The sequence below is a fragment of the Oncorhynchus keta genome, chromosome 28 (assembly GCF_023373465.1).
Source record: "Oncorhynchus keta strain PuntledgeMale-10-30-2019 chromosome 28, Oket_V2, whole genome shotgun sequence".
NCBI lineage: Eukaryota > Metazoa > Chordata > Actinopteri > Salmoniformes > Salmonidae > Oncorhynchus > Oncorhynchus keta.
This window is the reverse complement of record NC_068448.1, coordinates 60192501-60264589: the sequence shown is the minus strand read 5'-3', so window position 1 is coordinate 60264589 and position 72089 is coordinate 60192501. Positions and strand designations below refer to the sequence as shown.

Sequence of the window (72089 nt, the reverse complement as noted above, 5' to 3'; positions counted from 1 at the left end):
TTTTGGATATTTGTTTATAACCCAACCCTGATCTGTACTTCTCCACAACTTTGTCCCTGACCTGTTTGTTTTGTGGTGCCTCTTGCTTAGTGGTGTTGCAGACTCTGGGGCCGTTCGAAACAGGAGAGTACAATTGAAGTTGGACGTCTACATAAACCTTAGCCAAATACATTTAAACTCAGTTATTCACAATTCCAGACATTTAATCCCAGTAAAAATGTGCTGTCTTCGGTTAGTTAGGATCACCACTTTATTTTAAGAATGTGCAATGTCAGAATAATTGTAAAGAGAATGATTTATTTCAGCTTTTATTTCTTTCATCACATTCCCAGTGGGTCAGAACATTACATACACTCAATTAGTATTTGGTAGCATTGCCTTTAAATTATTTAACTTGGGTCAAACGTTCCAGGTAGCCTTCCACAAGCTTCCCATAATAAGTTGGAGTGTTTACCATGGAGCGTTTTATATTTATCATGGATCTTTTTATATTTACCATGGAGTGTTTACCATGGAGCGTTTTATATTTACCATGGAGTGTTTACCATGTAGCGTTTTATATTTACCATGGAGCGTTTTATATTTACCATGGAACATTTTTTATTTATCATGGAGCGTTTTATATTTACCATGGAGTGTTTACCATGGAGTGTTTTATATTTACCATGGAGCGTTTTATATTAATAAATAAAAAATGCTCCATGGTAAATATAAAACGCTCCATGGTAAACACTCCATGGTAAATATAAAACGCTCCATGGTAAATATAAAACGCTCCATGGTAAATATAAAACGCTCCATGGTAAATATAAAACGCTCCATGGTAAACACTCCATGGTAAATATAAAACGCTCCATGGTAAATATAAAACGCTACATGGTAAATATAAAACGCTCCATGGTAAATATAAAACGCTCCATGGTAAATATAAAACGCTCCATGGTAAATATAAAACGCTCCATGGTAAATATAAAACGCTCCATGATAATTAAAAAATGGTCCATGGTAAATATAAAATGCTCCATGGTAAACACTCCATGGTAAATATAAAACGCTACATGGTAAATATAAAACGCTCCATGGTAAATATAAAACGCTCCATGGTAAATATAAAACGCTCCATGGTAAATATAAAACGCTCCATGATAATAAAAAAATGGTCCATGGTAAATATAAAACGCTCCATGGTAAACACTCCATGGTAAATATAAAACGCTCCATGGTAAATATAAAATGCTCCATGGTAAATATAAAACGCTCCATGGTAAATATAAAACTCTCCATGATTAATAAAAAATGCTCCATGGTAAATATAAAACGCTCCATGGTAGAGTTTACCATGGAGCGTTTTATATTTACCAAGGAGCATTTTATATTTACCATGGAGCGTTTTATATTTACCATGGAGCGTTTTATATTTACCATGGAGCGTTTTATATTTACCATGGAGCGTTTTATATTTACCAAGGAGCATTTTATATTTACCATGGAGCGTTTTATATTTACCATGGAGCGTTTTATGTTTACCATGGAGCGTTTTATACTTACCATGGAGTGTTTACCATGGAGCGTTTTATATTTACCATGGAGTGTTTACCATGGAGCGTTTTATATTTACCGTGGAGTGTGTACCATGGAGCGTTTTATATTTACCATGGAGCGTTTTATATTTACCATGGAGCGTTTTATATTTACCATTGAGTGTTTTATATGTACCATGGAGCGTTTTATATTTACCATGGAGCGTATTATATTTACCATGGAGTGTTTTATATTTACCATGGAGTGTTTACCATGGAGCGTTTTATACTTACCATGGAGTGTTTACCATGGAGCATTTTATATTTACCATGGAGTGTTTACCATGGAGCGTTTTATATTTACCGTGGAGTGTGTACCATGGAGCGTTTTATATTTACCATGGAGCGTTTTATATTTACCATGGAGCGTTTTATATTTACCATGGAGTGTTTTATATGTACCATGGAGCATTTTATATTTACCATGGAGCGTTTTATATTTACCATGGAGCGTTTTATATTTACCATGGAGTGTTTTATATGTACCATGGAGCGTTTTATATTTACCATGGAGCGTTTTATGTTTACCATGGAGCGTTTTATACTTACCATGGAGTGTTTACCATGGAGCGTTTTATATTTACCATGGAGTGTTTACCATGGAGCGTTTTATATTTACCATGGAGTGTTTACCATGGAGCGTTTTATATTTACCATGGAGTGTTTTATATTTACCATGGAGTGTTTCAAATTTACCATGGAGCGTTTTATATGTACCATGGAGCGTTTTATATTTACCATGGAGTGGAGGATCCAGAGATAAGACCAAAGTGAGTGCTATTCCTCGCTCCCCTTTGAACTTGACAGTTCCAGAGAAGATGGTGGCTGGCTGGGTGGACCAGAGCAGTTCATTACTTTGCTAACAGACCTACAGCTTAACGCATTTCAGAAGTGATTATGACTTCACCAGTGGCTAATTAGGGACTCTCATTAAAATTTCCTGAGACTGTTTGTAAAGCATTAAGTTCCACTAATTAAATATGGGATGGTTGATGAGAAGTCATCATCTGAGGGGAAGGAGGAGAAGAGAAGCAATATATTCAAGGGAATCTTTCCTTTTCTTCCATCCTCAACAGACAGCATGCTAATTCTACCTCCGTGTGGTGGTACATCAAATGAAGCATGGTCAGACGCATGTGTGTCTCAACTACAGTGCGTGTGTAACCATCAAACTTAACAGTGTATACTGAGGGAGATACCATGATCAACAAGGTATAGAAAGGTATAGAAAGCTCTCCCCTGAAAAAAAATAACCGTGTGAAGTCATGCCAAAGCGTATTACCTTGACAGAAAATATGTACACATTTTCTTTTTCTCTAATATTGTGCATAACCTTTTGTTCTGTCTGGTAACGTTGATTTAATTTGCCTGATTTGCTCTCCTGATCCCTATGCGCTGCTTTCTGCCCCCCTCTTTCTACCCCCTCCATCTCTCACTCATCTTGCCTCAGTCATTCCAGGTTAGCAGAATGTCACAGACATCAAATACTTACCCTCGGATGGCTTCTGTTGTTTTTAAGGGTCATGTACATCTATCTAAGCAATGAATAAAGGATGCCCAAGGGGAAACAACAGGCTACAATAGAAAACAGCCCAAAGAAAAACACACATCTACCTTTTCAATTGGACATCCCTGGGAAGGGCAGCAGGCCTGTTGTATGTTGAACCTTGTGGATTGGACATCCCTGAGAAGGGCAGCAGGCCTGTAATAGTTTGAACCTTGTCGAATGGGCATCCCTGGGAAGGGCAACAGGCCTGTAATAGGTTGAACCTTGTCGAATGGGCATCCCTGGGAAGGGCAACAGGCCTGTAATAGGTTGAACCTTGTCGAATGGGCATCCCTGGGAAGGGCAACAGGCCTGTAATAGGTTGAACCTTGTCGAATGGGCATCCCTGGGAAGGGCAACAGGCCTGTAATAGGTTGAACCTTGTGGATTGGACATCCCTGGGAAGGGCAGCAAGCCTGCTGTATGTTGAACCTTGTGGATTGGACATCCCTGGGAAGGGCAGCAGGCCTGTAATAGTTTGAACCTTGTTGAATGGGCATCCCTGGGAAGGGCAACAGGCCTGTAATAGGTTGAACCTTGTGGAATGGGCATTCCTGAGAAGACGATACAGCCCTGTAATAGGTCAGAGTGCAACCTGTGGTCTAGCTCAGCGGAGCTTGAAGGCAGCGGCTTCCCTCTCTCCTCCCCAGGCGACTGTGACGAGTGAGTGATGACTAAACCAAGAGGAAGAAAAGAAGCCTGTAGGAAGACTTACACTGGTAATGAAGGACAATAATCAACCTTTCTGACTCATATAATGATGTTTTCCATAACCATGGGAAACGGGGGTGTATTGCAAACAGTGCATTCGAAAAGTATTTAGACTCCTTGACTTTTTCCACATTTTGTTACATTACAGCCTTATTCTAAAATGAACACAATTAAATCAAACCAAATCAAATTTTATTTGTCACATACACATGGTTAGCAGATGTTAATGCGAGTGTAGCAAAATGCTTGTGCTTCTAGTTCCGACAATGCAGTAATAACCAACAAGTAATCTAACTAACAATTCCAAAACTACTGTCTTATACACAGTGTAAGGGGATAAAGAATATGTACATAAGGATATATGAATGAGTGATGGTACAGAGCAGCATAGGCAAGATACAGTAGATGGTATCGAGTACAGTATATACATATGAGATGAGTATGTAAACAAAGTGGCATAGTTAAAGTGGCTAGTGATACATGTATTACATAAGGATGCAGTCGATGATATAGAGTACAGTATATACGTATGCATATGAGATGAATAATGTAGGGTAAGTAACATTATATAAGGTAGCATTGTTTAAAGTGGCTAGTGATATATTTACATAATTTCCATCAATTCCCATTATTAAAGTGGCTGGAGTTGAGCCAGTGTCAGTGTCAGTGTGTTGGCAGCAGCCACTCAATGTTAGTGGTGGCTGTTTAACAGTCTGATGGCCTTGAGATAGAAGCTGTTTTTCAGTCTCTCGGTCCCAGCTTTGATGCACCTGTACTGACCTCGCCTTCTGGATGATAGCGGGGTGAACAGGCAGTGGCTCGGGTGGTTGATGTCCTTGATGATCTTTATGGCCTTCCTGTAACATTGGGTGGTGTAGGTGTTCTGGAGGGCAGGTAGTTTGCCCCCGGTGATGCGTTGTGCAGACCTCACTACCCTCTGGAGAGCCTTACGGTGGGCGGAGCAGTTGCCGTACCAGGCGGTGATACATTCCGCCAGGATGCTCTCGATTGTGCATCTGTAGAAGTTTGTGAGTGCTTTTGGTGACAAGCCGAATTTCTTCAGCCTCCTGAGGTTGAAGAGGCGCTGCTGCGCCTTCTTCACGATGCTGTCTGTGTGAGTGGACCAATTCAGTTTGTCTGTGATGTGTATGCCGAGGAACTTAAAATTTGCTACCCTCTCCACTACTGTTCCATCGATGTGGATAGGGGGGTGTTCCCTCTGCTGTGTCCTGAAGTCCACAATCATCTCCTTAGTTTTGTTGACGTTGACTGTGAGGTTATTTTCCTGACACCACACTCCGAGGGCCCTCACCTCCTCCCTGTGGGCCGTCTCGTCGTTGTTGGTAATCAAGCCTACCACTGTTGTGTCGTCCGCAAACTTGATGATTGAGTTGGAGGCGTGCGTGGCCACGCAGTCGTGGGTGAACAGGGAGTACAGGAGAGGGCTCAGAACGCACCTTTGTGGGTCCCCAGTGTTGAGGATCAGCGGGGTGGAGATGTTGTTGCCTACCCTCACCACCTGGGGGGCGGCCCGTCAGGAAGTCCAGTACCCAGTTGCACAGGGCGGGGTCGAGACCCAGGGTCTCGAGCTTGATGACGAGCTTGGAGGGTGCTATGGTGTTGAATGCCGAGCTGTAGTCGATGAACAGCATTCTCACATAGGTATTCCTCTTGTCCAGATGGGTTAGGGCAGTGTGCAGTGTGGTTGAGATTGCATCGTCTGTGGACCTATTTGGGCGGTAAGCAAATTGGAGTGGGTCTAGGGTGTCAGGTAGGGTGGAGGTGATATGGTCCTTGACGAGTCTCTCAAAGCACTTCATGATGACGGAAGTGAGTGCTACGGGGCGGTAGTCGTTTAGCTCAGTTACCTTAGCTTTCTTGGGAACAGGAACAATGGTGGCCCTCTTGAAGCATGTGGGAACAGCAGACTGGTATAGGGATTGATTGAATATGTCCGTAAACACACCGGCCAGCTGGTCTGCGCATGCTCTGAGGGCGCGGCTGGGGATGCCGTCTGGGCCTGCAGCCTTGCGAGGGTTAACACGTTTAAATGTCTTACTCACCTCGGCTGCAGTGAAGGAGAGACCGCATGTTTTCGTTGCAGGCTGTGTCAGTGGCACTGTATTGTCCTCGAAGCGGGCAAAAAAGTTATTTAGTCTGCCTTGGAGCAAGACATCCTGGTCCGTGACTGGGCTGGATTTCTTCTTGTAGTCCGTGATTGACTGTAGACCCTGCCACATGCCTCTTGTGTCTGAGCCGTTGATTTGAGATTCTACTTTGTCTCTGTACTGACGCTTAGCTTGTTTGATAGCCTTGCGGAGGGAATAGCTGCACTGTTTGTATTCGGTCATGTTACCAGACACCTTGCCCTGATTAAAAGCAGTGGTTCGCGCTTTCAGTTTCACGCGAATGCTGCCAACAATCCACGGCTTCTGGTTAGGGAATGTTTTAATCGTTGCTATGGGAACGACATCTTCAACGCACGTTCTAATGAACTCGCACACCGAATCAGCATATTCGTCAATATTGTTATCTGACGCAATACGAAACATATCCCAGTCCACGTGATGGAAGCAGTCTTGGAGTGTGGAGTCAGCTTGGTCGGACCAGCGTTGGACAGACCTCAGCGTGGGAGCCTCTTGTTTTAGTTTCTGTCTGTAGGCAGGGATCAACAAAATGGAGTCGTGGTCAGCTTTTCCAAAAGGGGGGCGGGGCAGGGCCTTATATGTGTTGCGGAATTTAGAGTAACAATGATCCAAGGTTTTTCCACCCCTGGTTGCGCAATCAATATGCTGATAAAATTTAGGGAGTCTTTACAATTATTTTGTAAATACAATATCCCATAATGACAAAAAAATATATATTTCAGCAAATGTATATAAAAAAATGAAATATGACATTTACATAAGTATTCAGACCCTTTACTCAGTACTTTGTTGAAGCACCCTTGGCAGCGATTACAGCATTGAGTCTTCTTCGGTATGACGCTACAAGCATGGCAGACCTGTATTTGGGGAGCTTCTCCCATTCTTCTCTGCAGATCCACACAAACTCTGTCAGGTTGGATGGGGAGCATCACCACACGGCTATTTTCAGGTTTCTCCGGAGATGTTCGATCGGGTTCAAGTCCTGGGGCTGGCAGGGACACTCAAAAACATTCAGAGACTTTCCAAAAGCCACTCCTGCATTGTCCTGTTGGAAGGTGAACCTTCGCCCCAGTCTGAGGCCCTGAGCGCGCTGGAGCAGGATTTCATCAAGGATCTCTCTGTACTTTGCTCCATTCATCTTTCCCTCAATCCTGACCAGTCCCTGCCTCTGAAAAACATCCCCACATCATGATTCTGCCACCACCGTGCTTCCCGTAGGGATGGTGCCAGGTTTCCTCGAGACGTGACGCTTGACATTCAGGCCAAAGAGTTTTATCTTGGTTTCATCAGACCAGAGACTCTTGTTTCTCATGGTCTGAGAGTCTTTAGGTGCCTTTTGACAAACTTCAAGCGGCCTGTCATGTGCCTTTTACTGAGGTGTGGCTTCCGTCTGGCCACTCTACCATAAATGCCTGATAGATGGAGTGCTGCAGAGATGGTTGTCCTTCTGGAAGGTATCCCATCTCCACAGAGAAACTCTGGAGCTCTGTCAGAGTGACCATTGGGTTCTTGGACACATCCCTGACCAAGACCCTTCTCCCCCGATTGCTCAGTTTGGCCGGGCAGCCAGCTCTAGGAAGAGTCTTTGTGGTTCCAAACTTCTTCCACTTAAGAATGATGGAGGCCACTGTGTTCTTGGGGACCTTCAATGCTGCAGACATGATTTGGTACCCTTCACCAGATCTGTGCCTCGATACAATCCTGTCTCGGAGCGCTACGGACAATTCCTTCAACCTCATGGCTTGATTATCACTCTGACATGCATTGTAAAATGTGGGCTCTTATATAGAAAGGTGTGTACCTTTCCAAATCATGTCCAATCAATTGAATTTACCACAGGTGGACTCAAGTTGTATAAACATCTCAAGGATGATCAATGTAAACAGGACGCACCTGAGCTCAATTTCAAGTTTCATAGCAAAGTGTTTGAATACTTATGTAAATAAGGTATTTATGTTTTTTCTTTTTATAACATTTGTTTTCCTTTGTCATTATGGGGCATTGTGTGTAGATTGGTCCATTTTAGAATAAGGCTGTAACGTAACAAAATGTGGAAAATCATTACTTTAACATAACAAAACGTAACTGCTGTAACGTAACAAAATGTGGTTTACTATCATTACTTTAACATATTCTAATGAGACCATGTTGATAAGTTTGTGTAGGACTGAACATGATTCTTTTTAAACTGGTGACATGTAAAAGTTACAGCGCCACATTAACAGTTATGATTTTACAATCCACAGCCCACAGAAGTTTCTGCTCTCTAGAGAAACCCAGGAGATAAAATCCTTGGTTCACCTGGATCACCAGAGAATAAAATGTTCCTGCCAGAATGTGTGCTCATTAAGCAATGATTCAGAGAACAATCTTCATATCTGTTGCGGCTGGTAAGCACTGAAAAACAGATTGTGTTGCGAGAGAGAGAGAGAGAGAGAGAGAGACGTGTAGAGAGTAGAAAAGTAGAGAGCGAATGTGTGAGAGAGAGGGAGGTAGAGAGAGGCATTTAGCTGGCAGACAGTTCTCCTGATTCAGCCTGGCTGGAGAGCGGGGCTGGCTGTCTTGCACCATGTACCTCATCTATCATTGCCTATTTCTGGGAGACTCACCCTTTTCTCCCTCTGTCCTTCCTTCCCTCCACACAGCACAGTGGGGAGAATTCAATCTTTCCCTGCCTTCCCAGTCATCTCCAGAAATGCATTCGTTCGCCCTTCACGTCGGGGGCCTCCTCCTGCCAATAACGGGCCACCGCACGGCACGATGAATGGCCGGAGGAAGCTGCAGCTTTCTACATGTATTCTGATTCCAATCTGTATGGTCCTACAGCTAGATTTAGGGAAGGATGGAAAGGGAAGGATGGAGGGAGGGAGGGAGGGAGGGAGGGAGGGAGGGAGGGAGGGAGGGAGGGAGGGAGGGAGGGAGGGAGGGAGGGAGGGAGGGAGTCTAGCTGCTTGGCTTGGAGGGGTTTCATGGAGCTTGCGGGTAACAGCCCAATAAATGTCACAAGAGAAGATGGCCATATTATATATTAATCTCTGCTCTGAGGTATATTTGTCACATGGGGTTTTGTGATTAAATCTTCTCTGCCTCTGAAGTTTGGTTCCCAGAGAGATGGCGATTCCTAGCATGCATGGGTTTCTGGCTATTATGAGTTGTGCTACTTGATATTGAGTAATGCAAACCATTTTTTATTAACTATTTTGAAATATCAACTACACTGAACCAAAATACAGACGCAACATACAACAATTTCAAAGATTTTACTAAATTACAGTTCATATAAGGAAATCAGTCAATTTAAATAAATTCATTAGGTTCTAATCTATGGATTTCACATGACTGGGAATACAGATATGAATCTGTTGGTCACAGATACCTGAAAAAAAAGGTAGAGGCGTGGATCAGAAAACCAGTCAGTATCTGGTGTAATCACCATTTGTCTCATGCAGTGCGACACATCTCATTTGCATAGAGTTGATCAGGCTGTTGATTGTGGCCTGTGGAATGTTGTCCCACTACTCTTCAATGGCTGTGCAAAGTTGCTGGATATTGGCAGGGACTGGAACACTCTGTCGTGCATGTCGATCCAGAGAATCCCAAACATGATCAATGGGTGACATGTATGGTGAGTATGCAGGCCATTGAAGAAACTGGGACATTTTCTCTTTTTAACCCCCCTTTCCTCCACAATTTCATGGTATCCAATTGTTAGTAGTTACTGTCTTGTCTCATCGCTACAACTCCCGTACGGGCTCGGGAAAGACGAAGGTCGAGAGCCATGCATTCTCCGAAACACAACTCAACCAAGCCGCACTGCTTCTTTACACAGCGCGCATCCAACCCGGAGGCCAGCCGCACCAATGTGTTGGAGGAAACACCATACACCTAGCGACCTGGTCAGCGTGCACTGCGCCCGGCCCGCCACTGGAGTCGCTAGTGCACGATGAGACACGGATACCCTACCGGCCAAACCCTCCCTAACCCGGACGACGCTAGGCCAATTGTGCGTCGCCCCATGGACCTCCCAGTCGCGGCCGGCTGCGACAGAGCCTGGGCTCGAACCCAGAGTCTCTGGTGGCACAGCTAGCACTGCGATGCAGACCACTGCTCCACCTGGGATGCCCGGAACTGGGACATTTTCAGCTTCCAGGAATTATGTACAGATCCTTGTGACATGGGGCCATGCATTATCATGCTGAAACATGAGGTGATGGCGGACAATGGGCCCCAGGATCTCGTCACGTTGGCATTCAAACTGCCATCGATAAAATGCAATTGTGTTCATTGTCCGTAGCTTATGTCTGCCCATACCATAACCCGACTGCCACCATGGGGCACTCTGTTCACAACGTTGACATCAGCAAACCGCTCGCCCACACAACGCCATACACGCTGTCTGCCATCTGCCTGGTGTAGTTGTAACCGGGATTCATCCATGAAGAGCACACTTCTCCAGTGTGCCAGTGGCCAGCGAAGGTGAGCATTTGCACACTGAAGTCGGTTACGACGCCAAACTGCAGTCAGGTCAAGACCCTGGTGAGGACGACGAGCACATAGATGAGCTTCCCTGAGACGGTTTCTGACAGTTTGTGCAGAAATTCTTCAGTTGTGCAAACCCATAGTTTCATGAGCTGTCTGGGTGGTTGGTCTTAGACGATCCTGCAGGTGAAGAACCCGGATGTGGAGGTCCTGGGCTAGCGTGTTAATATGGTCTGCGGTTTTGAGGCAGTTGAACATGCTGCCAAATTCTCTAAAATTATGTTGGAGGTGGCTTATGGTAGCTCTGCTGGACATTCCTGCAGTCAGCATGCCAATTGCATGCTCTCTCAAAGCTTAACACTTGTGTAGTCTTAACATTCTGTATACTCCCCTTGGAGGGTAAAAAAAGACCCGCCTTCACTAAACCCATAAAATAAAGCAGCTTAATTGAATTTTAAACGCCAAATCTATTTTGCATGAAGAAACAACCTGTCACGCCCTGACCTTAGAGAGCCGTTTTATTTCTCTATTTGGTTAGGTCAGGGTGTGATGTAAGTCGCTCTGGATAAGAGCGTCTGCTAAATGACTTAAATGTAAATGTAAATGTGGGGTGGGCATTCTATGTTTTGTTTTCTATGATTCTTAATTTCTATGTTTTGGCCGGGTATGGTTCTCAATCAGGGACAACTGTCTATCGTTGTCTCTGACTGGGAATCATACTTAAGTAGCCCTTTTTCCCTCCTTCAAGGTGGGTAGGTATCTTTGTTAGTGGCACTATAGCCCTGTAAGTGTCACAGTTGGTTTTCGTTTGTTGTTTTGTTGGCAACATTTTACATTTAAAAAAGGAAAAGGTACGCTCACCACGCTGCACTTTGGTCTAATTCTTTCGACGGCTGTGACACAACCTGTCATTCATCACAAACTTTGTGAATATCTGGTTTTCCCTCTTCACAATGCAGAAAGACTGCATTTAATCAGTGGACACCACTCATTTTATTACACCTCTCATAATTGTTTTCTTTACTAAAGTAGAGGTTTATTATTATTTTTATTATTGCTAAAGGTACTGCATAGGTGTAAAAAAAAATTTTTTAAAGCAAGAGATATAACTTGTACAGCCTATTAAAGTAGCAGAAATGTGCAGAAGTGAAACAATATCAGTCTTGACCTTTTTGTGGTACATAGTGATATATTCTTATATACTGTACAATGAGGAACTATGCTACAAAATACTAGTCTTTTCCCATTTTTTTATTCATTGCCCCTACCCACAAGGTATATAAACTACAACAATAAAAAACATATTTAAAAAAATAATAGATACAAAACAAAAACGTGAAGAACACAAATCAATCAACTCTAATTAGCACATGTAGGACAGTATGCAAGTGTGTGTGCATGGACTTTGCAGATGTATTTCTCACATGGGCAGCACATAGTACTGTTTTACAGTGTCCCAGCTGCAGCCTCAGGTGGAGCAGGACAAGATTCAGCCCCCTGAACAGTTTTCACAAGCGCTGCAGAAACTGCTGTGCGGGGGAGGCGCTCCCTTCTTTGAATGTGTGGGGTTACAGTTGCCTTTCCCAGCTGCTCCAGGATAACCGTCTTCTTGTTCCGCTTATCAGGCATCCAGATAGGGTTAATCTTGTTCCATATCATGAAAGTATTGTACGAGGACACATTAATGATGTTATGGAAGATGACCAGGGGCCAGCGGACAGTCATCCTTCTGTAGCTGTAAGTTCCAATCACCTTGTCCAGGTAATCCACACCTCCTTTGTTGTGGTTGTAGTCCAGGATGATGGCTGTCTTCCTGTCCTCACGATCACTGATCTCAGCCGTTTTGAGCCCCCTCAGTCCATCTGTCACATCAAGCACAACCCACAGCCCCTGGTTCTTCTCCGGGCCTCCACTGGTCGGTTTCCCTGTATAGACTTGCATCTTCCAAGCGTAGCTGGATTGTGTGTCACAGGCCACCCATATCTTGATGCCATACTTTGCTGGCTACTGGGCATATACTGCCGGAAAGGACAGTGACCTTTTGACAAAAGAGATTACTATCAATAATTAGTATCAGTGTCACAGAAAACAATCACATAAATCAATGATATTACAGCAATACATAATAAAATGAACAGTGAAAATCACTTACATTACAGATATGAAAATAAAAATGTACCTCTGAATGGAACCAGTTGCTCATCCACTGTTACTGCAGGCCCAGGGTTGTAGAGGTATGGCAGACACTCCACCCACTTCTCCCAGACCTCTCTTATGGCCGCCAGTTTGTCTCTCACACGTCTTGCAGGTCTTGACTCACGGTTATCAAATCGTGGCATTCTTGAGAAAGTGTGAAAGACTTTCAGTGGAATCGTGGTACGGAAAATCGCCCTTCTACTCTCTGTATCCCAGAGACTACATGTAGCCTCGCCTCGGGACCTATACACACCCGCTAAGATTAGCAGCCCTATGTAGGCATGCAGGTCAATCTCATCCATCCTTTTCCTGTTGTCTCCATATTTACGGAAACTCTCCAAATTTGTCATCTCAAAGATGATTTTTTCGATGGCTGGTGTGATGAACATGTAGAATGTTGAGGCGATGACCTGGGAATGGGCAACTGCATGTCTTGTGGGCCCCATGGTCATCCTTGTGACATTTTGTGCTGCCATCCTGCCCTGGTTGTCATATGGTTACAAGGACCATGTTATTTTACTCTTCTTTGACAAAATGTCTCTCTTTCAGCTTGGGGATTTTCTTCTTCATCTGAAGATGATGCATCGTGCTCTGGGTTGTATTCTTCCCCATCTTCTTCTTCAGATACCTCATCGTCTTCTAAATCAGTGTTCTCTTGTTCCTCCTGGACATCTGAAATAATCTGATTTTATGACCTGTTGGGCACTGAAATGTTCACTCATAGCTTCAGCAAAGAGAGAACTGGGGGGACTGTCATCTGCAGCACCTTCATAGCCTCTGTTGTGTCTGTGACTATCATGAAATGTGAAGACTGTTGTTTTATCAAATCAATTCTCTATGTGATATTATTACTACATGATTAAACTAATCATGTAAACTTGAATTAACTAGGAAGTCGGGGCACCACGGGAAAATGTTTATAGACTCCCATTTAGAAGGTTAACATCACATTACGTATTTTCACAAATAGTTTCAACCTGACAGCTGGGAAATGTCCTTCATGAGATCACCAAAGGAAACACACTCGACATGACTGTCCCTTAAGTGTCCATGGACCATTCCCACATTCTCAAAAGTATAAATATTGTTTAGTTCTCCCATTTTGGGGATTAGGAGTTTTGAACTAAGAGAAGCTCTTTGTTCTGGTAGACTCTCTCCTCAATACTGCATGGCAGTTTCTACCAGGTATTTATGACCTGTCTTAAAGTCCTAAAACTGTGGAGCGAGAGAGGGGGTGGGGGGGGGGGGCTATGATCCTCCCCCCAGGGCACGTCATGACACCTCTGACTGCATTCCTAATTAGTAAACAACGCTTCCAAGAAATTTTTGCTTTGTCTGAAATTGTTATTATTTTTGTCTGTGAACTTGAGTGTGGGGTCGTAGAGGGGAGATGCTGCACATGCACAAGAAAGTTGTAGTTTTGTCTGAGTTCAATCAGTAGCACACATAATCTCAATTTCTTATTGTGTGTGTGTGTTTGTTGTGTCTTCGTGGTTTTTCTGGTGTATAAATTATTTTATAACTGCCGGGTCAAAAATGATCCTAAGACAATTGTTGTACCCTGGCGGTGTACAGCGTTCATGAAAATATGAACAAAGGTGATATTTCACTTTTTCTAATGTCGAGGTCACTCTAGGAAAAGCAATCAAATTTTAAGTTGAAAAAATATAATTTAAGGGGTTTTCTCTGCTGTTAAACATAGTGGCGGGTAATTTTTTACCCTTAAGACAACACAAGGGTTAAGACATCTGTGGCATTGTGTTGTGTGACAAAACTGCACATTCTAGAGTGGCCTTTTATTGTCCCCAGCACAAGGTGCACCTGTGTAAGGATCATGCTGATTAATCAGCTTCTTGATATGCCACACCTGTCAGGTGGATGGATTATCTTGGCGAAGGAAAAATGCTCACTAACAGGGATATAAAACTTCTTTTTTTTTGTTTCCATGGACCCATTGATACGGTAGTGTTGATTGTTTTTCTCACAGTATTTATTCCCTGATAGACAGCACAGTGTTTGGACCCAGAGGAAAGGGTTGTTGTGACAGGAAGACAGATCTACAGTTCTGGGTAGCCTGGTTACATTCGTCAGATGAGACCACATCCACTTTGGGGGCCCCAACTGTTTTAGTACTGAACATCTCAGACAGGTGTCAAGACTGAAGAGGATGAAGATACTTTGAGTCACCCGATAACAGTGCCCCATGTTCCACTTCAGAATGTAAGGGTTGTCATACTCTTCAACAATTACATGGTGCTGTTGTGTGTCATCAATGCTGGGGAGATGACCAAACTCCTTCTCTTCACTCTCCTTCTTTCTCTCTGTGTCTCTCTCCATCACATTCTCTTTCTCCATCTTGATCTATCATCTCTGTACCTCTTCCTCTCTTTCCCTTCTCTCTCTGTCCATTTTCTTACCTCCCTCACTCTCTTTTCTCACCCCCCTCTCTCTTCCTTCTCTCTCGTTCTCCCTCTTTTTCCTCTCTCTCCTCACGCAGTCTCAATTATTTGCATAATCCCTGTGACACTCAGATTAATAACTCCACAGTCATTTGCATATCTATGCCTGGAACTGAGAACAGACATTAACACCATAAACACAGTCCATCTTGAAATAAACTGTTTGCTGATGTAGGAATAGATGTGTTGAGTTATACTGTCAGAGTAGTAAGGGAAAGAAAGACAGCCTGATGGTTCCCAGGCCCCCAGTAGACACACACACTCCCTCACACTGTCCTTCCTTCTGCTCTCTTCAAGCCCTTCACCCCGACCAAACAAATGCAGGCCTGGGAAAAGGGAGACCTCGTCACTCTAATGGTTCTTAGTAACAAACTGCAGTTTAAGAAAGTGTAACCCCAAATTACAAACCCAGAGCTTTGGTTAAAACCATTGCCTTCTCCTGTTGGGGGCGAGGAACCACCAAGATCATATCTGCATCAACACTGTCCCCCAGTGGAGATAAGATGGTCAGCTCTATCACAGATGGTTGCCTGGGAAGCAATGGACTTTTAGTTCTAGGAAAAGAGATGGTCTTTCCTAGTATGAATAGGAGATCCAGGACTTGAGCTTCTAGGAATGGATTCTCCCGTGTGTACAAAGCAATCCGGCGTCAAATATCAATTATAAATGAGACAGTTGAGAATTGAGAAGACTATAACGCAGTACCAAACCGTCAAACCACCCGGGCCAAGCTGGTTCGAGTGATGTCATTACATCTCCTGCCTGGAAGAGATTGAGAATGTCTTCTCTAATAAATTAATTGAGGATGGAACGCTGTGAACGAGACATAATATGCAAGTTCTGTCTCCATACAGATGAACAGCAATGTATGTCCAGCTTCCATAAGAGCTTTGAGCATCTATTATAGTTTATTTACTCTTATAGCCATCAATAGACGAAACAACAAGAGTTTTCTGACATTTCAATCTCATATGTCAAGTCCTTTCAAACCAGTGGTCAGAAAGGAAAGGAAACATAGAAAGGAGGCCTATCGAGCCAGGGAGAGTGTGTGTGTGTGTGTGCGACTGTTAGTTACTGACAGTGAGTGGCAGGGTGATCTCACCCCAGGATCTGGTGATAAGAATCTGTTTATACCTCAGAGTTTGTGAACGGGGTGCTCCTGCTCTGCGCAGTGGGGCCTAATGCAATGCTACAGTGCACTTACACTACACACACTCTTCACAGTCACTCACTCACTCACTCACTCACACACACACACACACACACACACACACACACACACACACACACACACACACACACACACACACACACACACACACACACACACACACACACACACACACACACACACACACACACACACACACACACACACACACACACACACAGAGAGAGAGAGAGAGAGAGAGAGAGAGAGAGAGAGAGAGAGAGAGAGAGAGAGAGAGAGAGAGAGAGAGAGAGAGAGAGAGAGATGCACCACTGCGGAAATGACATGTGTACAATGAGGTAATGACATTTCCCCCATAATGTGGCCGAAGGCATCTTTCAGCAGAATGGCAGGTCTAAGAGTCTGACCTGCTCCAGTGACAAGCCAGGCTCTAATCGGTAGGTACAGCTTTCACTGTGGCTCAGGACCCAGCCACAGAGTGGCCGTTCAATTATTGAACAGGTGCAATATGTTCAGGCAGAGAGAGAGAGGTACTTCTCTAAAATGGCTGCAGTGTCCTTCCTCTGCTTGCTTGGTAGGAGTCATCAAATGTTAGACGGGAGAAAATGTCCAACTACTTTCCCCCTCGTTCCTTCGGTCCGGAAACATATTCCTCTCAATTCCCCAAAGGTGCAACGTCTTCGTCGGTTGTCAGCCGCGGCACTGATTTATTTTCTTCCTCTCCTATCTCCCTTTCAGACCTTTATTTTTTTATTTTTCTCCTAAGGATGTTTTATTGTTTTTCAGCTTTTCATCAGGGCCTGGGTTGCCATGACGACAAAGTGGAATGTCATGCTGAATTTCACCTTTGCTGTTTCACCTCATATGGAGCACAGCATCGTTGTGTGTGTGTGCGCGCGTCTCATATGGAGCTTGCCACTCAGAGCAAACACTGCGGAACGACTCGGCCATACAGATGCCTGATTTCACGGCGACGGGCGATGAGAGAAGGAGGCGGAGGGGAGGAGGAAGAGGAGGTGGCATGGGAGAGTGACCTTGGGAGAGTGTCCCTCTTGAGGTTTGGGGGTGTTTCACTCAGCAATCTGCTGCTTGTGAGCCCCAACACGGGACCCAAATGGTGAGTGCCACAACTGCACTCAGGTGAAACCGACATGGCCTCCCACTGAAGGCTAAGGACTGGAGGGAAAGTTGAAATTAAAAAACAATAACACTATACCCTCAGTAATATCTGAGGGGCTGTGTTACGGGACGGTATTATACCGTTACTGTAGGAGACCTACAGTAATATCTGAGGGGCTGCGTTATGGGACGGTATTATACCGTTACTGTAGGAGACCTACAGTAATATCTGAGGGGCTGCGTTATGGGACGGTATTATACCGTTACTGTAGGAGACCTACAGTAATATCTGAGGGGCTGCGTTATGGGACGATATCATACCGTTACTGTAGGAGACCTACAGTAATATCTGAGGGGCTGCGTTATGGGACGGTATTATACCGTTACTGTAGGAGACCTACAGTAATATCTGAGGGGCTGCGTTATGGGACGGTATTATACCGTTACTGTAGGAGACCTACAGTAATATCTGAGGGGCTGCGTTATGGGACGATATCATACCGTTACTGTAGGAGACCTACAGTAATATCTGAGGGGCTGCGTTGTGGGACGGTATTATACCGTTACTGTAGGAGACCTACAGTAATATCTGAGGGGCTGCGTTATGGAACGGTATTATACCGTTACTGTAGGAGACCTACAGTAATATCTGAGGGGCTGCGTTATGGGACGGTATTATACCGTTACTGTAGGAGACCTACAGTAATATCTGAGGGGCTGCGTTATGGGACGGTATTATACAATTACTGTAGGAGACCTACAGTAATATCTGAGGGGCTGCGTTATGGGACGATATTATACCGTTACTGTAGGAGACCTACAGTAATATCTGAGGGGCTGCGTTATGGGACGATATCATACCGTTACTGTAGGAGACCTACAATATATTCAGAAAGTACGAAGACACCTTGACTTCTTCCACATTTTGTTACGTTACAGCCTTATCCTAAAATTGATTAAATTGTTTTAATCAATCTACACACAACACCCCATAATGACAAAGCAAAAAATGTTTTTACACATTATTGCAAAAATATCAAATTAAATATTACATTTACATAAGTATTCAGACCCTTTACTCAGTACATTGTTGAAGCACCTTTAGCATGGATTACAGCATTGAGTCTTCTTGTGTGTGACGCTACAAGCTTGGCACAACCGTATTTGGGAAATTTCTCGCATTCCTTTCTGCAGATCCTTTCAAGCTCTGTCAGGTTGGATGGGGAGCATCCCCAATAGCACAGCTATTTTCAGGTCTCTCCGGAGATGTTCGATTGGGTTCAAGTCCGGGGCTCCGGCTGGGCCACTCAAGGAAACTTGTCTCGAAGCCACTCCTGCGTTGTCTTGGATGTGTGCTTAGGGTTATTGTCATGATGGAAGGTGAACCTTCGCCCCAGTCTGAGGTCCTGAGCAGGTTTTCATCAAGGATCTCTCTGTACTTTGCTCTGTTCAGCTTTCCCTTTATTTTGACCAGTCTCCCAGTCCCTGCCACTGAACAACATCTCCACAGCATGATGCTGCCACCACCATGCTTCACCGTAGGTTTCATCCAGACGTGACGTTTGGCATTCAGGCCAAATAGTTAAATATTGGTTTCATCTGACCACAGAATTTTGTTTTCATGGTCTAAGAGTCCTTTGAGTGCCTATTGGCAAACTCCAACCGGGCTGTCATTTACTGAGAAGTGGCTTCCGTCTGGCCACTCTTCCATAAAGGCCTGATTGGTGGAGTGCTGCAGAGATAGTTGTCCTTCTGGAAGGTTCTCCCATCTCCACAGAGGAACTCTGGAGCTCTGTGTGACCATCGGGTTCTTTGTCACCTCCCTGACTATATATATATATATATATATATATAAAATCCATTTTAGAATAAGGCTGTAACAGTACAGAATGTGGAAAAAGGGAAGAGGTCTGAATACTTTCCAAATGCACTGTATATCTGAGGGGCTGTGTTATTGAACTTACAAGGCAGTATCACAGTAAACCGTATAAATTATGTGATGTTTCATATTCGTAAACATCAGCTGTTTCTGAGATCGCACAGTAAAGTTTAGAGTATGGCCTACAAATAATAACTGTAAACTCCTACAACCAAAACCATCTATTGTAATGACAGATCATGCAGTGTGTTTTCAGGAGTCTAGTGTGTTTTCAGTGTGTTTTCAGGTCCCTATTAGACGAGTCATTGTTGTGAGAAGTGGCACGGTGCCACACAGGTGCCACAGCAAGCAGATGCTGTCATAGACTGTCACCGTTGAGTGGTAGACCGCAGGAAGAATACTCCCCCTGAGAGAGAGAAAGAGAGAGGGGAGGGAAAGAGAGGGACATACAGAGATGGAGAGATGGAGAGATGGAGAGATTGAGAGAGGGAGAGATGGAGAGAGGGAGAGAGGGAGACTGAGAGATGGAGAGATGGAGAGAGGGAGACTGAGAGATGGAGAGATTGAGAGAGGGAGAGATGGAGAGAGGGAGAGATGGAGAGAGGGAGAGAGGGAGACTGAGAGATGGAGAGATGGAGAGAGGGAGACTGAGAGATGGAGAGATTGAGAGAGGGAGAGATGGAGAGAGGGAGAGATGGAGAGAGGGAGAGAGGGAGACTGAGAGATGGAGAGATGGAGAGAGGGAGACTGAGAGATGGAGAGATTGAGAGATGGAGAGAGGGAGAGAGGGAGAGAGGGAGACTGAGAGATGGAGAGATGGAGAGAGGGAGAGATGGAGAGATGGAGAGAGGGAGAGAGGGAGACTGAGAGATGGAGAGATGGAGAGAGGGAGACTGAGAGATGGAAAGAGGGAGAGATGGAGAGATTGAGAGATGGAGAGAGGGAGAGAGGGAGACTGAGAGATGGGGAGACTGAGAGATGGAGAAATGGAGAGAGGGAGAGAGGGAGACTGAGAGATGGAGAGATGGAGAGAGGGAGAGAGGGAGACTGAGAGATGGAGAGAGGGAGAGAGGGAGACTGAGAGATGGAGAGATGGAGAGAGGGAGAGAGAGAGACGGAGAGAGGGAGAGAGGGAGACTGAGAGATGGAGAGATGGAGAGAGGGAGACTGAGAGATGGAGAGATTGAGAGATGGAGAGAGGGAGAGAGGGAGAGAGGGAGACTGAGAGATGGAGAGATGGAGAGAGGGAGAGATGGAGAGATGGAGAGAGGAGAGAGGGAGACTGAGAGATGGAGAGATGGAGAGAGGGAGACTGAGAGATGGAAAGAGGGAGAGATGGAGAGATTGAGAGATGGAGAGAGGGAGAGAGGGAGACTGAGAGATGGAGAGATGGAGAGGGGAGACTGAGAGATGGAGAAATGGAGAGAGGAGAGAGGGAGACTGAGAGATGGAGAGATGGAGAGAGGGAGAGAGGGAGACTGAGAGATGGAGAGAGGGAGAGAGGGAGACTGAGAGATGGAGAGATGGAGAGAGGGAGAGAGGGAGACTGAGAGAGGGAGAGAGGGAGACTGAGAGATGGAGAGATGGAGAGAGGGAGACTGAGAGATGGAGAAATGGGGAGAGGGAGAGAGGGAGACTGAGAGATGGAGAGATGGAGAGAGGGAGAGAGGGAGACTGAGAGATGGAGAAATGGAGAGAGGGAGAGAGGGAGACTGAGAGATGGAGAGAGGGAGACTGAGAAATGGAGAGAGGGAGAGAGGGAGACTGAGAGATGGAGAGATGGAGAGAGGGAGAGAGGGAGACTGAGAGATGGAGAGAGGGAGACAGCGACAAAGACAGGATTGGGCTCGGTTTCGACATTGTTGTGTATCATGGGACCTCCTGTCAATCCTCCAGACAATGCCTCTCCTCTCCATTCATTCTGAGGTTTAACTGACAATAATGGCTCTAACTGTCATGGCTGACGGCTATATTATTCACCATGACAAATGGGGTTGAGTGAAGAGAGGTGCGGATGCCAGAGATCACCTCCCCCCTCTCTAATCCATACGTGTCTCTTTAATCCCCCCTCCCGACACACACACACACACACATCCCACACCCCCTTACGTGTGCTCGCCTCTAAAAAGTGACAACTTCATTATTGGACTGTAGAGGAATATTGAGAAATAATAGCATTTCTGTGGTCGTCAGTGTGTGTGTGTGTGTGTTAGTGGTGTGTGAAAAGGCTTCTGACATGTCTGAGAGCTATTGTTAAACCGTATGACAGATGTCATTATGAAGACTTAGGAAAAAGGCACATAAAGCCATCAATGAGATTGACTGTCATCTGCCAAGAGTCAAACACTGTGACCAAGTCCTGAGTTATTACAGCGTAAGACTAGAGTGGAAAATTAATATAGCTATGGTGTCATACTCTGCTCATACCGAAATACATTACTTCCACAAACTGTTCCACAAACACCAACAACTATCACAGAATATTGTCAAAAAGCTGCATGTTCAAGGTGGGTCTTTTAGTGGGCCTATATTCCTGTCAGTTATGATACGAGAAGGGAGAATAGATTATAAGGCTGCTATCAGGGGCCTTGGGCCGTATAGTACTGTCTGCTGTTACAATTCATTAAGTGAGGATAGGCCCTATAGGATTATCTCTGTTCAGAGGCCGCGTTTAGACGCTGGCATCAGGCAGCCTTTCTGACAGGTCATTATGGCGCATCACACTGGGACCCACTGCAGAAAGAGGAGGCCCACCATGCCATTGTGTGTGTGTGTGTGTGTGTGTGTGTGTGTGTGTGTGTGTGTGTGTGTGTGTGTGTGTGTGTGTGTGTGTGTGTGTGTGTGTGTGTGTGTGTGTGTGTGTGTGTGTGTGTGTGTGTGTACCCCAACAGAGATGTGAGATGTGGGGGGGGGGGTCCCTGCTACACTAATGACTTATAGTTGTACACACTAGGCTCTGGAAGGCTTCACAGCAGTAGAGATGCATCAGGCATGCTTCAGACAGGGAGGGGAGGTCTGATACATCGTCTTAATGCAGATGTTTAACTAGTAGGGGGCACACTGTTAGAATCATAGGAGAGTGAGCCAATGTGTACTGGATAGCATAGATGAATACACACACACACATATACATACATACAGTACCATTCAAAGGTTTGGACACACCTACTCATTCAATGTTTTTTCTTTATTTGTACTATTTTCCCAATGTAGAATAATACTATGAAATAACACACATGGAATCACGTAGTGACCAAAAAATTGTTAATGAAATCAAAATCTATTTTATATTTGAGATTCTTCAAAGTAGCCATCCTTTGCCTTGACGACAGCTTTGCACACTCTTGGCATTCTCTCAATCTAGCGTCATGAGTTAGTCACCTGGAATGCATTTCAATTAACAGTTGTGCCCTGTTAAAGTTAATTTGTGGAATTTCTTTCATTCTTAATGTGTTTGAGCCAATCAGTTCTGTTGTGACAAGGTAGGGTTGGTAACCAGAATATAGCCCTATTTGGTATGAGACCAAATCTATATTATAACAAGAACAGCTCAAATAAGAGAGAAACGAGAGAAACGACAGTCCATCATTAATAGAAGACATGAAGGTCAGTCAATCCGGAAAATGTCAAGAACTTTGATGAAACTGGCTCTGATGAGGACCGTCACAAGAAAGGAAGACCCAGAGTTACCCAGAGTTACCTCTGCTTCAGAGGATCAGTTCATTAAAGTTACCAGTCTCAGAGATTGCAGCCCAAATGCTTCACAGAGGTCAAGTAACAGACACATCTCAATATCAACTGTTCAGAGAAGACGATGTGAATTTTTTATTTGATTGTGTGTGTGAAATCCAACTGATGCCATTGCCTGAAGATGTACACAATACAAGCACGTAGCTGACAATTGACTAGTTTTGACTGCCATCAGATCGACACATTAATTATAATGCAATTATTACATTTGTGCCGAGGTTCACTATTTATCAAGGCCACTTTGCACTTATAGGCTATGAAATATATAAAGTACACAGTTAGAATGCTGCAGTCAGAATGAGTGCTCATTAGCTTGAAGGTGGTCCATCTAGGCCCAGCGGTTTTGAATGAATGTACAATTGTTGTAAAAAAAAATGTATTTCACCTTTATTTAACCAGGTAGGCTAGTTGAGAACAAGTTCTCATTTGCAACTGCGACCTGGCCAAGATAAAGCAAAGCAGTGTGACACAGACAACAACACAGAGGCAATAAAAAGGCATGAGGAGGTAGGCAATAAATAGGCCATAGGAGCGAATAGTTATAATTTAGCAGATTAACACTGGAGTGATAAATGAGCAGATGATGATGTGCAAGTAGAGATACTGGTGTGCAAAAGAGCAGAAAAGTAAATCAAATAAAAACAGTATGGGGATGAGGTAGATAGATTGGGTGGGCTATGTACAGATGGACTATGTACAGCTGCAGCGATCAGTTAGCCGCTGAGATAGTTGATGTTTAAAGTTGGTGAGGGAAATAAAAGTCTCCAACTTTTCAGGCCTTCTTGGTCGAATTGCTGCAAAGAAACCACTACTAAAGGATACCAATAATAAGAAGAGGATTATCTCCATGTGTGGTTGCAACCGTGAAGCATGGAGAAGGAGGTGTGATGGTGTGGGGTTCTTTTTCTGGTGTGACGACCCTCCCACTCTGTCTGACGAATTCTTTCTCTTTCCTCTTGTTTTCCTTAATAGGATGTCGTTGGGTGGAGCCGGGAGGGTCGTCAGCGAAATGGGGCATACCTGGGCTCGGGTGTGTCCCAGAATAAACGCACCTCTTCCCCATTCATTGAGGAGACTCTCTCCATGCAGACACTGATAGATTTTGGTTGTGGCATTTTTGTGGCTGTTTTTGTTTGTTTGCGTTGACACCTTTCAACACCCCTCATTCGCACTCACTTACACTACTGATTACTGAATACACACACGATTGTTAATTGAATTTAGTTTACTTTAGTTAATAAATATATTTTGTTATTCCTTATCTCCACGTCGTCTTCCTTTTTGTTACTGGCTTCGAGCCGGTTCGTGACATTGGTGACACTGTCAGTGATTTATTTAGAATGCAAGGCACACAGCATTCTGCAGCGATATGCCATCCCATCTGGTTTGCTCTTAGTGGGACTATCATTTGGTTTTCAACAGGACAATGACCCAACACGCCTTGAGGCTGTGTAAAGGCTATTTGACTAAGAGAGTGATGGAGTGCTGTATCAGATGACCTGGCCTCCACAATCACCCAACCTTAACCCAATTGAGATGGTTTGGGATGAGTTGGACCGCAGAGTGAATGAAAAGCAGCCTCAGCATATGTGGAAACTCCTTCAAGACTGTTGGAAAATCATTCCAGGTGAAGCTGGTTGAGAGAATGCCAAGTGTGCAAAGCTGTCGTCAAGGCAAAGGGTGGCTACTTTGAAGAATCTCAAATATAAAATGTTGTTTAACACTTTTTTGGTTACTACATGATTCCATATATGTTATTTCATAGTTTTGATGTCTAGACTATTATTCTACAAAGTAGAAAATAGTAAAAATAAAGAAAAACACATGAATAAGTTGGTGTGTCCAAACTATTGACTCGTACTGTACGTACAGTTGAAGTCGGAATTGTACATACACTTAGGTTGGAGTCATTAAAACTCGTTTTTCAAACACTCCACAAATGTCTTATTAACAAACTATAGTTTTGGCAAGGCGGTTAGGACATCTACTTTGTGCATGACACAAGTCATTTTTCCAACAATTGTTTACAGACATAATATTTCACTTAGAATTCACTGTATCACAATTCCAGTGGACCATACACTAAGTTGACTGTGCCTTTAAACAGCTAGGAAAATTCCAGAAAATTATGTCCTGTGTATGTATTTCAAGGCCTATCTTCAAACTCAGTGCCTCTTTGCTTGACAATATGGGAAAATCAAAAGAATTCAGCCAAGACCTCGGGAAGAACAAAATGTAGACCTCCACAAGTCTGGTTCATCCTTGGGAGCAATTTCCAAATGCCTGAAGATACTACGTTCATCTGTACAAACAATAGTAAGCCAGTTTAAACACCATGGGACCACGCAGCCGTCATACCACTCAGGAAGGAGACGCGTTCTGTCTCCTAGAGATGAACGTACTTTGGTGTGAAAAGTGCAAATCAATCCCAGAACAACAGCAAAGGACCATGTGAAGATGCTGGAGGAAACAAGTACAAAAGTACCTATATGGAAGAAGCCACTGCTCCAAAACCGCCATAAAAAGATTGTACTTTTTGGAGAAATGTCCTCTGGTCCGATGAAACAAAAATAGAACTGTTTGGCCATAATGACCATCGTTATGTTTGGAGGAAAAGGGGGAGGCTTGCAAACCAAAGAACCTCATCCCAACCGTGAAGCACGGGGTGGCAGCATCATGTTGTGGGGGTGCTTTGCTGTAGGAGGGATCTGGTGCACTTCACAAAATAGATGGCATCATGAGGAAAGGACAATTATGTGGATATTTTGAAGCAACATATCCAGACATCAGTCAGGAAGTTAAAGCTTGGTCACAAATGGGTCTTCCAAAAGGACAAAGACCCCAACCATACTTCCAAAGTTGTGGCAAAATGGCTTATTAAGGACAACAATCCCATCAAAACTTTGTGGGCAGAACTGAAAAAGTGTGTGTGAGCGAGGAGGCCTACAAACATGACTCAGTTACACCAGCTCTGTCAGGAGAAATGGGCCAAAATTCACCCAAGTTATTGTGGGAAGCTTGTGGAAGGCTACCCAAAACATTTGACCCAAGTTATACAATGTAAAAGCAATGCTACCAAATACTAATTGAGTGTATGTAAACTTCTGACCCACTGGGAATGTGAATAAATAAATAAAAGCTTAAATAAATCATTCTCTCTACTATTATTCTGACATTTCACATTCTTAAAATAAAGTGGTGATCCTAACTGACCTAAGACATGGAATTGTTGCTCGGATTAAATGTCAGGAATTGTGAAAAACTGAGTTTAATTGTATTTGGCTAAGGTGTATGCAAACTTCCGACATCAACTGTACATACAGGCATGCACACACACAAACAAATACACATGCATACAAACCCAGTAGTAATAACTCCTCTATGAGAATCCTTTCTTGATGGACATAATGTGTATGAGTTGTTCATATTGGCAGCAGAACAATTATCTACTGTGTCATGCTTGAGCTTAATACCCACTCATGTTTGATGTCAGTAACTCCCAGTTCAGCTAAATGTCTGCCTGATGCTATCTTCCCTTTCACAGAGAGAGAGAGAGAGAGAGAGAGAGAGAGAGAGAGAGAGAGAGAGAGAGAGAGAGAGGAAGAGGGAGGGAGAGAGAGAAAGGAAGAGAAGAGAGAGAGAGAGAGAGAGAGAGAGAGAGAGAGAGGAAGAGAAGCAGAGAGGGAGGGAGAGAGAAGGAGAGAGAGAGAGAACAAAAAAGAGAGAGTGACGGACAGAGAGAGAGAGAGATGGAGATGCTACAGTGGGATGTTCCATATGATCAATACGACTGGTTGCTATGGCAGACCAGAGAGAGAGAGAGAGACGGTCGGGGTATCTGAAGGTAGATGGTATCGATTTGCTCCCGTTTAAACAAACCTCCGTAATGCAATTCTGAGGGTAACTGACACACACACTGACGACCACGGAAAAGCTATTATTTCTCAATATTGCAAAACAAATTGTATGTCTGTGACTTTGAGGCCACAGACGATTGACAAACACAAGAGAGCGGAGCCCTTTAAATTGATCTGCCATTTTATTTAACTTGACCTCTCATAAACAAGGAAGATTATTAGAGGCTTAGATGATAAACCTGTTTGGCTGGGAAACTGCCTGACTTACAGACATGGACAGACAAACAGACAGGAAGGGGATACTAGATCTCATCAAAATGAAAGGGACAGCTCAGCTACCCGTCTCATATAGAGCTAAGAGCAGCTCAACTAGCCCTAATGTAATGTGTGATTGACTTCTCCCCTTCATATGTCTGAGTCCGAGTCTGGCCCAGCCAGATCCTAAATAATAACAGAGCAAAGACCTGGGATTTATGGGGTCTCATTGGAAGTGTGCACACACACACACACACACACACACACACACACACACACACACACACACACACACACACACACACACACACACACACACACACACACACACACACACACACACACACACACACACACACACACACACACACACACACACACACACACACAGTATACACAAAGCACACATACATACACTACACACACACACATATACAAAGTATGCACACACACACACACACACAGATTTCTCAATCACACAGTGGTAAATTAACAGGAATATGTAAATGCATTAGATGAGCATTAGGTGAAATTACCCAGGCTGGGCTGCTCCCTCCCAGCTAATATTCATGGCTAATTACCAGGTGCTGGTCGACTGTCTATCAACATGGTTGGTGAGGCGAGCAGACTTTACAAAGACCTGTTGGCCTTGGAGATGAGTGCAGAGACTGGAGTAGTGTTCATGACTGAGAAAACAGTGTTGAACTTCATACGGGTGCTGAGGTCAACACCATCAGGATTGACAATGTAATGCACAGAAATTAAGTTGTGAGTTTGTAGGAACTCGATAGGATTTTGTCAGACCTGGGTTCAAATACTATAAGAATTTGTTTTGTTATACTTTGAGGGTTAACTGTAGCCTTTGCAACAGGCAAGCTCAATCAAGGACAGCTAAAGAATTTGAAAACATTTCAAATAGTATTTGAACCCAGGTCCGAATCCTGTACATGCATTACGCGTAGAAACTTTACTCCCTCCAGAGAAATGAGTAGGACTTTCCTCAAACATCTCACTCTTCAAGGTCATACGTCTCTCTGCGTTCCTGTTGCTTTAATTCCTCTTTATTTAAGGATTCATATCTAATTCTACCAGTGGGCCTCGATTACCCTTTTGTTATTGACTCTGGCACAGCGAAAGAAAACCTGTTGGATTATTTCAATTGACATTTTAATTTTTTTAGGCTCACAGCCGATTGCACACTGTGCAGCAAAGGTTTAACTCACCACATCGATCTCCTGGACAATATTGAGGGTGGAAATCCCAGGATACATCATCACCCTGCGATGGCTCCTACCCAACTTCTATAAGAAACCAGGCCATCCGGCTGCTCTCTCTACACACGCTGCGAGAGAGCGGAGCACAATGTTAAACGTTTACCAAAGTTCTGTTGAGGTTTGAGGCCGCAAAGTAATGCATACCTGTCTGGAGCTTTGCATGCTGGGAGTTAGAAAGCTAGAAATCTCTCGCTTAAAGGTCCAATGCAGCCATTTTTATCTCAATATCAAATCATCTCTGGGTAAAAATTAAAATCACCTTACTGTGATTGTTTTCAATTAAAATGGTCCAAAACAAAAATAGCTTTTTGGCAAAGAGCCATTTCTCAAGAAAAAATCTTCCTCCTCTCTTATGCGGTCTCCCTCTCCTTCTCCCATCCTCTCCCTCCCTTTCTCTCTTCATCAGTATGCTGACAGGTGATCTTCATACATCCCCTATGAGGAATTCCCCTTTAGGTGGGAGATAAAGATAAACATTATGTTCCATAATTCATCCCATTAATAAAGGAAGCATTTGCTTCTCAGATGTGGGAAAACATTATTCTCTGTGCTCTGAAGGGAATCGCTGGAGACACTATCTCATTGATTACAATATTCAATGGCGACATGTTGCACTACGGTAGTTGGTGCTACATATGGTTTAGTAGATAGCAAATAGTGGGTTGTATAATGTCAGAGGAAATAGCAATATTTTTTATTCACGCAATACCTTCAGTTGCACTCCCTATCAGTTTGATCGTTCTCGTTTGAACAGGCTCGACAGAAATGCCTGGACTATTTTGGTGAATTGTATTTCTATGTTGTTATGCCTGTATTACAGAGCCAGTGGGTGGTAACTCCCATTCCCAAGAGTGTTATCATGCCTGTAAGACATTCAAAACACAGTCAAGCCTGGGACTCAGTCTGTTCTTCAGGTCAAATGGAACATCTTGTAAAACAAATGGCTATGTTAACCCCTGACACAAATACACACACACTTGAATAACTTGCATGTAAACAGATATGTATCTATGATAGATGTGAATGAATGCGGGCTGAGAACATAGATCTTCCTGCTTTCTCAGTGTTACTACAGGACCTTTTACATTTCTATATTTTTATTTGGGGGCGGCAGGTAACCTAGCGGTTAGAGCGTTGGTCTACGAACCGAAATGGTTGCTGGATCGAATCCCTGGGCTGACAAGGTAAAAATCGGTCGTTCTGCCCCTGAACAAGACAGTTAACCCATTGTTTTCCGGTAAGCAGTCATTGTAAATAAGAATTTGTTCTTAACTGACTTGCCTAGTTAAATAAAAAAAAATATATATTTTAAATGTGTGTAGTGCTGTTCTTGTCTATTATTGTTCTGTATCAGGTTGAGTAGCTGATGCATTTTCAACAGCTAATGGGGATCCTAATAAAATAACAATAACACACACACACAGCTGAGTCAGGCCCACTAGGCCTGGGCTAATGATACACACTCATAGATGGATACCGGCCCGCCTTACCGGCTGTTTTGGAGCCGAAGGCCACCTGAGCCATATTAAAACCATGGTGTCACAGCGGGCACGAACACACACACACACACACTGCCGTGCTGTTTGGCATGCTGCTCTGTCGCCTTACGTTAGTCCTGAAGAGTTACCAAGGGAATAGTTATATCCATACTGATCACTGCCCACACCCTTCTGGCCCTGAGAAATCAACTGGCAGGACATATATATTTGCCTTATATTGCCTCTTCCACATTTGTCCCCCCATAAATGCTTTTACAGCTCTACTAATGCCACTACGGGGAATAAGCAAGGCTACAGTGGATAAGATGAGGCCGAGATTTAGTTGGCGGTTCAGACAGCGCCGGACGAGTGATGAGGAAAGGACTGGTGTTGGGCCGTGTAGCGTTAGCATCGTTAGCATGCTGTGTGTGTTGATATGTGTGTGTGAAGGCATCACAGATGCTGCCTGTGTGTGCTCCCAAGCTGGGTCTAGTGAGAATATTCCTCAGCCTAATGTGACAACACCACCCCATTATACTCTCAACACATGCATTGAGTTTACTGTACAGTGTGACATGTCTGTTCCACGTGTTGTTGTTTTTCTGGTGAAGGATTGCATAATTCAAGCCCTGTACTGTACCACAGCTATGGTCTTATACCAAGCCCTCTGAATACATAAGACGCATGTTTGGTTGAATGAGGAAGCTCCCTCTGTGACTCTCTCCCTGTGTCTCTCTCTCACACTCTCGGTATCTCTGTGTCTGTGTCTCTCTCTCCGTTTCCCTCTTTCTGTGTCTCTCTCACTCTCTCTCCTCTGTGACTTACTATCTCTCTGTATCTCTCTCTCTCTCTCTGTGTCTCTCACGCTCTCTCTACCTGTGACTATCTCTCTGTCTGTGTGTCTCTCTCTCTCCATCTGTCTGTGTCTCTGTGTCGCTCTCTTTCCGTGACTACAAAGTAGTTTATCAATGGGCAGCATTATTGAAAAGCACCTCCTGGCTGAAGCAAAAACAGATGACCATGGTGCTAATGCTTATCAGAGACATCCACTATAAATGATTCAAATGAATGACTTCATTTTAGTTTTAAATGCTACTCATTTGGACAACTTCATGAAACTTGCAGGGTTTAAAGCCATAAAATATGCATAGTAAAGCCATCACTCGTTGGATAATGAATAAGCACACCTTGGAATTGACAGATTTGCTCCAGGAAAGTCTGGTTAAACTGATTACAAGAGTACTCTCTGGAGTTGGCTGGGTTGTCTTTACACACTATGTGAAGCCATATCAGCAATATTAGGAGGGGTTGTAAAACTGGTTGTCATCATTGTGCCATGGCCAGGTAGCTTTAGAAAAACTACATGACAGTTGTCAGTAAAAATAAAAACGGAACTTGATATATTTCCAACTGGACATTTAATTGTATTTGACAAATGAGAACACATACATACAGTATATAATGAATGTAAATGTATGTATATTAGCGCTACATATGAAGATTCATGCAGAATCTATAGTGCATGATCACATCTGACATGAAATTAACATTGATGATGTTTTTACACAGCTGCTGTTTGCATTTCACGACCCAAATTGATATGAGCCATAATAACACCTGACATTTCTGTATCTCAGTACACCACTGTAGTATAATCTAGGCGGTTCGAGCCTTGAATACTGATTGGCTGACAGCCGTGGTATATCAGACCGTATAGCACGGGTATGACAAAATTGTATTTTTACTGATTACATTGGTAACCAGTTTACAATAGCAATAAGGCACCTTGGGGGTTTGTGGTATACGGCCAATATACCACATGTTGGCCATATAACAGACCCCTTCGTGCCTTATTTCTTAATCATCATCTTTCCAAACCTCGATAGAAAGACCACTTGAAATACAGTAATGATACACAAACTATAATATCACAGTGTGGTATAAAGTGCAGTGTTATTAGCTCCTACTCTAGCTTAGAGTGCGTGTGAATGGCTATGACAGGGTCCGGGTCAGAGGCGCTGATGGTGAAGTGTGCTCTCCCGTCCCCTCCAACGGTCACCTGTTTCCCCGAGCAACGCCCCCCTGACCTCTGACCGGAGATGACATCACAGTAGGTTCCTCTATGAAGGCCGGTGTACAGCGTCACATCCAGGGAACTGAATAATAGGAAATAGCTCAAAGTGTTACAAACAAGTACTGTAGGATGACTACTAGGTTATGGAATTGATTTCCTTACCCTTTCAGAGATCATCTTATTAGTATTTGTCAATTCCGTCAAACAGTGCTTCTCTTCCGATCAAAAATGGACCATCAAAATGGAATTAATGGCATTCATTTAAATATATGCTAATGTGTTATCTACAACTTCTTCCATAAGGTGAAACGTACCAGTTATCATTGTTGATAACTATGAAGCCTTGGTTGCCTCGTCCAAAAGCTATCTGGTTACCCCCATTGTCCCACCAGTTAGACAAGGGCTCTCCATCGACAACATTACGGAACATCACCATATTTCTACAAGGAGAGAGAGAGAGCAGTTCATCAAAATAATAATCACCATCAAGCACACATACAAAATAACTGTACATTGACCAGGCCAAAATACTCACATTACTGGATGGACAAGGCTTTGTTCGAAGGGGACCTACATTAAAACTTCCTATAACACTTTCATAAGATGCTTATGTCAACATCCACATTTTTGAGACGCTTACACACTTTTTAAAGAATGCTTTACACATTGCTTACGAACGTGTTATGAAGTCCTTGTTAAAGTACCCTTCAAATAAAGTCTTACCCTTTACAGTAGGTCAACACAATATTATTCAACATGATTGACTGACTGAGATCTGGAGGTGTTAACTGTCACCTGATTGTGGGCCATCTGTGTTCACACACCCAGCCCTCCCCACAGCTGCCGTCTGGCTGTATGGGGACAGGCTTGGTGGAGCCGTCAGGGAAGCTGGGAGGACCTATCCAATCATTCTGGTCCTGACAGACAGACAGGCAGCAAGACGAACAGCCCAACCGTGAGGCGAGCGGTCACATTGACCATAGTCATACACAATGTGACAGGTTTAAGATCTAAAGTGTTGCGGTTTAACAGTTTAAGTCACCAGAACCTTTCTTTATATGGTTTTAGACTGTCAAAAGCATACCTTCCCATCCACAACATGTTGATCCCACCGGTAGCTTGACATCACTCTCGTAACTCCATAGGGATGGGCCAGCATGAAAGCCACAGCCATTTTATACATTCTGAGGATATATGATAGAAATAATTTGTCTATACTTATACAACATCTATAATCAGATTCTACAGTATTTGTCCCAACCTGGGCTCCCAGAAGGTGAGGATGGAGGCCCCTCCTGCACCGTGCCCTCTCTGGTTGTCATGGTTATCCACAAACACCAATGCCTCGCCTGAGGGCAGCAGATCCCAGCTCTCACCACACGTCCTGAAACAACAGACTAGGAGCTAATTTTCACCTCAGAATAGTCTGAATTTTCACAGTATCACAAGCTGGTTCTCATCAGTGATGTTTTGTTCTCTCCATCAGAAAACCAGGGTTACGTAGTAACCCAGACAATATACTTTAGTCATTAATGCTGAGGGTTCAACATATATTTGAGAATTTGCTGATATACAATCTGACATATATTTATATACTTAGACCATGGCAATATGTTGTAATGTGTGTTTCCCCCCCAAATGGTACCATATTCCATTCATAATACACTAGATTTGACCAGCAGGGAATGAACATAGGGCACTATATAGCGAATATGGTGCCATTTAGGAGGCATGCTAGATCATACTTGAGGTCAGAGAGTTTCCCTTGGTTCCACTTGCGGATGACAGAACCCAGCATAGTACCATACTTGAACTCTGTGACAAGGCCCAGTCCAGAGTATTCTGTCGCTTTTATCGGCTCGCCACCGAGGTCGATAACCTTGAAGAGAAGATGGAATGTGTTGCTGTTGGATATGTAGTGTTTTTGCTAAATCCCACAAGTAAACGTGGTGCCCCCAGTAGACCTACAGCTTCAGTGTCAGAAGCTGATCGATAAATTCCTAAATCTGCAGCATTAATGTTTAATTGACACTTACAGGAAACGCATGACAAAAAGTATGTATGTATGTATATGTATATATATATATATATATAAAATATTTGCTAGATTAGCCTGCATGTTGGACAAATCACAGTACATAAAACATATTGGAAGCAATCAAAATTGATCCCATTCAGGCCAAAACAACAGAATACATAGCCTACTTAAATACATAATACAAGTACAATTGTAACGGCTGTCGTCGGTGGAGGAAGGTGAGGACCAAAGCGCAGCGTGGTAAATGTTCATCTTAATTCATGAAAAAACTGAACACTGAATAACAAACAACAAAGAAACAACCGAAACAGTTCTGTCTGGTGCAGACACACTAAGACTGAAAATAACCACCCACAAAACACAATCGAAAACAGGCTGCCTAAATATGGTTCTCAATCAGGAACAACAATTGACAGCTGCCTCTGATTGAGAACCATACCAGGCCACACACAGAAATACAAAATCATAGACAAACTAACATAGACTACCCACCCAACTCACGCCCTGACCATACTAAAACAAAAGACAAAACAAAGGAACTAATGTCAGAACGTGACAACAATAAGTCAACATATGGACATTTCTCATTCCCACCTCTTGGTAAATGAGTGGTCTGGATCCCTGTGTGAACCAGGTGGTGTTGAGGTTGTGAAGTCTGCTGTAGATGTTCTTCAGGTCCTCAGGCCACATGTGTTTACCTGCGTCCACCCTGAAACCTGCTATACCCATATCCACCAGTCTGTTCATGTAGTCCACTATCCTCTCCCTCACATGCTCCTTGTCCTGCGCCAGATCCAGAAGACCTAGCAGACGACAGTTACGCACCTGGTGGGTTGAAATGCCAAAGCAATACAGTGTATGATCTCTGGGTTTATATTACATCACATTATTTTTTTAAAGAGGTTTGCAGAGAGAGAGAACACAATACGTCTCCATCAGTGTCTAGTGGTATTTACAAGGAGTTATGCTTCTTATTTTCTCTCTGAAATAATACCTGATAAATGTCTTGGTAAGTCTCAATATTTCTGCTGCTGGTGGTGCATTTGTCATCGTTGAAGTGGGAAGCGGAGTAGGGCACAGATGGGAACTCCCTCTTGCTGGCATTGAAGTATGAGCCACAGGTCGAACGGTGTCTGCCCTCCCCCTCGCCCGCGCCAGACATACACATGTGATTAATGACCACGTCTGCATAGATCTTCACCTGCGGAGGGAGATGTGTTCATAACTACACTAATACTGATGCACAAATGTTTTTCACTATTCAAACGGATATCACATCCATTCATGGCTGTGGTTCATGCTATTTTAATGGACCTACAATGAGAGACCTAAAGGCATTTAGTACAGTGCAGCCGTGCTCCCACCTGCAAGTGTTCACATCCACATGCATACCTGAAATTCACACCAGAACTTTATATTTAAATATGATTCATATCTTATACAGTGCCTTCAGTATTCCACACCCAATGACGTATTCCACATTTTCTTGTGTTACAGTCTGTATTCAAAATGGATTAAATATACTGAACAAAAATAGAAACATGTAAAGTGTTGGTCCCATGTTTCATGAGCTGAAATAAGATTGCAGAAATGTTCCATATGCACAAAATGCACAAATTTGGTTTAGATCCCTTTGAGTGAGACTTTCTCATTTTCCAAGATAATCCATCCACCTGACAAGTGTGGCATATTAAGGAGCTGATAAAACAGCATGATCACTATAACAGATGCACCTTCTGCCACACAACACAATCCCACAGACATCTTGCGTTTTGAGGGAGCGTACAATTGGTTGACTGCAGGAAAGGAAAAATGTTGACTGCAGGAATGTCCACCAGAGCTGTTGCCAGATAATGTATTGTTAATTTCTCTACCATAAGCCACCTCCGATGTTGCTTTAGAGAATTTGGCAGTACGCTCAACCGGCCTCACAAATGCAGACTACATGCAACCAAGCCAGCCCAGGACCTCCACATCCAGCTTCTTCACCTGCGGGATCATCTGAGACCAGCTGATGAAACTGTGGGTTTGCACAACCGAAGAATTTCTACACATAAATACTCAGCATACTCGTCACCCTCACCAGGGTCTTGAACTGACTGCAGTTCTGCTTCGTAATCAACGTCAGTGGGCAAATCCTCACCTTCGCCACTGGCATGCTGGATGAATTCCGGTTTCAACTGTACCGGGCAGATGGCAGACAGTGTGTGTGTGTATGGCGTTGTGTGGGCGAGCGGTGTGCTGATGTCAACGTTGTGAACAGAGTGCCCCATGGTGGCAGTGGGGTTATGATATGCGCCTTACCGATTGTGGTTGTTGTGGATGGCTGTTCATAAATGTAAATGTATATTTAAACCCAATAATGGTTGAATTCAAGAAGTTTAAAGTGCCTATCAATCATTGTTTTTGAAACCAGTGGACAGCCGTTGAAAAAATGCGCTCTTGCAACAGCTGCAGATATGCGGATCCCAGACTACGAAATAAAAGTAGGGCTTTTATTACGCAATCTAATTCATGCTGATTAAACAAATACATCCATAGACGTAATGGACACATGCTCGAACTCACACTTTTGATAGGCTTAAAAAGGGGCCATCTGTAGTTGCTACATCCATTTTTGGAATGATAAATTATATATATATACACACAGTACCAGTCAAAAGTTTGGACATACCTACTCATACCAGGGTTTTTCTTTATTTGTACATTGTGAACAATAGCGAAGACATCTAAAAACATTCAAATATATTTTATATTTGCGATTCTGCAAAGTAGCCATCCTTTGCTTTGATGACAGCTTTGCACACTCTTGGCATTCTCTCAATCTAGCGTCATGAGGTAGTCACCTGGAATGCATTTCAATAAACAGGTGTGCCTTGACAAAAGTCCATTTGTGAAATTTCTTTCATTCTTAATGCGTTTGAGCTAATCAGTTGTGTTGTGACAAGGTAGAGGTGGTATACAGAAGATATCCCTATTTGGTAAAAGACCAAAGTCCATATTATGGTAAGAACAGCTAAAATAAGCAGAGAGAAATGACAGTCCATCATTACTTGAAGACATGAAGGTCAGTCAATCCGGTGCAGTCGCAAAAACCATCAAGCACTACGATGAAACTGGCTCTCATGAGGACCGCCACAGGAAAGGAAGAGCCAGAGTTACCTCTGCTGCAGAGGATAAGTTCATTAGAGTGAACTGCACCTCTGATTGCAGCCCAAATAAATTCTTCAGAGAGTTCAAGTAACAGACTCACCTCAACATCAACTGTTCAGAGGAGACTTGGTTCCAACCACCGTGTCTTTGTGAGACCGAGAATAGGTGAACAAATTATCTCTGCATGTGTGGTTCCAACCGTGAAGCATGGAGGTAGTGGTGTGATGGTGCTTTGCTGGTGACACTGCCAGTGATTTATTTAGAACTCAAGGCACTCTTAACCAGCATGGCTACCACAGCAGTCTAACCGCCATCCCATTTGGTTTGCGCTTAGTGGGACTATCATTTGGCTACTTTGAAGAATCTAAAATATATTTTGATTTGTTTAACACTTTTTTGGTTACTACATGATTCCAAATGTGTTATTTCATAGTTTTGATGTCTTCACTATTATTCTAGAATGTAGAAAATAGCACAAATAAAGAAAAATCCTTGAATGAGTAGGTGTGTCCAAAGCTTTGAATGGTACTGTAATATATATATATATATATATATTACACATGTTTGTAAACATTGTAAATGTAAACAAACAATGTATAGCCTCATAACTTGGTTAAAACCATAATTTTGATATAATGGAAGGTCAGTCCTTGCATCCATAGCTCTGTCTATTCATCTGAGAGTGGTTACATTTCTCCAGGCCCATTCCTCAGCGTTTTACCAAAACAGAGGCGGGTCGACCGTTTTGTTATTGCTTCATCTGTAAACGTGCCCTTTAAATAGGTGCATTATCAAGATATCAAAGTATCACCAACAAAAAGGTAACCAATAAGCCCTCATTTTTCACATGTAAATAGCCAATTGCAGTTGTGCTCAAAGCATGCCATTCCATGAGCACAACAATTATTTTTCAACTCAAATCGATGAGCCCAATCAGTCCTCCATAACTACAAAATCATAAACAGAGTAGGCCTGGCTAATAAGTCCTTCGCTCTGGGGTTATGCTCAGGTAAAACAATTTGGCTAATGTATACTTCCATATTTCCAAGTCCTATTTTTGAAGATCAAGGGGTACAACATTTATTGGAATGACTGGAATTCTGAAAGACTTTGGTTTTTAATGTAAAGATATAATTGAATCGTATTATTATATGTAGTAGAAAGCGATGGGTTAGAAGAAGCCTACATAACCAACCCATAAAGTAACATGTAACATCCATTTATGGCCTGCTATATGAACTTTAACATGAATGTATCCTGCAATAGATGTTGTTTAATTGGTGACATACATTTTTGTCTTCTTCTTGCCTCTTAAGGGGAAAGTAATCTAAAAGTTACTGAATGTAATTAGATTACATTAATGAGTTTGGGTAAACCAAAGGTCACGTTACTGATTCTAATTGTGGACAGGTAACTAGTAACTAACAGATTACATTTAGAAAGTAACCCACCCAACCCTGGATATGGGCAGGCATAAGCTAGGGACAATAAACACAATTGTGTTTTATCGAAGGCAAATTGAATGCACAGAGATAACGTGATGAGATCCTGAGGTCCAATGTCGTGCCATTCATTCAACGCCGTCAGCTCATTTTTCACCATGTCACAAGGATTTGTACACAATTCCTGGAAGCTAAAAATGGTCTACATACTCACCAGAAATGTCACCCGTTTTGGAGGCTTTGGATTTACGTGTATTCCAGTTCCTGCCAATATCCAGCAACTTCGCACGGCCATTGGAGAGGATCGGGACAACATTCCACAGGCCACAATCAACAGCCTGATCAACTCTATGCGAAAGGAGATGTGTCACGCTGCATGAGGCAAGTAGTGGTCACACCTGATACTAACTGGTTTTCTGGTATCTGTTGGTATCTGTTGCCAACAGATGCATATCAGTATTCCCAGTCATGTGAATTACTGGGAATAGATTAGGGCCTAATGAATATATTTCAATTGACCGATTTCCTTTTATGAACTGTAACTCAATAAAATCTTTGAAATTGTTGCCTTTGTATTCTTACTCAATGGAAATACAAATTCTCACCCAGCTACACAGAATACCCCATAATGACGGAGTGAAAACATGTTTTCGACATTTTGGCAAATGTTTGGAAATATGAATATACATAAATAGCTCTTTACATAAGTATTCACACCCCGGAGTCTATACATGTTTAAATAACCTTTGGCAGCGATTATAGCTGTCAGTCTTTCTGGGTAAGTCTGGGTAAATCATTTCCACACTATTTTTTAAAATTCTTCAAGCACTGTCAAGTTGGTTGTTGATCATTGCTAGGCAGTCATTTCCAAGTCTTGCCATATATTTTCAAGCCGATTTCAATCAAAACTGTAACTAGACAACTCAGGAAAAATGAATGACGTTTTAGTAAGCAACTCCAGTGTATTTAGTTGAAGTTGGAAGATTACATACACTTAGGTTGGAGTCATTAAAACTCGTTTTTCAACCACTCCACAAATTTCTTGTTAACGAACTATAGTTTTGGCAAGGCGGTTAGGACATCTACTTTGTGCATGACACAAGTAATTTCTTCAACAATTGTTTACAGACAGAATATTTCACTTATAATTCACTGTATCACAATTCCAGTGGGTCAGAAGTTTACATACACTAAGTTCACTGTGCCTTTAAACAGCTTGAAAAATTCTATAAAATGATGTCATGGCTTTAGAAGCTTCTGATAGGCTAATTGACAACATTTGAGTCAATTGGATGTATTTCAAGGCCTACCTTCAAACTCAGTGCCTCTTTGCTTGACATCATGGGAAAATTAAAAGAAATCAGCCAAGACTTCAGAAAAAAAAATTGTAGACCTCCACAAGTCTGGTTCATCCTTGGGAGCAATTTCCAAATGCCTGAAGATACCACGTTCATCTGTACAAAGAATAGTACGCCAGTTTAAACACCATGGGACCACGCAGCCGTCATACCACTCAGGAAGGAGACACGTTCTGCCTCCTAGGGATGAACGTACTTAGGTGCGAAAAGTACAGAAAAACGAGTCCTATATCGACATAACCTGAAACGCTGATTAGCAAGGAAGAAGCCAATGCTCCAAAACCACCATAAAAAAAGCCAGACTGCGGTTTGCAGCTGCACATGGGGACAAAGATCGTACTTTTTGGAGAAATGTCCTCTGGTCTGATGAAACAAAAAAATAACTGTTTGGACATAATGACCTTTGTTATGTTTGGCGGAAAAAGGGAGAGGCTTGCAAGCTGAAGAACACCATCCCAACTGTGAAGCACGGGGGTGGCAGCATCATACTGTGGGGGTGCTTTGCTGCAGGAGGTACTGGTGCACTTCACAAAATAGATGACATCATGAGGAAGGAAAACTATGTGGATATATTGAAGCAACATCTCAAGACATCAGTCAGGAAGTTAAAGCTTGGTTGCAAATGGGTCTTCAAAATGGACAATGACCCCAAGCATACTTCCAAAGTTGTGGCAAAATGGCTTAAAGACAACAAAGTCAAAGTATTGGGGTGGCCATCACAAAGCCCTGACCTCAATCCTATAGAAAATGTGTGGGCAGAACTGAAAAAGAGTGTGTGAGCAAGGAGGCCAACACACCGGACTCAGTTACACCAGCTCTGTCAGGAGGAATGGGCCAAAATTCACCCAACTTATTGTGGGAAGCTTGTGGAAGGCTACCGAAATGTTTGACCCAAGTTAAACAATTTAAAGGCAATGCTAAGAAATACTAATTGTGTGTATGTAAAGTTCTGACCCACTGGGAATGTAATGAAATAAATAAAAGCTGAAATAAATCACTCTCTCTACTATTACTCTAACATTTCACATTCTTAAAAAAAAAGTGGTGATCCTAACTGACCTAAGACATGGAATTTTTACTAGGATTAAATGTCAGGAATTGTGAAAAACTGAGTTTAAATGTATTTGGCTAAGGTGTATGTAAACTTCTGACTTCAACTGTATACGGCCTTGTGTTTTAGGTTATTGTCCTGCTGAAAGGTGAATTTGTCTTCTAGTGTCTGTTGAAAGCACACAAAACCAGGTTTTCCTCTAGGATTTTGCCTGTGCTTAGCTCTATTCTGTTTATTTTTATAAAAAAAAAAACTCCCTATTCTTTGCTAATGAAAAGCATACACATAAAATGATGCAGCCCCAACCAAACTTGAAAATATGAACAATGGTTTTCAGTGATGTGTTGGATTTGCCCCAAACATAACTCTTTGTATTGAGGATAAAGTTAATTTCTTTGCCACATTTTTTGCGGTTTTACTTTAGTGCCTTTTCCAAATAAAATTGAAGTTTTGGATTTTTTAAAATTCTGTACAGGCTTCCTTTTTTTCACTCCGTCATTTAGTTAGTATTGTGGAGTAACTATAATTTTGTTGATCCATCCTCAGTTCTCTCTTATCACAACCTCTTGAAGCTAGAGGGTACTATTTTTATTTTTTGAAAAATAACGTTCCCAAAGTAAATGGCCTATTTCTCAGGACTAGATGCTAGAATATGCATATAATTGACAGCTTAGGATAGAAAACACTCTAAAGTTTCCAAAACTGTAAAAATATTGTCTGTGAGTATAACGGAACTGATATTGCAGGGTCTACAGTCAATCACAGACTACAAGAAGAAATCCAGCCCAGTCACGGACCAGGATGTCTTGCTCCCAGGCAGACTAAATAACTTTTTTGCCCGCTTTGAGGACAATACAGTGCCACTGACACGGCCTGCAACGAAAACATGCGGACTCTCCTTCACTGCAGCCGAGGTGAGTAAGACATTTAAACGTGTTAACCCTCGCAAGGCTGCAGGCCCAGAGGGCATCCCCAGCCGCGCCCTCAGAGCATGCACAGACCAGCTGGCCGGTGTGTTTACGGACATATTCAATCAATCCCTATACCAGTCTGCTGTTCCCACATGCTTCAAGAGGGCCACCATTGTTCCTGTTCCCAAGAAAGCTAAGGTAACTGAGCTAAACGACTACCGCCCCGTAGCACTCACTTCCGTCAACATGAAGTGCTTTGAGAGACTAGTCAAGGATCATATCACCTCCACCCTACCTGACACCCTAGACCCACTCCAATTTGCTTACCGCCCAAATAGGTCCACAGACGATGCAATCTCAACCACACTGCACACTGCCCTAACCCATCTGGACAAGAGGAATACCTATGTGAGAATGCTGTTCATCGACTACAGCTCGGCATTCAACACCATAGTACCCTCCAAGCTCGTCATCAAGCTCCAGACCCTGGGTCTCTACCCCGCCCTGTGCAACTGGGTACTAGACTTCCTGACGGGCCGCCCCCCCAGGTGGTGAGGGTAGACAACAACATCTCCTCCCCGATGATCCTCAACACTGGGGCCCCACAAAGGTGCGTTCTGAGCCCTCTCCTGTACTCCCTGTTCACCCACGACTGCGTAGCCACGCACGCCTCCAACTCAATCATCAAGTTTGCGGACGACACAACAGTGGTAGGCTTGATTACCAACAACGACGAGACGGCCCACAGGGAGGAGGTGAGGGCCCTCGGAGTGTGGTGTCAGGAAAATAACCTCACAGTCAACGTCAACAAAACTAAGGAGATGATTGTGTACTTCAGGAAACAGCAGAGGGAACACCCCCCTATCCACATCGATGGAACAGTAGTGGAGAGGGTAGCAAGTTTTAAGTTCCTCGGCATACACATCACAGACAAACTGAATTGGTCCACTCACACAGACAGCATCGTGAAGAAGGCACAGCAGCGCCTCTTCAACCTCAGGAGGCTGAAGAAATTTGGCTTGTCACCAAAAGCACTCACAAACTTCTTACAGATGCACAATCGAGAGCATCCTGGCGGACTGTATCACCGCCTGGTACGGCAACTGCTCCGCCCACAACCGTAAGGCTCTCCAGAGGGTAGTGAGGTCTGCACAACGCATCACCGGGGGCAAACTACCTGCTCTCCAGAACACCTCCATGTTACAGGAAGGCCATAAAGATCATCAAGGACATCAACCACCCGAGCCACTGCCTGTTCACCCCGCTATCATCCAGAAGGCGAGGTCAGTACAGGTGCATCAAAGCTGGGACCGAGAGACTGAAAAACAGCTTCTATCTCAAGGCCATCAGACTGTTAAACAGCCACCACTAACATTGAGTGGCTCCTGCCAACACACTGACACTGACACAACTCCAGCCACTTTAATAATAGGAATTGATGGAAATTATGTAAATATATTACTAGCCACTTTAAACAATGCTACCTTATATAATGTTACTTACCCTACATTATTCATCTCATATGCATACGTATATACTGTACTCTATATCATCGACTGCATCCTTATGTAATACATGTATCACTAGCCACTTTAACTATGCCACTTTGTTTACATACTCATCTCATATGTATATACTGTACTCGATACCATCTACTGTATCTTGCCTATGCTGCTCTGTACCATCACTCATTCATATATCCTTATGCACATATTCTTTATCCCCTTACACTGTGTATAAGACAGTAGTTTTGGAATTGTTAGTTAGATTACTTGTTGGTTATTACTGCATTGTCGGAACTAGAAGCACAAGTATTTCGCTACACTCACATTAACATCTGCTAACCATGTGTATGTGACAAATAACATTTGATTTGATTTGAAAGCCTGAGAAAAATCCAATCAAGAAGTGACTTATTTTGAAACCTCTGTGTTCCTATGCATCCCTATTGACCATTGAAAGGGATATCAACCAGATTCCTTTTTCTGTGGCTTCCCTAAGGTGTCTACAGCCTTTAGACGTAGTTTCAGGCCTTTATTTTGAAGAATGAGCGTAAACGTCCACATTGCGTAAGTGGTCAGTTGTTGGCTCTCAGTGTGATTTTTGCGCAAAACAGAGAGGTAGCCATTTTTCCTTCCGGTCCTAGTGAAAAGCCAACTGTCCCGGTTGATATATTATCGAATAGATATTTGAAAAACACCTTGAGGATTGATTATAAAAAAACGTTTGATATGTTTCTGTCGATATTATTTGGAATTTTTGTCGTGACCGCTATTTCCGGTGGATTCCTGGGCATAACGCATCAAACTAACGGAGGTATTTGGATATAAAAAATATCTTTATGGAACAAAAGGAACATTTGCTGTCTAACTGGGAGTCTCGTGAGTGAAAACATCCGAAGATCATCAAAGGTAAATGATTAATTTGATTGCTTTTCTGATTTTCGTGACCAAGTTACCCGCCGCTAGGTGTACATAATGTTTTGTTGGTATATCAATAAACTTAAACAATACAAGCGTTTGTGTTCGCTAAAGCATAATTTCAAAATCTGAGACGACAGGGTGATTAACAAAAGGCTAAGCTGTGTTTCGCTATATTTCATTTGTGATTTCATGAATATTTTCTAGTAAGATTCTTTGACCGTTGCGCTATGCTATTTAGCGTAGATGACAATTATCCCTGATCCGGGATGGGTGGTTCCAAGAGTTAAACTCTTTCAAATCACCATTGGCCTCATGGTGAAATCCCTGAGCGGTTTCCTTCCTCTCCGACAACGGAGTTCGGAAGGGCACCTGTGTCTTTGTATTGACTGGGTGTATTGATATACCATCCAAAGTGTAAATAATAAGGTCACCATCCTCAAAGGGATATTCAATGTCTGTTTTTTTGTTTTACCCATCTACTGTACCAATGGGTGCCCTTCTTTCCAATAGGTGCCCTTCCTTGCGAGGCATTGGAAAACCTCCCTGGCCATTGTGGTTGAATCTGTGTTTAAAATTCACTGCTCGACTGAGGGACCTTACAGATAGTTGTATGTGTGAAGTACAGAGATGAGGTAGCCATTCAAATATCCTATTAAGTACTATTATTGCAGTCCATGCAACTTACTTTACTTGTTAAGCACATTTTTACTCCTGAACTTATTTAGGCTTGCCTTAACAAATAGGTTGAATACTTATTGACTAATTTCTGCTTTTTATTTTGAATTAATTTGTAAAAGAAAATCTAAAAAAATCTAACATCTAACATAATTCAATTTTGACATTATGGGGTATTGTGTGTAGGTTAGTGACACAAAATCTCAATATAATCCATTTTAAATTCAGGCTGTAACACAACAAAATGTGGAAAAAGTCAGAGGGTGTGAATACTACATGTTGTGTCTTAATTTAAGGCACTCGTTCACACTATTCAAATATATTTACACAATGAGGTCAAAACGCATGCAGTATCTGTAGGCAGTCCTGTTCCTTCCTTAACAATTCAAACAGAAATTTGGTAGATCCCTCTCGTACAAATGAGAGGGATAACCCATTGCATAACCAATGAGATGATAACAAATGAGAAATGATTGAGCCAAGACATCTTTCTCAAAATGTATATAACCATGTCCATTTTTCCTTCTATAAACGAATTCAAAGGAATCCTGTTCCATCATCATTACCCCGACATTGTTGCACCTGCAGACCATGTCTCGGAGCTCCTGTTGGGTTCCAGAGCGGGAACAGAGGTTGTAGCTGACTGGCTGGTATCTCTCCCACCACGGTCTCCATGGTTTAGTCACCACCACATTCTCACTGGGAGGGGAGATCTAGTACAAGACATTTCCATGAAGAATATAGTCTGTAAAATGTATCACTTATCAGTCAGTTTCTATGAGGAATACCTACTGTGCATGTGCATCAGTGGAGGCTGGTGAGAGGAGCTATTGGGGGGCGGGCTCACTGTAATGGCTGGAATGGAATACATGGAACGGAGTCAAACGTGGTTTCCATGTTTGATGTGTTCGATACTGTTCCATTTATTCCATTCCAGCGGTGGAGGCTACTGAAGGGAGGACGGGTTATCATAATGTTTGGAATGGAGTTAATGGAATGGTACCAAACACAAGTGGTTGATACTATTCCATTGACTCCATTCCAGCCATTATTATGAGCAGTCCTCCCCTCAGCAGCCTCCATTGATGTGCATCTATACTGTATGTACATACTATCTATATTATCAGTAGTGTTAACAGTGGAGGCTGGGTCATCAGATCTTTATACCTAAATGGTGTAATAGACTTTAAAAGTAGAAGCGGTCTTCCAACAGAAATACAATGTGATTTGACTGTACTGTTGCCTGGTAGAAAAACACATGAACCTACCTGCACGCCATCAAATCCATTGGGTCCCAGATATCGCTCACACTCTTCAGCTATGTCATTCCAGCGCCACTCAAACAGGTGGACTATGGTTGACCTGCCCTGCTGGATGTGATGCTTTGTGTGACTTTTAGACAGGTACTGGGAGAGGCCTACTCCAAGACCCAGAGCCAACAGGCAGCCACATAGTTTAGCTTTTACCTGGTGGAAGCAATGACGCAAGTGAATGATTAATTGATTACAATACCTAGGTTTCCATCCAACTGGCGAAAGAGATTTTCATGTGAATATTCTAAAATCTGTATAAAAACGATATGCAAATGTTCCCTCCAGAGGTGTGTTCATCAACACTGACTTGTTGTGTATAAAAGGCCGTGAGTGAGAATGCAGTATACATAAAAAAATAACTTTTGGTCCTGGGTGGCGCAGCGGTCAAAAGCACTGCACCGCACAACCCGGCTGTGACCGGGAGCCCCATTGGTCTGCGAACAATTGGCCCAGTACCGTCCGGGGTAGTGAATGGTTTGACCGGTGGGGCTTTTGTTGGCTCATCATGCTCTAGCGACTCCTTGTGACAGGGCCGGCGCCTACAAGCTGACTCCGGTCGTCAGTTGAACTGTGTTTCCTCTGACACATTGGTGCGGCTGACATCCTGATCAAGCGAGCAGTGTGATAAGAAGTAGGCGACCAGGTGGGTCATGTTTCGACAGATACATGGCTCGACGTTCACCTCTCCCGAGCCCATTGAGGAGTTGCAGAGATGAGCCATGGTATCAAATTCGGGGAGAAAACGGGTTAAAAAAAAACATGTTAGTACTGGTACGATGACCACATGGGAATACCAGGTGCAGTAAGAGCATTTTTATTTTATTATAATAATTACAAAAAAATATTATAATAAATAAATACATACATACACACTTTTGTGGTTAAGTTCCCATGTATGCAATAAAAAAATCAAAGTGAAATTGAGTTCCATCACATTTTCAACTCGACCAATGGTTTTGTCACAAAAACTGATATGGATAAAAAGGCTGGCAGATAGCGATATTAAGTTGTCTTATCTTACTGTGCAAAGGGAATGCATGCATATGAGCTATACACTCGTTTCCCCTGTGGACCGGTTTGTACATAAACCATTCTCTATTCAGGCTGCAAAGATGACGATTACCTCCTTAACTCGATTTAATGGCGAGAAGACAAAAATATATTTTAAAAAAGGTAAATATGCATACGTTCTTTATAAAGCACCATTTTCCATCACCATGCTATGGCTAATGCTTCCCTAGTTCAGCCAGGGGTAAACAACAGACTTCAGCAACCTGATTGACTGAACGTAATATCCGGGACTAGGCATTTTCCACATGCTGGTGGAAAATGTTGTATCACCAAGTAGTCATATTTTCAGTATTTTTCATTCAATCGAATTTAGGATGAAATGTATGTCTTTGGAGCCTGAATGAAGACGGTTTATTCACGAACCGATCCACAGCGGATAAAAGTGTACAGCCATCTGCATGCATTCACTTGGACAATCAAATTAAATGACTCAATATTGCCATCAGCCGGCTAGATAAACGCCAGATCACTTCTATTTTATTATTGGTAGCCAAGCACCGATGTCACCAGCATAATTCAAATAGCCCACCCTCGATAATTTAGTGGAAATGTGCATGAAGCTCATCGCCGTGCACCTAACCCACCATACATTAAGTCATGAAATAAGTTATAAAGTATTCCATCTGTCTATAAACGCTGCATGTTTTTCCACGTAGTAACATGAAACATCGCGTGATGGTTTTTATATGAACAAATCCGCACAAAAGCGTTGCCACCGCAATTGTCGCATAATCCATTTCAGCGACAAAAAAAGATCCCACCTTGTCTTGCAAGTATTACGTTTAGTCAAAATAGGGGCATTTTACAGACAAAGTTGCTGCAGCCATAAGGCCTGTAGTGAAACGTCAACGTGAGATAAGGAAACCCCACGAACACGAATATAAGTCCTACAACCAATTACATGGGAATGAGTGAACAAATGTGTCAATGCAATAGAAAACATAAAATCAAGAAAAACAATAATTCATTTGCAAAGGATACTAGTTTGTCTGTTCACAATTTTTGGCAGTGATAAAGGCCTGTCACACCAGATATTTCTAACTAGTGTGATAGTATCTCATTCAATACCACATCTGCAGTAGCCTATAGTTCTAAATGGCTCACCTTCATGTTTGCTCATCAGATCCATGCAGTCCAGTTGCAAGCTGCTTCTCAGACAACACAGCCAGTCTGTGCAGCATTTGAAGGGGTTTGTTTATAACAGGCCCTTAAAGCAGGGAGCTGTTCCTCTTCTGAAGCCCACAGATCAGGCACCCTCGTTGGGCAGGGCAGTAACCAAGATACCCAGGTCAGTATCTCTACTAGTAGTTGCAAGTCATGCAAACGCTACCATACATTGCGAATACCATATATAGGTGCTTAAGATATGAATGGGTGACTGATTATCTTCATCAAACGAGGCATGGAACACAGAGGTAAAGACAGTTTCAGGTGGGATATTCGCCTGTATAGTTTTCCTCACGTCCACCAACAGCAGTTAGGGACCGTCAACATAGTGACAAATTACATTGTTCAAATTTCAAATTTCAATAGCTTTTAAACCATTACTCCAAACACTTTCAAAACTGGTTGTAGCTAACCCGATGGCATAGACGCACATTGCACACCCTTTAGTTTGTCCATTTTCAATCTCACAAGAATTTAAAATAATTTTTCAAAATGTAGAATTTCAATAGCTCCTTGGTCATGTGACTTCAAACAAGGTTCAGAATGTTCACTGTCTACCCTTCCATATTGCACACCCCTTAGTTTGTCCACTTTTATCTCACATGGTTTTACACCCAAAAAATTTAAATGTAGAATTTCAATAGCTCCTTGGTCATGTGACCTGGTGACTTTAAACAAGGTTCAGAATGTCCACTCAGTGGGCCTACACATTGCACACCCTTTAGTTTGTCCATTTTCATCTCACATGGTTTTACATGAATTTTTCAACATTTAGAATTTCAATAGCTCCTTGGTCATGCGACCTAATGTCTGCTGACTGCCCTTCTATATTGCACACTCTTGTTTGTGTACTGTAAAATCATACAGTGTAATGTAAATTTTTCATAGTTTCAAATATGCAATAGCTCCTTGGTCATGTCAATTACACACCTAAGAAGCATGCAGTGGATATACACCCATATTGCATAATCTCTAGTCATGTATCTTCTATATTGTTGTACATTATTATTAGTTTGACAATTAGGGGGTTCAGTCCAGTGTTGTGTTTGCCCTTTTCTTTAATATTTATCTACAATTAATTGGAAGTTCTAAGTACTTATTTTCCCTATTTTTTTTCACACAGTTTTTAACAATAGGAGAGAGACAGATAATATCTCATTTCGTCGTTAATATCAACCATAAAGGAAAAGGGCAAAGTATGAGAATCATGCTATTAATTGTCCAAAGCAGAGATGGAGAGGGAGCTAGTGAGGTAGGCTGCAGTGGGTTTGCTGGTCAATACATATACTGAACATGTAACCACAGTAATGGTGGCCAGTAAATCAATTAATACAAATATAATATTGACAAATTAAACAAATTGTAGACCTTTTATCTTTTCCAACATGTCAACAGACACTTAACTTCAAATAAGTATGAAACATTTCACTGTGTTAACTTTCTCTTGATCCCTGGTTGATGTACATGTCAGAGCCTCTTCAGTGTGGATGGGGTATAGCATACATTTTCAGCAACAACCGACTGCACTTCCAGTTTGTGTTCTTTACTCTGTTGAACTCTGTTGTCTTCATTCCTAGGCACAGCACGTGGAACCACCGTTGGCATGCAAAACATTCAATCAAAACAAAACAAAGTGTAACACGTTATATATAATATCAAATATCAATGCAGTATGACAAATTAGCCACCCATCGTGTTATATCATCAATTGTCTTACATGCCGTCACTGTTGTCAAAAGATTATGAACATGTTAAATAAAGTTACTAACCCAGTCAGTCTTTGGGCCACATCCAGGTTCTTTATCAGTGGCACACATGAAGTAGTTGTTAGCTTTGTTGAACTCTGAAATCATAGGCATGAACTGAACATATGGCCGTCCCACACAACTACATAAAAATAAAGAATTTACATTAACTTTGAATTAAAAGTCATTACCAGACATGTTTAGTATATCCTCAGCCATTTTTGTTCACAGTTGCTCCATGTGTTTTTGAAAGTTCCATATCAATTTGGGAGGGGATGTTGGGGAAGTTCTGTGCAATAGAGCAATAGAGTTTTTGACCTCATTGTCACATAACATCTAACCATTCATTATTGAAAATATAACTATCAAACCTGCATTACAAAGACCACACAGCTGAAGGTGTCCTGCTGCATGGTGGGAGTTATTTCCCCTCCTTTACACTTTATGTCCGCCCAGTCGTCTTTTCCATGGCAGGATCTTCTCATTTTGAAGTATTCTCTTTTTTATGTAAAAATAATGGAATTATGATTAGTTATAGGCAAATGAATACACAAGCCAAATTTGTATGCTGTTTTCCATATCACTATAATCTAGTAGTAATTTATTAGTAGAGGTCATTTCCTGTATGCTCCATTCCACACACAGCCTAAATTATAGGCACTGAACCATTTACAGGACAATAAAAGTAGCATATAGGATCCAATCCTATCACAGAGTGAATAAATGTACAGTCGTGGCCAAAGGTTTTGAAAATGACACCAATATTAATTTTCACATAGTCTGCTGCCTCAGTTTGTATGATGGCAATTTGCATATACTCCAGAATGTTATGAAGAGTGATCAGATGAATTGCAATGAATTGCAAAGTCCCTCTTTGCCATGCAAATTAACTGAATCCCAAAAAACATTTCCACTGCATTTCAGCCCTGCCACAAAAGGACCAGCTGACATCATGTCAGTGATTCTCTCGTTAACACAGATGTGAGTGTTGACGAGGACGAGGCTGGAGATCACTCTGCCATGCTGATTGAGTTCGAATAACAGACTGCAAACTTCAAAAGGATGGTGGTGCTTGGAATTATTGTTCTTCCTCTGTCAATCGTGGATACCTGCAAGGAAACATGTGCCATCATCATTGCTTTGCACAAAAAGGACTTCACAGGCAAGGATATTGCTGCCAGTAAGATTGCACCTAAATCAACCATTTATCGGATCATCAAGAACTTCAAGGAGAGCGGTTCAATTGTTGTGAAGAAGGCTTCAGGGCGCCCAAGAAAGTCCAGCAAGCGTCAGGACCGTCTCCTAAAGTTGGTTCAGCTGTGGGATAGGGGCACCACCAGTACAGAGCTTGCTCAGGAATGGTAGCAGGCGTGAGTGCATATGCACGCACAGTGAGGCAAAGACTTTTGGAGGATGGCTTGGTGTCAAGAAGGGCAGCAAAGAAGCCACTTCTCTCCAGGAAAAACATTAGGGACAGACTGATATTCTGCAAAAGGTACGGGGATTGGACTGCTGAAGGCCGGGGTACTGTCATTTTCTCTGATGAATCCCCTTTCCGATTGTTTGGGTCATCCGGAAAAAAGCTTGTCCGGAGAAGACAAGGTGAGTGCTACTATCAGTCCTGTGTCATGTCAACAGTAAAGCATCCTGAGACCATTCATGTATGGGGTTGCTTCTCAGCCAAGGGAGTGGGTTCACTCACAATTTTGCCTAAGAACACAGCTATGAATAAAGAATGGACCAACATGTCCCCCCGAGAGCAACTTCTCCCAACCATCCAGGAACAGTTTGGTGACGAACAATGTCTTTTCCAGCATGATGGAGCACCTTGCCATAAGGCAAAAGTGATAACTAAGTGGCTCGGGGAACAAAACATCAATATTTTGGGTCCATGGCCAGGAAACTCCCCAGACCTTAATCCCATTGAGAATGTGTGGTCAATCCTCAAGAGGCTGGTGGACAAACAAAAACCCACAAATTCTGACAAACTTCAAGCATTGATTATGCAAGAATGGGCTGCCATCAATCAGGACATGGCCCAGAAGTTAATTGACAGCATGCCAGGGCGGATTGCTGAGGTCTTGAAAAAAGAAGGGTCAACACTGCAAATATTGACTCTTTGCATCAACTTCATGTAATTGTCAATAAAAGCCTTTGACACTTATGAAATGCTTGTAATTATACTTCAGTAATATCTGACAAAATATCTAAAGACACTGAAGCAGCAAATTTGTGGAAATTAATATTTGTGTCATTCTCAAAACGTTTGGCCACGACTGTAGAGCGTCTGTAGATTTTAAGAAAAAAATATTAAGTGACAGTTTCATCAGTACGTGCTTAAAGAAAGTTGCTGCACCCTCGACAACTACTGTGATTATTATTATTTGACCATGCTGGACATTTATGAACATTTGAACATCTTGTCCATGTTCTGTTATAATCTCCACCCGGAACAGCCAGAAGAGGACTGGCCACCCCTCATAGCCTGGTTCCTCTCTAGGTTTCTTTCTTCTTAGGTTTTCACCTTTCTAGGGAGTTTTTCCTAGCCACCGTGCTTCAACACCTGCATTGCTTGCTGTTTTGGGTTTTAGGCTGGGTTTCTGTACAGCACTTTGAGATATCAGCTGATGTACGAAGGGCTATATAAAAACATTTGATTTGATTTATAGATGACCTGGAGCCAGTGGGTTTGGTGACGAATATGAAGCGAAGGCCAGCCAACAAGAGCATACAGGTCGCAGTGGTGGGTAGTATATGGGTGTTTGTTGATGAAACGGATGGCACTGTGATAGACTACATCCAATTTGCTGAGTAGAGTGTTGGAGGCTATTTTGTAAATGACATCGCCAAAGTCAAGGATCGTCAGTTTTAGAGGATATTTTTGGCAGCCTGAGTGAAGGATGCCTTGTTGCGAAATAGGAATCCGATTCTAGAATTAATTTTGGATTGGAGATGCTTAATATGAGTCTGGAAGGAGAGTTTACAGTCTAATCAGACACCTAGGTATTTGTAGTTGTCCACATATTCTAAGTCAGAACTGTCCAGAGTAGTGATGCTATGCGGGTGGGCAGATGTGGGCAGCGATCGGTTGAAGAGCATGCATTTAGTTTTACTTGCATTTAAGAGCAGTTGGAGGCCACGGAAGGAGAGTTGTATGGCATTGAAGCTCGTTTGGAGGTTAGTGAACACAGTGTCCAAAGAAGGGCCAGAAGTATACAGAATGGTGTCGTTTGCATAGAGGTGGATCAGAGAATCACCAGCCGCAAGAGCTACATTATTGATGTATACAGAGAAGAGAGTCGGCCCGAGAATTGAACCCTGTGGCATCCCCATAGAGACTGCCAGAGGTCCAGATAACAGGCCTTCCCATTTGACACACTGAACTTTATCTGAGAAGTAGTTGGTGAACCAGGCGAGACAGTCATTTGAGATACCAAGGCTGTTCAGTCTGCCGATAAGAATGCTGTGATTGACAGAGTCGAAAGCCTTGGCCAGGTCGATGGATACGGCTGCACAGTATTGTCTTTTGTCGATGGCGATTATGATATCGTTTAAGATCTTGAGCGTGGCTGAGGTGCACGCATAACCAGCTTGGTAACCAGATTGCATAGCGGAGAAGGTACAGTGGGATTCGAAATGGTCGGTGATCTGTTTGTTAACTTGGCTTTCGAAGACCTTAGGTTTGTAACAGTTTGGGTCTTTGGGGATTTCAGATGATACGAAAGAGAGGTTGAACAGGATAGTAATAGGGGATGCAACAATTGCGGCAGATAATTTTAGAAAGAGAGAGTCCAGATTATCTAGCCCAGCTGATTTGTAGGGGTCCAGATTTTGCAGCTCTTTCAGAACATGAGCTATCTGGATATGGGTGAAGGAGAAATGGGGGAGGTTTGGGCAAGTTGCTGTGAGGGGTGCAGAGCTGTTGACCGGGGTAGGGGTAGCCAGGTGGAAACCAAGCCCAGCCTTAGAAAAATGCTTGTTGAAATTCTCAATAATCATAGATTTTGTGTTTCCTAGCCTCAGTGCAGTGGGCAGCTGGGAGGAGGTGCTCTTATTCTCCATGGACTTTACAGTGTCCCAAAACTTTTTGGAGTTTGTGCTACAGGATGTAAATTTCTGTTTGAAAAAGCTATCCTTAGCTTTCCTAACTGCCTGTGTATAATGGTTCCTAACTTCCCTGAAAAGTTGCATATCTCGGGGGATATTCGATGCTAATGGAGTACGCCACAGGATGCTTTCGTGCTGGTCAAGGGCAGTCAGGTCTGGAGTGAACCAAGGGCTATATCTGTTCCTGGTTCTACATTTTTTGATGGTGAGGAAAGCACTTTTAAAGAATAACCAGGCATCCTCTACTGATGGAATGAGGTCAATATCTTTCCAGGATACCCGGGCCAGGTCGAGTAGAAAGGCCTGCTTGCTGAAGTGTTTTAGGGAGCGTTTGACTGCGATGAGGGGTGATCGTTTGACCGCAGACCCATTACTGACGCAGGCAATGAGGCAGTGATCGCTGAGATCCTGGTTGAAGACAGCAGAGGTGTATTTAGAGGACAGGTTGGTCAGTATGGTATCTATGAGGGTACCCGAGTTTACGGATTTAGGGTTGTACCTGGTAGGTTCCATGATAATTTTGGTGAGATTGAGGGCATCTAGCTTAGATTGTAGGACGGCCGAGGTGTTAAGCATGTCCCAGTTTAGGTCACCTAACATTACAAACTCTGAAGATAAATCGGGGGCAATTAATTCCAGGGCACAGCTGGGGGCTGAGGAGGGTCGTTAAACAAGCGGCAACAGTGAGAGACTTATTTCTGGAAAGGTGGATTTTTAAAATTAGAAGCTCTAACTGTTTGGGCACAGACTTGGATAGCATGACAGAACTCTGCAGGCTGTTTCTGCAGTAGATTGCAACTCCACCCCCCAGAAAATGTATTCACATACATAAAGTCATTTTTCAGCTATGATTTTACCAGTCAGAATCCAGAATGGATATGACAATGGGGCCATCACAGGATGTAATACACCCTTACAACAATCTACTTTTTGTTCTTCTTGACTTACCTGGTAAACTGCTACTATGTGTCAAGAAAAGAGCCCCAATTAGGGGTTAGTGTGCCCCAGTAAAAAAGGTCTGGTTTAGATTAAAAACTATTGCCCTGAGTCCCTGTTCATAGGGGCATGAGAGACTAGTCAGTGGTAGAATTGAGTTGGCACTTTATTGGCCCAAAAACCCATCGACCCACAAGGTTGAGGTTACTCATGGACAGTAATTAGTAGTACATATTTTTTTTGCATTGATGCATTTTGTCTTCTAACTGTCCAAGAATATATTCCAAAGTGTTAGGAAATATTTTTTCCCATAAATACAAAGGAGGATGTCTCTCCTCATACCTCTGGCACTTTAGTCAGACTGCCAGACTGTGCACCACAGAGCCAATCAGGAGAGAATACATGCAGATCAACTGTGCTAATTGAAAATCAAGGGGTGTGTCTGTGCCTTTTGAATGACTCTCTTTACAGAGAACCCCTGTGGTTCAAGTCTGCTCTATGCATGTCTGAAAGTGACAGAGCCAACAGCCAATAGAGTTTTTCACAGTATGTCATAAAAAAGTATTACACTTATGAATGTAATTGCAAATATGTATTAGATCCAGTACAATGGAATAACTAAGATCTGAATTTGAATGCAGCGTGTTCCGATTCCTCCTCTTTCTGTCCAGCAGGGTCAACCAAAAACACTTGGCCTGATGGTTCATGCAGATACTGGGGAAGCAATATAGAAATGTATTGATCCCTTAAATTATTTTTACTATTAAATGACCCATATCACAACCCTCATACCTCTTCACAAAAATGTACCTAAATCAATTTTGGAAAAAGGGTTTCTCACAAAAGAAGTAGGAATTTATTTTCCCAGTTAGAAATAGTAGGCCATGCATCAAATAACTATTTCCATCAGAAAAACGAACCCTCAAATGCAATATTGCATTTTGTAAGTTGCCTGCGGGTGGCTGTGAATGCACTCAAATATCAAGTCATGTAAACTGCGTTCTAATACTCATGTAGAAGGATTTGTCTTAATGTACAGTATATGAAAGTGATACTATAAAAAGGTTATTTCACGTTATCAAGCTCACTGTGACTGACAAATCACTGCCTATTACTGTGATTAAAAAGAGCATATGAAAGTGTTTTTCATGAGGCCTACCTGTGCGCCTTCCTTTAAACACCTCTCCTGTCCTTGATCCATTCCACAGCCATTTCCGTATGTTTTTAGTGTCCATGTGAAAGATAGTTAGTGAGGATGGAAAATTTGTTTACTTAAGTTTTTTTTAAACACCCATGTAAAATGAAGGCCTGCAAAGCTTACAGATTTAAGTCTAATAGCATGAGATGAGTAGACAAACATCAGTGTGCAATGTGTAGACCTACTGAGTGGACATTCTGAACCTTGTTTGAAGTCACACGACCTAGGAGCTATTGAAATTTAAATGTAAAACAAGTTTGTTCACGTGCCCTAACTAATTAAACTAGGAATACAAGACGCTGCTCACATTTCCACATGTTTATTAGCTTTGGAAAGCAAATTAATGTCTAAATCGTGAAAATAAGACCTGTGCAATGTTGTGCGCAATTTTTCCAAAATCATGACACTTATTTCGAGTCTGTGGCTCAAGTGGTTTGAAAGCTATTGAGGTTTGAAAGAGCGAATATCCGTTGAATACCGAAATTGTCAGTTCTTTACCTCATGCATGGAACTGACAATACAAGAAACGTGATTTTAATAATAAACCATGTCTGTTTTAATTGCAATGCTCACCTTCCTCCAGTGTGCACTTTGCTCCATCCCCAATACAAATCTAGCAATCATCATGGATCCAGAGTACAGCCAGCAGGGTACTGCCACGTTGACGGACTCAGTCTCTGCCTACCAGCATCTTTCACAGTCCGTGTTTGTTTGCTTGTTTATCTCGTCTCGTCAGGAGTGTGTTACTCTAGTCTACAGCGTTGACACCACCATCTGTTGCTGCAGCTCACAGCCAATTCAGATTTCAAATTGCTTTCACTGTCTATATTTACCTACTCTCTCTCTCTCTCTCTCTCCTGTTCAGTTCTCACTTTCTCTGAGGTAAAAAATTCCTGTGACCCTACAGATAGTTCACCAATGATACAAAATTGTGTAAATTCATATCTCTATTTTCTAATTAGGCAACTTTGACATTGTGTGATTATGTAACATGTACCAAAAAAACTATTAAAGAAAACAAAACCTTACCGTGGACAAGAAGGCATTTATAGACAGACAATACATATATAAAAAATATTTTATTTAAAAAAAAAAACCCTGAAGAAATTATATTCCTAACGTGTTGTCTTCAGTTTGCAGAGGATTCCATCACCTGTAGTTCAGAACCAAACAGGGGAGATGTCAAATATTGAATTTGGATTTTCACAGATTTAAAATACTACATCTCACAGCAACACATATATATATATATTTATTAATCAGGGGAGAAGAACATTTCAGGTAAATAACACTGACTCCAGGCGCTACAATTGATGCAAGAATCAGTGTGTGTGCATGTTGGAAGGATACAAACAGGTATGCATTATGTCCCTCATCAGAAAAGAAAAACCCATAAGCCTGCATACTGTGATTTCTTTAAAAAAATGTATGTTAGGCAGGTAGGTTGTAACCTATCATTATAAAACTACTTGATTTCACTGGATATTAGAGCTATGCTTAATGTTTGGCGTTTTAACTACAAGATCATTTCCGAACGGCATGGTTGTCTATGGGTCTATAATGTGTACCAAAAGGAGGAAAACACAGGTATTGTGATGGTATGATGTGCTTTGGAAAGGATATGACAGAATCAGAAGGATACGAATGGTACTGACTGCTGGGCCACACTATCACCATGTAACTTCAACTTGACATCAATATCTTCAACAAAAAATTTAAAGATACAGATAGTGTTTTAGATAAATATAGGGATCATGTTTTAGATACAGAACTATTATAATTTCACAAATAAATAGGCCTAATCTGAGAAGTTCAAGCTATCTTTGAATCAACACAGGAGTTATATTTCAAGAGTTCCATTTCTCTTTTTCAAAAGTCAGTGAGACAACATAATTTGGACCTAGAAGAGCAGAAGAACACTTCTCACCTGTTCATCGGGTTCGTTTGGGTCCTTTCTTGGGGTCCGGGGTGTCCGCTTTAGGTCTGGCAGACCTGGCAAACGACTGGAAGGTCTGAGTTAAGGTCTGAAAGAGTTCAAATATTGTACAGGAAGCATCACACAAACTGTGGTCCACTAAACGTAATATGCATCTCTGAAGAATTTCAAAACCAACCTAGCTTTATAACTGTTAAAACTGTTGTGATTACATTTTTTAAACAAATTAAACAAGTATATTCTTAATGATTGTTGAAAGTATATACATTTGTCTGTTTTATAAGTGATTAGAAGTAAAGGATACGACGACGAGGGGCTTGTCATAGAGGACGTAACCGTTGGTGTCTCTCAGGGCCTTCTCTGCACTCCTCTCACTTGGGAGACCAACGAATGCCTGGCCCTTCATACGACCCTCCTTCATCAGCACTATGTCAAACCTTAGGCAGAGACAAGGGAGAGGTTATTCTCGCTGATACCTAGTCTACACATTCCCTATGTCAAACCTGGGGGAGAGAAGTGACGCAGATCATTCTCATGAAGATATCCTAAATATTTGATTGTGATTTGAAGCGCCGTACACTGCAAGAAATGTCTTCATACATACATATTTCTCTCTGCCTCAGATGAAACGTCGATGTATCGCCCATAGATGTATTTCAGATCCTGCAATAAAGAGAACAAACAGCTACCATCAACAGTCATCTTATCACCACATTGTACATGATTTGATGCAAGTAGACGGTAGAAGCAGAAGACGAGAAGCAAATGTGTGTAAACTAAACATACATATTGAAAGTTTGTCAACTCTATAGTATAAAGGTACCTACTTTCTCTTCTACTGACTTGGCGATATTCTTCACGTAAAGTCTGCTGGTCGGCTCTCCAGGTTCATAATTTTTATACACGGACATCCTTTTTATCTCTGGTTTAAAAGAGGTAAGAGAAGAACCCAGTCAACCCCAGTCCTACCTCAATAAACACAGCTACAGAAGACCACGGGGGTGCCTCTGCCAATCTGATGGCAATTCAAACCTTATTTCAATTCAAGGCCAAACATTGAGTCACTCCCTACAGTCAGAACACATTGCTACATTAAAAAGGCATGTTTGATCTCAACACCCCCATTTTCTTTTCCATTTGATCTTTATAAACAAGTGAGCTGGAACCAAACAGCCAGCCTGGCAGACCCATTGCCAACAACGCTTCACAACAGTTACAAATCCAGACACTACGCATTTCTCTCAAACTTTGAAATGCTTAGATTGTGGCGTCTGAGCTACCCAGACAGAGTGGTGTAGTGGTCTGGGTAAAGTGAGAAGTGTACTGTCTCTGTCTGTTGATCAAATGCTGTAGTAACAGACTAGTGATCTGGTAGGTAAGTGTACCGTCTCTGGACAGCCGTCCCTTATCCAGTTCCTTCCTGGAGATGACATCAGAGGGGACATCCTCGTCCTCATCACTGTCCTCCTCCAGTTGGGAGGCCTGGGCGGCAGGGTAGATCTTCCCAAAGCCCTCCCCTGGATCCTCCTCTGTAGTGGTGGTGGCCTGTATCTCCTCAGCTGCTACTGGGACAAATAGGGGATTATTAGTCTCAAATGTCATGTTAAATTTGGCTTATGTAATAAACACATTGGAAATCTTATGTGTTTAGGCTGAACCAGTCTACTGTAATGAGTGGACAAGCTGCAATAAATGATATGTTTGTTAAAGCATTGGTTGACTGCTACTGCTATGCAGACAGTTTTAAAACAAAGCATTCAGCAGGCACTGCTCCATGGAACTTTCACTTGAGGCTGAGGAGAAAAAGTATTTTGGAACTGTAGCCTGGAGGTTAACTCGGAGGTGCGCACGCACACACACACACAAAATGATGAAGAGCAGCGAGCTTATACAAATCCTCTGGAAACTTGTCACACACATCCAGCTTGCGCGTGCTCACCCACCACGGCGGAACGCCAGGGCTGTTCTGATACGTTCTCAGTAGAGAACTAGATCCTTTTTTCAAATGATCCTCCTCATCACACCCCAACCCCCTTCACATAATTTAAAATGGGTTGTTTATCAGTGCCCCAAAACAAGACTAATCCAAAAACCAACCTGCCACAGTTTGTCTTCTATGCGTTAGACAATCTTTTGCCCTGGATTTTTTAGATACGTTTTATTTCTCGGGAGTTGGGACGAGAGTGGATTCATGGGAAGAGGGTGGCTTATAAGAGACGGAAGATAAGACAAGCTGAGACAGCCAGTCAGGGTGGCAGGTGACGACAACAGTGCCAAAAGATGACATTTCTTTAATCCTGATAGTGAAACACCTTCCTGCTTTGATAATTCTATAGCGCATTCTATAGAAGCCTTGAAATACAATACAGCATATCCTGTGATTCCTCTAGGGGTGCGGCAACTGATTGAAATTAATCCATGTATTGTAAACATGGAATCACAGATGTTCCAAATAAAATTAATTTTACATAATTCTATGAGTACTCATTATTACCATTCAAAATGTGCTAAAATATGCTAAAGCTGTATTATAACCTTTGTGTGGCCTATAATATTATCTTCTCAATTTTTTAAGTTGACATGTTAAATTCCCCTTGGAACTGTTCTTCAAGTCTCAAGGAATAGAAGCTTCATCTAGGGGTATCAGGTAGCCTAACGGTTAAGAGCATTGGGGCAGTAACCGAAAGGTTGCTGATTCCAATCCCCGAGCTGACTAGATGAAGAATCTGTCAATGTGCCCTTGAGCAAGACACTTAACCCTAATTGCTCCTGTAAGACGCTCTGGATAAGAGTGTCTGCTAAATGATGCGCAAATGAACTTTTAACAAGGCACACCCGTTAATTTAAATGAATACCCCATGAAGCTGGTTGAGAGAATGTTCAAAGCTGTCATCAAGGCAAAGGGTGGCTACATTTACTACTATTATTCTACAATAAAGAATATAGAAAAACTCTTGAGTCGGTGTCAACATTTGACTGGTAATGTAAATGACTTCATTTTGAAATGGCACCCTATTCCCTATATAGTGCACTCCTTTTGACCAAAGCCAAATGTAGTGTACTATATAGGAAATAGGGTGCCATTTTGGATGTAACCTTAGACCACTGAAACTGTAGGTAGTCGGTGTTTCCCAGAGCTGTGCAGCCTGGCCCTGTGGCGAGTCCGAGTCGAAGGCCCTACCTTCAGCCTCCTCAGTGGGCTCCTGTGGCTGGGTGGAGTTGCCTCCTCCTCCTTCCAGTATGGCTGACACGTCTGCTGAAATGTGGAACTCAATCTTCTTCTGTCCGCAGGGTTGGGGCTGCTCAAACACATCTGATGGCTGCAAGATGGGCCCTGGAGCACTGAGACCACAAGAAAGCTAAAATACACACTAAACACCAGGGTCTGGTACAAGAAAGCTAAAATACCCCACTAAACACCAGGGTCTGGTACAAGAAAGCTAACATACCCCACTAAACACCAGGGTCTGGTACAAGAAAGCTAACATACCCCACTAAACACCAGGGTCTGGTACAAGAAAGCTAACATACCCCACTAAACACCAGGGTCTGGTACAAGAAAGCTAACATACCCCACTAAACACCAGGGTCTTGTACAAGAAAGCTAACATACCCCACTAAACACCAGAGTCTGGCACTGGGCACAGTAAACTGTATTTATCTGTGAATCTAGCTAGTTTATCTTTTTTTCTGGACAGCTTGATATTTCCCAGGCCACTGAGTAGACATTTTAGGGTGCGTTTGTTGTATTTCTACTCTCTTCAAACTGAGTTTGTGGTCTGATCTGTTTTGGGGTTACACAAGGTGCAGGCAGATATCCAATATGCAGTCAAAGCCACATTGGCGGACTATTACGAGTGAGAAATGTCTGGAAGGAGGATAAATCCTTCACAGCTAGTTGTGTTGTCTGGCCCTTCAGACAGACAACCCTGTACCTTTCAAACAGAAAACTGCATATTTTAAAGTTGAGAATAGATTAATAAGAAAAGGCAGAGGGTTGATGTGCATGAGCGGCTGGGTACCTCTGAGATTCGGGCTTGGGGACAAAGAGAAGGTCCTTGAACTTGGGTTTCTTTCTCTTGGAGGACACTTTAGTTCTCAGAGGTCTCTTGCATGCTTGGTTGACCAGACCCATCAGGCGAATCATCCTGGAGAAGAAATCAACAAAAGAAAATAAAGGCAGCCTAGACATTCATGCCACTGTGCAAATGATGACTGCTCTAGAAATGGCACAGGGGAAATAGTGGTATACTGTGAAATATTGTCAGAATAATGTGACTCAACATTCATTGCAACAACCCATTTGGATATGCTCGAGCAAATTCCTAGCGGTGAAGAAAAAAAACACAGGTACAACACAAAAACGCCAAAATCTCATCTCTTGTAATCATTTGGCTTGAGACCAAAATGCATTGATGGGGGCAGCCTCTAAACTGACTTTATTGGTTGAAATTTCAATCAATCGCCAATAAAGTCACGTGATTAGTCCCTCACCTCTCTTTGTCCTCGTCATCTCCACTCTCATACTCAGACCCCTCCTCGCTGGAGAGGTCCATCTCATCTGCTGGTAAGGGGGGTAGTGGGGAGGATAGGGGGGCGGCATTGGTGGAGGGGGGGCAGGATGCATCTCATACTAAGGGTAGAAAGAGAGAGTATATTCATTGAGGCCTGAATTTACAAGACCTACAGTACACAATCTTTCATACAATCACACACAAAGTTGTAACACTAGTCTACATCCACAGATGGGTTTGAAATCTAACTAGTGTAGAATATACAGGTATTGGACAATCTAGTCTAGTTGTGACAATAATCTGGGTCTTTCGGAGTATGGTTCCCGTAATCTAGCTATTGAACAATCTATAGATTATTAATCTGTGTTCTAGAATATGAAATGAAGCTAGTATATAATCTACTAATCTGTATGTTGGAGTGTGATCCGATAATCTCACCATCGGAGGTCTTGCTGTGATGGGGCCGAACGGAGACGGTAGGTTCATCTTGTTCATCAGGTGAAGGACCTGTTGGATGACAACACACTGTACTGTAGCACCCAGACTACAATGCTCCACTTGTTAAAGGCTTACCTAGCTGAAGCTCTGAATCAAATTATTTATTGTAAAACGTCTGGGCGGATTGGCGTGACTGTGCTAATATCACAAACACACACTAGCAACCAGGCCCCCAGTGTCCGGTCTGGAGCGCGAAGTCACAAGCTCTGCTAGGCGGCTAATGCGTAAATTATGATCGCCCCCAAAAAAATTTGGGCTGCCGTTTTGGATTTTAAAGTTGGTTTATTATGATCGAGTTCAATCCCCACAGTGAATTATTTGAACGTTCAGTACAGATTTAAATATTTTATGAAACAGTGATCCATTCTGACTACTACATTTGTCGTCATACATGCTGACACAAACTAATCACGGGTGAGTAGGCTTCGAAGAGGCTATAGTTGACCCTCTGTCAGGATGAAACAATTACATCGACCATGATCCTTTGCTAGTTATGGCCACTCTCACCATGATCCTTAAGAGATTTTTTGGTGCCAATATGGCACAATTCAAATTGAAATACTTCTGGCTTCATGCGCCAACGGGAGTTTTCAATAGGAATACGTGGATGACATCAGCACTAGAGGTCGACCGATTAATCGGCAGGGCCAATTAATTAGGGTCGATTTCAAGTTTTCATAACAATCAGTAATCTGCCTTTTTTGAATGCTGATTATGGCCGATTACATTGCAATCCACGAGGAGACTACATGGGCAGACTGACCACCGGATCCTTGCTGCATCAAAAGAACCTTGTGGCAGCAAGGAGCCACGGTAAGTTGCTAGCTAGCATTAAACTTACCTTATAAAAAACAATCTTCACATAATCACTAGTTAACTACACATGGTTGATGATATTACTAGGTTAACTAGCTTGTTCTGTGTTGCATATAATCAATGCAGTGCCTGTTAATTTATCATCGAATCGCAGCCTACTTCAACTACGCCAAGCGGGTGATGATTTAACAAAAGCGTATTTGCGAAAAAAGCACATTCGTTGCAATAATGTACCGAACCATAAACATCAATGCCTTTCTTAAAATCAATACACGTATAATCTTTAAACCTGCATATGTAGTTAAAAGAAATTCAAGTTAGCAGGCAATATTAACTAGGGAAATGGTGTCACTTCTCATGCGTTCAGTGCAAGCAGAGTCAGGGTAAATGCAGCAGTTTGGGACGCCTGGCTTGTTGAACTGTTGAACGGCCATTTATTCCTAACAAAGACTAATTAATTTGCCAGAATTTTACATAATTATGACATAACATTGAAGGTTGTGCAATGTAACAGCAAAATTTAGACTTAGGGCTGCCACCTGTTCAATAAAATACAGAACTGTTCTGTATTTCACTGAAAGAATAAGCGTTTTGTTTTCAAAATGAAAGTTTCCGGATTTGACCATATTAATGACCAAAGGCTCATTTTCCTGTGTGGTTATTATCCTATAATTAAGTATTATGATTTGATATAGCAGTCTGACTGAGTGGTGGAAGGCAGCAGCAGGCTCGCAAGCATTCATTCAAACAGCAGCTCTTAACAATGCTTGAAGCACAGCCCTGTTTATGACTTCAAGCCTATCAACTCCCGAGATTAGGCTGGCAATACTAAAGTGCCTATAAGAACATCCAATAGTCAAAGGTATATGAAATAGAAATGGTATAGAGAGAAATAGTCCTATAATAACTACAACCTAAAACGTCTTAACTGGGAATATTGAAGACTCATGTTCTGAGCAAGGAACTTAAACGTTAGCTTTTTTACATGACAGATATTGCACTTTTACTTTTTTTGTGTGTTTTTGCATTATTTAAACCAAATTGAATATGTTTCACTATTTATTTGAGACTAAATTGATTTTATTTATGTATTATATTAAGTTAAAATAAAAGTGTTCATTCAGTATTATTGTAATTGTCATGATTACATATGCAAACATACATATATATATGTTAAAAAATGTCAGATTAATCGGCATTTTGGGGTCCTCCAATAATCGGTACTGGCATTGAAAAATCATAATCGGTCGACCTCTAATCAGCATTATCACCATCTACTGGTTTTGACATCTATGCTAGCAACACATACACACTGCCATTGTGACCTCAGCTCCATATGCAACACAGATTGCAAGGAGAGCATATGTCTGCAACATTTACCCATGGAACTATACAGTGGGTGAGGTACTGATTGACGAGAGTGCCTGCATTGTTAGGACAATGGCCTGCTCTTCCACAACACACTAGCGCCACCAAGAGAGCATTATGAGCTACTGCAAATGTGAATAGTTCCCACAGAGTAAGAAGGGCAGCCCAGCAGCATGGAGGCAAATGTTAAACCCTTTACTCATGCCTCCCACTTAGTCTTAAAATTACAATTTGCAACGCACCCTCAATTGTAATTTCCAAGGCAAATGTTTTCTGTTAGATCTTTAAAAAGTGTGTTGGATGTGGTCTAAAAAAACACAAGGGATAATGTTTTTTTGTAATGTTCTAAGTCAATTTGGACCTCTTATAACAATATATAAATGTTATTTTGTTAACACAATTGTTTTTCTCTAAGGTTAAAAGAAGGACGTCTAACTGTGGAATAAACAAAAGCAGAGATATGAGGAATAATATATATTTGAATAAATACATTTCCCAGCATGATTTCCGAAATAAACCAACACAGAAGGAAATATCACTTTGCAGGATGTACTCACCTGAACGTAAAAGTTTGGTACGCTCAGAAGGGCATGTGTTATGTTTGTCAGAATCCCATTCGAAGGAGGTGGATATAAATATTTCAGACTGGGATTTGATTGAAATTTCAACCTGCAGCAAATGAGGGACAGAAAAAGCAACAGGAAAGAGAATAATTAGCACATAAAACATGTCAAGCGCTACCTACAAACGTACGGTCTCCCAACACGCAAAAATAATACCAGAAACGATATATGTCTAAATAATGGGGCCGCATAAATACGTAAGCAGGCAACCGAGGTTTAGTAGCGGGCTTTGGCTGCCTTTCTCCTTAACAACCTGCACAGCATGCGCCTGAATTACACTCAATATCACACTTCCTCTTCAGGGACGTTGGGAACAGTATGCCATCTCAGCATCTATTCAAGGTCTGTTCTCGTGTAATGACTAAGGTCCGAGCTTAGGCTAGGCCCTGTTCTGTTCTGGGCCAGCCATAGAGGCTGACACTCATTCAATTCAAAGTATATTTACACTCAGGGTATGGGAGGCTTTTAATTTTAAAAAGCCATTACCAGCATCAAAAATTATACTTTGTAACTGAATGTGCAGGGAACATGAACTCAATGGGCCGCTTTCCTGGAATAAGCCTATTCCTGGACTAAACAACACTAAGTATAGGACTGAGAAACCGTCCCTAAAGAAACAACTTGCTGCAAGTCTTGCTGTAGGCTTACTGGAGCTTCAAAGCCAAGTACTTACAAAAAATGACTGTACACATGCATTTCATCCAACAACGATTATGCACATACCCTCAAATAACTGACAGACAAATCAACCTCCAATGTGTGTGATGTGTAGGATAGGTGACTTCTCATAGTGGCATGACACCTTATACCTCAGCCCTGAGTGTCTTTATCAAAGGCCACCTGGTGCCACCAACTGGCAGCGGCAGATGGCCTGCCACTGCTGATGTCACTGCCGAGCACCAAGCCACAGACCTGACCTGCCATTTCTGATGTGCTCAGCCACAGACCTGAGACCTGGGGTTATAATTGGACATGAGAATGCTGACAGCTCCTCATTGGAGATTCCAGCCGAGTCTTAGTCAGTCTCCCCCCAGGCAGCACACACACAGCATCAGTCTCAAGACACACACATGCACGCACACAATTACCCGAGTTTGGGTGCAGTGCCAGTCTCTATTAGTGGTATACTCGGTGGTGTCACTTCCTTTTTCTTCTTCACATCTTTGCCATCTGTTGCACTGAGAACAATAAAGGGTTTAATACACACTAGACAAGTTTTGCTTTACAATTGAACATATTTGACTGCCTCACCTAGTTGAAGTAAATTACCTGTCTGACACAGGTGGGTCTTTCAGCACTGTCACATGTTCCTGGTCTTTGGCAAACTCCACCACCAGGGTATGGTTGAGGATCTGTAGCTGGTGAAGCCTGCTCAGAGCCTGCAGGACAGGGGAGAGAATACAGGTTTTACTAGAACACTAATTTTACATCATGTAATATAATAATGAACTGCTACTGAAGGCAGAAATAATTAGCCTACCTTTGCTGCAGACTTTTCACTCGCAAATGTTGCAAAGGCTGTGTGTCTCTGGAGGTATAAGGATGGAATTGCATTAGCACGGGAACCGCTAAAGCAGTCATTGTGATGGTTCATGATTTTGTAGTTATTTATTACTCTGCCATTGAAGTCAATATCCACCCTTGACTTTTCCTAAATAAGTCTAAACAACACACCGTTGGTGCTAAAATCTTAATATCATAAAAAGAAATAGAGCCAGAACCAGTTTGAGGAGGAAGTCATTTTTTTGTATTGTTTTCCCCACTGCCTCTCCTTCTCTGATAATCACACCAATAATTGCCTCAAAACTGAATCTAAACTATACCAAAATGAATTTCACACAAAAGTATGTGGACACTCCTTCAAATGAGTGGATTTGGCTATTTCAGCCACACCCGTTGCTAACAGGTGTATAACATTGAGCACACAGCCATGCAATCTCCATAGACAAACACTGACAGTAGAATAGCCTTACAGAAGAGCCCAGTGACTTTCAACGTGGCACATCATAGGATGCCACCTTTCCAACAAGTCAGTTCATCAAATTTCTGCCCTTCTAGAGCTGCTCCGGTCAACTGTTAGCACTGTTATTGTCAAGTGGAAACGTCTAGGAGAAACAACGGCTCAGCAGCATAGTGGTAGGCCACACAAGCTCACAGAACGGGATCGCCAAGTGCTGAAGTGCGTAAAAATCGTTTGTCCTCAGTTGCAACACTCACTACCGAGTTCCAAACTGCCTCTGGAAGCAACGTCAGGACAAGAACTGTTCGTCGGGAGCCTAAGATCACCATGCGCAATGCCAACAGTCAGCTGGAGTAGTGTAAGCTCGCCGCCATTGGACTCTGGAGAAGTGGAAATGCATTCTCCAGTATGATGGGGAGAAAAGGGGAGAATGGGTGAGTTGATGAGCGAGGGGAAGTGAACGATGCATAATTATGTAATCACCAATTATTGTACTGATCCATTCTAATCATAAAATGGTATGTACCCTACTTCAGTCCACTAAATAAAAGCAGTCTTATCAGTCTACTCTGGCCATACTTGGAGTAGGCTACACAGTTTTAGTAGGCGGAATTGTACATGCCGAACGGCTTTCAATATCTGTGAAAATATCTACATGGGGCAGCAGGTGAGCGAATTTCTTAACTTCACTGTCATTGGCGAACAAGTTGCTTGCAGAGGAAACAAGTCTGGCCGGCACCATGAACAAAGTGAGAGGCAAGCACCTTCCCGCTGCGCATAGTAAGGCACCCCGGCACAGCCGTACAACGGTGCCGAAGAATGACAAGACAACAGGAACACAAAGAGAAAACCGGAGAATATTATGCACTACAACTAAACAAAAGTATGTCAAAGTGTGTCAAGGAAGTGAAAGTTACGAAATTTGTGTCAACTGTTAGGACAAGGGATAACAGCTAAATGAAATCCAACTGATGCCATTGCCTGAAGATGTACACAATACAAGCACGTAGCTGACAATTGACTATTTTTGACTGCCATCAGATCGACACATTAATTATAATGCAATTATTACATTTGTGCCAAGGTTCACTATTTATCAAGGCCACTTTGCACTTATAGGCTATGAAATATATAAAGTACACTGTTAGAATGCTGCAGTCAGAATGAGTGCTCATTAGCTTGAAGGTGGTCCATCGAGGCCCAGCGGTTTTGAATGAATGTACAATTGTTGTAAAAAATAAAAAAAAGAATAATAATAAAGGTTTTTTTTCACCTTTATTTAACCAGGTAGGCTAGTTGAGAACAAGTTCTCATTTACAACTGCGACCTGGCCAAGATAAAGCAAAGCAGTGCGGCACAAAGAACAACACAGTTACACATGGGATAAACAAACATGCAGTCAATAATACAATAGAAAAGGCCTATATACAGTGTGTGCAAATGAGGTAAGGGAGGTAAAGGCAATAAATAGGCCATAGTGGCGAGATAATTACAATATAGCAATTAAACACTGGAGTGATAGATGTGCAGAAGATGAGTGTGCAAGTAGAGATACAGGGGTGCAAAGGAGCAAAATAAATTAAATGTATAACAGTATGGGGGATGAGGCAGTTGGATGGATGCAGTGATCTGTGTGCTGCTGACAGCTGGTGCTTAAAGTTAGTGAGGGAGATATATGAGTCTCCAGCTTCAGTGATGTATTAAATGTGCTATTGGATTGTGTTTTTTGATGTCATGTTGTCATGACGGTGTTGTTTATGGTGAAAAATCGACTGTTTTAAGACAGTAGCCACCTAAGATACGGCAGTGGGCTACATGGTCTGACCTACCAGTACTCCTTTATCAGAGAACACTCTGACTCCCACGGCACCAAAGTACTTGAGTAGATCCTGCTTCTCATCCCTGGACAGGTCAGCAGGGAGATGGCGGATGATCAGAGTTCTACTTTTCCTCGACTGGACCAACTCCTCGTCCTCACCCGCCATAGCGCTGTCAGAGACAGATCAGAATATGTTGACTAAACCCGGTAACATTACCTGGGGATAGAAAAAGAAAGCTAACGAGCTACGAGACTTAATGTTACTGTTGAGGGAGGGATGAATGGAATATGGTGGCTTGCAAGTATGCATCTGCAATGGTGTGAACCTCTTGTCTCCATTACTTTATCTGTAATGATTTATAGGAACTGGGCTTTCACCTACCCTGTTTTCCAGATCAGAGTGCAGATAAAGAAGAAACAATGACAAGGCTGGGAAATAACCTACATTATTGAGACCAACCTGTGCTGGCTAGCTAGTTGCTGTTGTGTACAGTTAACTGTCAAAATAGAGGAAACGCCAACATAAAGTGTTATTAATATGGTGTTGGGCCACGAGCCAGAAAAGATTCAATGTGCCTAGGCATAAACTCTACAAATGTCTGGGACTCTATTGGAGGAATGAGACACTATTCTTCCACAAGAAGTTCCATCATTTGGTGTTTTGTTGATGGTGGTGGAAAACGCCATCTCAGGCACATCTCAAGAATCTCCCAGAAGTGTTCATTTGGGTGACTGAGATCGTCATGGCATATGGTTTACATCGTTTTCATGCTAATCAAACCATTCAGTGACCTGTGGATGGGGGCATAGCCATGGTAGCAAAAACTAATGACCTGTACAGCATTTTGATACATGACCCTAAGCATGATGCATGTTAATTGCTTAAAGGAAAACTCCACCCATAAACTACCGTTTGGTATTTGTTCATTAGTCCATTGTTGATATAGTCCCTAAATGTTTTGCATGTGAGCATTCAAGAGATATAGCTTTCAAAAACAGAAATACAGCTGGTATGACGTTTCAGCATAATATGACGCAAAACGCAGCATCATGTGTATGCGACCAATACAATTGTATTTGAAAACGCAGCATCATATGACGCAAAATGCATCATACCAACTGTATTCTTAAAGTTATAGATCTTAAATGGAATGTTCCTTTAAACAACTTAATAACCACACCTGTGTGGAAGAACCTGCTTTCAATAGACCTTGTATTCCTCATTTACTCAAGCGTTAACATTATCTTGGCAGGGTATAATTTGTGGAACGTTCCAACGGGAATCTGTTCCAAAAACTTCGTAAAGTACAAGGTTGCCAACAAACAACGCATACAAAGTAGCATGACCAATTCACCTAGCTGCAGAATAGGCATCAACTAACCACGTTGCTTATTCTTAACGTTTGTCCATAGACTACCAGAGTGAGGACAAACATTTTTCGGAATATACGGGAGTGGGAGTGAAAAACGTAATTTAAAAAGCCCACGGCCTACGTTACCGGGTATCTTATACAACTTTGTATGCGTTGTTTGTTGGCAGCCTTGTTATTTACGACGTTTTTGCAACAGATTCCTGTTTGAGCGTTCCACAAATTATCCCCACCCGTTAACGTTACCTATACATTGATCAGCGAAATGAAACCAGCTAGTTCATCCTCTGAAATCCTCCCGGCCTGCCAAACAAAACCCACACCGGTATGATATCCAAAATATCAAAGATTTATTTGGTTATCCCTTTCTGATAGCTAATATCCCACAGCGTCCAGACACAGACCTAACATTTTGTCGATTAACTCAATTCAGACTCCGAAGCAGGTACAGTAGGTAGCTAGCTAGATAGATATTGGACCTGCATCAGCTAGACAAGCTGATATTTGTAACTAGCGTTTAATTCACATTCTCCACCATTTAATGTCGTACATGTTGCTATAACATTACAACAAGTCATTCAATGAGTAGCTCATTGTAATGAAATACATTTATGAATTTAAA

At 42.4% G+C, this 72089-nt stretch overlaps 2 protein-coding genes across 3 annotated transcripts; both read right to left on the bottom strand.

Moving 5' to 3' along the window:
- Positions 1–31302: 31302 nt before the first annotated feature.
- LOC118361631 (alpha-amylase-like) lies at positions 31303–48976 on the bottom strand. 2 transcript variants are annotated; one of them, XM_035741710.2, is made up of 11 exons: positions 48515–48976; positions 46295–46492; positions 45593–45739; positions 35008–35214; positions 34608–34838; positions 33721–33854; positions 33237–33359; positions 33060–33159; positions 32771–32892; positions 32290–32415; positions 31303–32057 (listed from the first exon to the last, which is right to left on the bottom strand). In XM_035741710.2, exons 1-11 carry the CDS (start codon positions 48518–48520, stop codon positions 31865–31867), a joined length of 1587 nt encoding a protein of 528 aa, XP_035597603.1. In that variant the 5' UTR covers positions 48521–48976; the 3' UTR covers positions 31303–31864. The 2 variants fall into 2 exon arrangements, with proteins under 2 accessions (XP_035597603.1, XP_035597602.1); XM_035741709.2 differs by lacking the exon at positions 48515–48976 and adding an exon at positions 47361–47505.
- An 8649-nt stretch (positions 48977–57625) lies between these two features.
- Positions 57626–71736, bottom strand: rnpc3 (RNA-binding region (RNP1, RRM) containing 3). The gene is given in 17 exon segments (XM_035741711.2): positions 57626–58264; positions 58491–58566; positions 58804–58936; positions 59104–59162; positions 59327–59421; positions 59885–60064; positions 61681–61841; positions 62522–62647; positions 62994–63069; positions 63072–63132; positions 63452–63520; positions 66253–66364; positions 67407–67496; positions 67588–67697; positions 67799–67846; positions 70108–70267; positions 71714–71736. Coding segments are annotated over 16 exon segments (1560 nt in total). The 5' UTR covers positions 71722–71736; the 3' UTR covers positions 57626–58264; positions 58491–58494.
- Between the last annotated feature and the right edge of the window lie 353 nt (positions 71737–72089).

Coding starts and splice junctions, on each gene's coding strand:
- LOC118361631 (XM_035741709.2), bottom strand. Junction 45,740..46,294: donor ATGGATTTGATGGCGTGCAG/GTAGGTTCATGT, acceptor GTCTTGTACTAG/ATCTCCCCTCCCAGTGAGAA. Junction 34,839..35,007: donor CTTACCAAGACATTTATCAG/GTATTATTTCAG, acceptor TCAACCCACCAG/GTGCGTAACTGTCGTCTGCT.